The sequence below is a fragment of the Haemaphysalis longicornis genome, unplaced genomic scaffold (genome assembly GCF_048455015.1).
Source record: "Haemaphysalis longicornis isolate Haplotype H1 unplaced genomic scaffold, Haemaphysalis longicornis Haplotype H1 scaffold_4, whole genome shotgun sequence".
Taxonomy (NCBI): Eukaryota; Metazoa; Arthropoda; class Arachnida; order Ixodida; family Ixodidae; genus Haemaphysalis; species Haemaphysalis longicornis.
Window position 1 is genome coordinate 198825986 of NW_027526361.1, and position 72089 is coordinate 198898074.

Consider the following 72089-nt stretch of genomic DNA (forward strand, 5'->3'; position numbering starts at 1 on the left):
TCTGGGCCGTTAGCATACTTAAAGGGACAGAATATGAAGCAAATGGACGTTTCAAAAAACGCTTTTCAAGAAAAATCTATTGAACAGCATTGCCACTTTACTCAGTACGATTCTACGAAAAAAACAGCCCCGTCCTTGTCAAGCCTGTAGGGGATTAATTAGCATGCGGTCGTGTTGGACGCCACCAAAAACTGAAAAATGGCTAAGGCCGAGGGGGTAAGACCTTTCCTCGAAGCTGTAATATGAATCCCACAGCAATCCCGCCATAACGGGATAGAGCTGCTCTAACTATATACGGCTTTGTTGAGTCTCCCAAGGAGCCCAAAACGATGCCACGCCATTGGAACGCCGATATGTCTTCGCCGGTTGTCTTGTCGGAGTCCATCTGAGGGGAATTTTAATGTCGAAACACTAGCTACAGCTACTCGTAAATAAACCTCTTTCACTTCGGTGCGTCTTTCCCTACCTACTCCCAGTTTCCTTCAGCGGTAATAAAAGCGCCTGGATTGGAAACAAAGGCGGAGGCGGTACTGGTCTCGGCTGACACTGGTTTCTTATAACATTGTCTTCCAATTCAAATACCACACATGTTAGCCCACACTCTAGCTTGTTTCTCCAGACCTGCTTTGTTAAAACGTAGCGTAGCTGGTATTTTTTAATTTGTTCTTTAGCGCCTCCCATGGAGAATGCATGCTCCACCACTAAGCAGACTAGACTAAGAGTCTAGGCAACCTGATTCTACTCATTTGATCATGTATTAGCCTGCTGCCGTACTTACTGTGTTAATTGCTCCCTAGCTTGCCTGCCGTTTCCTTTGATGTTTGACCTTTTGGTAATGGGATCTCATAACCTGTTCAATTTTAAAATGTAATAAACTGGGATTCATGAACGAAGGACATTCATCTCTCTCGCCCGATTGACCACGATTTCAAGTGCACAACATCAGGTGGCAGTAGTACAATATATAGTAAAATGCGTAGTATGTATAACATGTCTTCCTTGTATGGCGTTCTAGCAGCCAGCCGTTGCTACCAGGACCGACATCGACTCGCCTGAAAAACAAGGTTTGCTTGGACCAGATTATGTTGATTCGCGACTACCAAATTGATCGCCCGTCCCCTCTCACCATCCCCGTCCCGCCGAGTTGCCGTCCCGTACATTTTGTGTGCTTTTTGCTTGTTTTTTCGTCATTTATCTTCTGCGGACGTCGCCTTACGGGGCCCCGACTTCTCTACAGGTTTCACCGTCTCACATAAAGTACACAGATTCAAACCGATTCCTTGGCGCAAAAGTTAATTTTAACATAGGTTCAACATAACACAGCAATTTCATCTTAACAAAAGAGGAAAACACAGAACATAGGCTCATGCATTTAAGCAAATGAAGTTCAATACTTCTACTCCTATATCTATGTGCATATGTGAAGCGTTTATGACGCCTGTCCAGCCGTGTAACATGATATAAGTCAAACGCAGTCAGATAAAGATACATCCCACAACAGCACACAGCGAACACAGTGTAAATAAGGAAGAGGCGTGAGTTTTAAATAAGTACAGCAAAATCTCGATAATCGGAAATAGCTTAAACGGAATTGCTGCTTAAATGTAGCAGTAGCCTGTAAGCTGGTTGGTTTTGTATTCAGGCAACGAAAAAAAAAAAACTCTCGGTGATCGGAACTAAAATTTTCCCGTCACCGTTTAAACGAAACCAGAAATGGAACTTCTTCTGAAACCCATTGGCATGAGAATCAGCTGTTTACTGTTACTGTTGTCTCGTTTTTGTTTTATTTTTCTTCCTGCATGTTTTTTAAGCATTGTTGGCTTCGTAAGCCTCGTTTTGTTAGGGGTCAGCCGTGATAGCGCAACGAATGCAACATCGCAGTTCTTGTCTCAGGTTACAGCGCTCAGCTCCTGCCACCTCGTTTGTGCCATTGTGGTGCTATTAACACTTCATTTCTGCGTTGCCGTCTTCTAAATTCGATGGCTCGTAAGCACTCGTGAAGTTGAGGCCTCTATCTTCCGTGATGATGCAGTTGCAAGGACACAAACAAAAATATTTGACGCGTTTTGTAGTGCACTGCGACTCATTGGTACCAAATTACTTTGTGAATGCTGTGCCTAAACTTTCTTCAGCTACTTTCACCCTCTATTCACCCTCCTACATCCATAACAGCTACATTCACCCTCTAGTGCTTAGAGTTCGAAAAAATGGTATTAAGAGTGTGTACGCACACAAATTTGCACTTTCACACATCTATCTAAGTAAACGGAACACCTTTTAAACGGAACAAGTTTTTTCGGTCTATGGAAGTTCCATTTATCGAGAGTCTACTGTAAAATGTACTCAATGCATCTGGTTACACTGTAACAAATACAGCATAAATGCAAGTTGCGTGTTGGAGCAAATCTAGCAATGGTATTGAGGTTCAAGTGAACAGAAACAATGCTTCACAGTGTCCCAACTGTTATACTAGTACCAAGAAAACAATGCATTCGCTATTGAATGAACCAACCGGTTTGTTGAAATTTTTGGTTATGTGACTCCTGTTACATATTTTGGTAGCTTGAGAAGGGATGGTTTATTTACCATGTATAATTGGAATTGTGAACACTGTGGGGAACGTGTATACCGCGTGCGGGCGTCGGCAGTAAATGGGGCTTCCTCACCACTTTGACTTCCACACTTTAAGGCGCCAATATGTAATCACAAACTAAATGGTACACGGGATATTTATTGCATTAGGCACTCCACAATGCTCGTTTGCAACGACACTAATAAAAGACACTTGATATTATTGGGTGCAAAGTATAACAGGCGTGGGAAAATCTTGTGCTTGAATTAGCTAAATAATACAGCTCAATTTCTTTACGGTGACACTATTGCACCTAATTGTGCCGAAATAGTTTGGTGTGCAGAGAGGTAAGACACTCTACTGGCATCTAAGTAAGTTTGGACTAGACGAGAAGCACCCGGGTTACAATTCAAATCCATTAAGTCAGTCAAAGGCACAACTACGAAATAGACCATCGGATGATTTAGAGGTATGTCTATCTGCATGGTCCATGAGGTCTTTCTATTTAATAAAAACTACTTTGTGATCCCACCCGTGCTGAAAAAGGGTTGAAATAGCTTTCACAATAAGAAGGTTAATACAACGATATACAGCGATATTATACACGCTTGGTCAGGACGGAAGAAATGTCGTAATTTAGTAAAAGAAACTTTTCTGTGCCTCATTGATGGTATCCGGTGCGAGGAAATACGCACTCTAGGAAAGACATCTTCACAAAAACGACGTCTCAAAGACTGAGCCATTCCTAGACTGCCGAAACTGTTTAGTTTTTAAAGAGCGGCTTCCTGTGCTTCACAGATGGTGACCGTCAAAACCAAAACGCAGTGAGGGAAATCAACCTTCAGTGACGAATATGATGATTATGGATGAAGTGAAAAAGAGTTGAAACGCAAAGCTTTGTCTGATCGAAAGCCAATATCTTAAAATTCCAAAGTCAAAATCCCAAATCCATACCGCTTCGCCCCATGTGCACTGCCGCAACACCAACTTACACGATAGGTTTCAACAACGGCCCATCAAGCGGAGTGCACATTCAACACTTTGTCCCTGGCCAATCCCCCAGATTGGGTACGTGTCACACACTTCAAGATCATCATGATCATCTTAGTTATGTTCTTCATTCGAGCACGTGGGCAAGGGGGTGTTGGTTAAAAGAGTTTCCGCGTCAGACGGAAATGCACATAGTCATGGGATCGCGACCACCAGTCACTGCATCGCTGGTTGCTGTCGTGGGCAGACGACAACGAACCAATCCTTCTGGAGACGGGGCTTGGCTTGCGTCAAAAAAGCTTCGCGTTTGAACCATCTTCTTCGTTAAACGAAGTGACTCTCGTGGTTGTGATGGTGTACACAGAAAATACCAGGGAAATGCCGAGCGCACGCACCCACGTGGAGGAATGGCCAGGAATCGGGCGTAAGGAGGACTAATGTACCGGCTTATAAAACTGAAAATTCGAAATTTAAGCTCATGCAGTGAAGAAGCGCATGCAATCACAACCCATGCTTGCGCGTGGGCTTGGACTACGTGAGGGTTGGCAAAAAACATACCCACATGGCACACTGCCCAGGAATCGGCTGTGAGGAGGACTAATGCGCCCACTACGCAGAACTGTAGATTAGAGGATTGGAATATAAAAAAATAAAAGCTAACAGGGCACGCACCTAGTCTCAGATACGTATCCACAGTTGCACGTGGGCTTGCACCACGTGGGGAGATCGCTAAAACAAAAGAAAAATTTCCCCGCATTTCCCCGAGGGGAAGAATGTGAAAGTGCGAATGCACGAGTTGAATTTGCGCGGTTCGGTAATGTTCGCGAAAGAGAGATCACACACACACACACACACACAACTACAAAGAAAGAAAGATGCATTTATTCACAGACACCTATTTGTGTTGGTTGTCGTTGTACTTGATTGCTAGAGCGGATCTCAGCTTTGAAATTTCGTGTCAGTACTCCTTTAAGCGGGTGCATTAGCCCTTCTCACGCCCGATTCCTGGCCAATCCCCCACGTGGGTATGTGCCATGTCAGCGGCCAGGCAGCACGCGCCCATCTTTGAAATTTCGTGTCAGTACTCCTTTAAGCGGGTGCAGTAGCCCTTCTCACGCCCGATTCCTGGCCAATCCCCCACATGGGTATGTGCCATGTCAGCGGCCAGGCAGCGCGCGCCCATCTCCCCCCGTTGCTAAGGAAGACGAGGAGCGCGCGCACCCGCAGCTGTTGCTATGCGGACTACGGCGGCGGACGATTCAGGCTCGCTTAAGAAGTGCATTCGCACTTAAAAAATACTGAGCCTAGGAGCCAGTCAGCGTTAGAGCGAACAACGTCGCCGACGAAACGACTGTCGTCTGCTCCTAAAGTCACTCGCGGGGCGTTGCTAGGGCAAACCACGTGTGATCATAAAACTCTGGAACGCAGCAGTGGCGGCGAAGGTACTCTCTTAGAGACTGTGCCACGCACATGGTAGATGGGGTGGCCAAAGAAGATCCGGACGCCCAAAGAAGAGGCGAGTGATGCGGTACACGCGCTGCCAGGTGAGAATGCAATCTACCAGGAGAACGTGAAGAAACAAAAGAATTAAAAGGCATAGGTTTGGGCGAGTTGGTATATCGTACTTGAACGTTCAATGCGTAAACTAAACTAAATCGAACAAAGAAGGCGAGACAATGCGGAAACTTGCAACTAACTTTATTAGGAAGAAACGCGTTTTTACATACACAAAATAATGGCGTCACCTTACATTATCTTCCACAGAACCGTATTGGGGAACGTGTTTAGACAATCTAATCATTACAAAGAATCACTTTCTATCAAAAAGTACATTTCTTTCTCGGTGAGCGTGAGGGAGGGCAAACTCGCACAATTATCATCAGCGCGTGTGATCCCATGTGCCTCAATGATCTCGCGAGTCTATTGACTCCAGTGTTTGGTGGTAACCTGCTCTTATGAAGCAAAGGCGTACAGCCATGGTCACGACAGTGGCCGGCCAATTGTACAGTTGTGCCTATAAGCACGTTGTTAGCGTGCTCACGCAATCGTTCGTAGAGGCAACGCCCAGTCTGCCCAACATACTTCTTGCGGCAATCTAATGGAATGACATAGACTTCGCTGTCCCAGCGATCGACGAACTTGGCCTTCTGTTTAATATCCCATTCACGTTTCACAGTGGTGCGATAACTCTTTTTTCAGAAAGTGACAAGTTTATTTGGCGCTGAAAAGATAACGGTGACGTCTGCATTTTCATCAATCTTTTTTAACACGGTGGGAAACACCGCGCTTGTATGGAATGACTACATATTTCTTTTTGCTCTTTTCGTAAAGCTAAACGATTTTTTCGTGCAGCTAAATACGCGGCAACCGCCAGCGCATGGGGTGGGTCTAAAGAAGCCAAAACTTTTTAATATAATGTCATTCGAACCACAAAAAGAACCTTTTTTTATACAGATCTTCCGAACATTTTAGTTTATAACCCTAGGATGTTTTGGGAGGTGATTACCCCAAGAAAACGGTAATATTTTCAATAATCCTTCAGGCGGGGAAGATAGTGATTCTGAATTGCAGAATTATTGAATGCAGCATTTGCTTCCGTGTTTCCACATGAAACTAACAGTTCCCTTCCGATTTTTCCGTCTAGCATCGTCTTAGTAATCCCCAGTATTGATTTCATCACTGCCGGAATAATACCATTATTTGACAAACTAAAACTCTCTTATTCAGCTGGATCAGAGAATATTAACTCTAAATTTCTGAACAATACCAAACACATATTTTCTACATATTTGTCAGTATGGTTCTGTCAGTCATTATCCACAGGTAACCTACCAATCCATTGTAAAATAGGAAAGGTGATTCCAGTATTCAAATCAGGTGTTAGGTCATGTCCACTCAATTATCGCCCCCTTTTCTTACCAAGCGTGCCATGCAAGCTCATGGAACACGTAATTTACACCGAAACTGTGCATTGCATGGACTATAATAACTTTTCATTGCATGGACTCTAATAAGCTTTCTAAACTAAACTTAGATGATAATATACTTGAGTGGTTGCGCTCCTTTTTGACTAACCGATATCAGTTCGTAAGTGTGAACAATACAGACTCGTATCCTTCTCCGGTTCATTTAGGTGTACCCCAAGGATCTGTCTTAGGGCCTCTTTTATTTTTAATTTATATAAATGACCTTCCAATTAACATAAGCTCATCTGTCAGTCTTTTTGCAGATGATTGTGTTATTTACAGGCAAATAACTAACCACAATGACGTCCAAATTCTGCAATCAGATATTGACAGTATTTCAGATTGGTGTGAATTATGGAAAATGAAACTTAATATTAAAAAGTGTAAAATCATGCGCATTTCCCGAGTTAACACTACACCTCCCGAATACTCACTAAACAATGTTTGTCTTGAAATCGTGCCGTCGTACAAATATTTAGGTGTTATAGTGTCTTCTAACTTATCATGGAAACCTCACATAGATTATGTTCTAAGTAATGGCAACCGTATGTTAGGATATATTCGTAGGAACTTTAATTCTTCACCTAGCTCTTTGAAACTAATTCTTTATAAAACTTTGGTTCGTTCAAAATTGGAATATGCGGCTGCTGTTTGGCATCCTGGTATTGCATCGCTCACCGACGAATTGGAGGCGGTTCAAAATCGTTCATGTCGCTTCATACTTTCAAATTATCATCGCACGTCCAGCGTCACCACAATGAAAACGACTTTATCTCTACTGCTACTCGAGCATCGCAGGCAAATATCGCGTTTGTGCCTATTCCACAAAATATATCATGGCAATTCCATTCTCAAGGACAGACTACTAACGAATCCATCGTACATGTCAGTGCGCGTTGATCATCGATACAAAGTAGGCATTCCATATTCTCATACAAAGTGTTTTCACGATTCATTTGTACCGAACACATCTGTTAAATGGAATCAACTGCCACACGCAGTTGCCGAAATTTTGGACGTCGTGGCTTTTAGGCGTGAAGTTTCCAGACTGTTTGAGTGAAAATGTGTATGCTGTTATGTTTTTTGTGTTTTTTTACGTTCCCTGACTTAGGCAGTGTTTATTTGTGTATTTAGCCTTCTAAGGTGAAGGTCCGTTGTATTTGTATTGCCACCAGCCAAATTTGTGCAGTGTCGACTCTGTTAGAGTAAAGCTGGTTATGAGTGTTTACGCCAACTTGTGCAACGCATGCTTCTTTTAGTAAGGAGCTGTTGATATAGCTATCGCAGTGTCTGTACTGTTTGTGTAAAGATCTGTTGTTATCATCTTATTACTTGCTGTATATTCTTCCAATTATTTTGTTATCCCCCACTCCCCTCTGTAATGCCCTTGGGCCCTGAGGGTATGTGAATAAATAAATAAATAAATAAATAAATAAATAAATAAATAAATCCCGCCCAGCACGGATTTAGAGAAAACAATTTCGCGTGAAACCCAACTTGCTTTCTTCGTTCATGACCTGCACACTGCAGACAATGATATACAGACTGACGGTATCTTTCTTGACTTTTCAAAAGCATTCGAAAAAGTACCCCACAAGCGCCTGAAGATGGAACTTTCTAAATAAAATTTATACCCTAAAATTTTAACTTGGATTCGAAAATTATTGACTAATTGTTCCAAATTTGTTACTGTTAATAGACATAACTCTTACCCTCTGGCAGTAACACCAGGCGTCCCGCAAGGATCTGTCCTCGGCGCCGCATTATTCCTAATATATATCAACGATCTACCTTTCGCTGTATCCTGCAATATTCGTATGTTTGCAGACGCTTGTGTAATACCCGTACCGTTGCAAACACGTCAGCTCAAGTTGCATTTCAAGACGATACTGACCATATGCTTAACTGGTGCAATCGTTGGCTCATAACACTAAACCCTAATAAATGCAAGTCCCTCTCTTTTCACCGTTGCCGCAGCCCCCTCACCTATTCTTATCAAATCGGTAACGTTGCATTGAAAATGTCATCACTTATAAGTACTTGAGAGTCGCTTTGAGTAACGATTTTTCATGGTGCGCACGTATTACCAACATCATATCATCAGCTAACAGATTGCTTGCTTTTTGAAATGACTCCTACGTCATGCACCCCTTCATGTAAAACTGCTAGTATACAAATCTTTATTTCGCACCCAACTTGAATACGGGTAGCCTATCTGGACCCCTCGTGAAGCATACTTAACCGACATACTAGACGCTGTCCAGTATCGAGCAGCTAGATTCATTCATTCCTCATATTCGTACAACGTGAGTGTTTCATCTCTTAAAAAAGAATCTGATCTTTTAAACCTTAACATTCGTCCGCGATTGCCGGCATCGTTTTATTTCAGAAGTTCTATCACAGTCCACTCGGTCACCCCCCCTATATCTTGCCTCTTGTCCGCATACGTATCTCTCCACACCACTCATTCTTTTCATGTCGCCCGGCCACGTGCCCGTACCCCGACATTTGACGCCTCCTTTTTTCGCGCAGCCTCCGACTGGAATGGCCTTTCCGCTGTTCTCGCCGCCATAATGTGCCACTGAACATTAGCACAAAATGTAACTCGGTTGTTTTCAATTTGAATACTCAAAAGTGTTCTTTTTGTACCCCTTCTCGCTTTATCTATTTTTTCTGTTTTTCGTACTGAAAGGTGTTACGCCTGTTAACATTTATACCGATCCTGCACATGTATTATTTTCTTTTCTGTAGTGTTTACCCCTGTTCGTACTTATACCCATCCTGCATATGTATTGCATTTGTTGTATCTGTTTCTCACCCCTTATGTAATACCCCTCTACGGGTCTTTAAGGCAATAAAGTGATGTGATGTGATAGTTAGTTATTTTTGGCTGTAAGACATGTACCTTCGTTTGTTTATTTCAGTTTTAGTTTTGAATGACAAGTTTTCATTGGCACGTGATTATGACCACGTCATCAGGGCGGTCGAGCCCAGGTTTATTTGTGTTGAGGCGGCTGTGGCATGGCGAGGACGACCACCGCACAAGAGGGTACCACTCCAAGGCAGGTGCCAAGCGTGATCTGAGTGGGAGTCATTTGGCTGTGATGATTGCGACGCTGATGAAGACATTAATGAAAGCGTCGCTAGAGAGCTCCACCTTAGCGAGGAGCGCGTAAAAAAATTATGCGCCCTTCCGTCACACGACGGCAATGGTGGAACACGATGCTTTCTCGTGCCCGATTCTTTGGTTGTCGTCCAACCTTTTCAAACCGCTCTGACCATGTCAACATAGAGCAATCAGAAAGACGCCAGAGTTTGGCCTCAGTCGTCGTAGGGTGCGGACGTGATTTTCGTTCGCTCCTGCACGGCCGGGGCGGTATCGCTATTATGCCAGCCACGCGTCGCGAGCCATGAGTGATTTTTCCGGGCGGCGCGCGCTCTGCTGCGCGGGGCTGTTGAGCGCCTGCTCCCGCTCGCCAGTAACCGCTCGTCTGCCTGGATCTTCACCCAGCAAGCTTCCCTCACTTCGGACGGCCGTGCACGACTCACCGCAGCACCGCCCTCGCCTCTACGCTTCACCGCTCCCGTCGAGAACTTCTCCCGGACGCAGCATGACGCCAGGACCTGTGTTTGTGATGTGTTCGGTGCTCGGTGGTCTCCAGTGACTGTGGCAACGCTTCTTTTCTTCGCGGCGCCTTAATTTTTTCTATCTTTACCTGTCTCCTTTTCTCTACCCTCTCCTATTCACCCCCTTCTATATTCCCTACCCTCCGGACTGGGTTTTATCCCGGTGAGCCCCTAGATGGGCTAAAAATTATCCCCAGTCCATTTCTTTTCCTCTGCAAACCGAACAACTCAAGTCAAAAAAGCACAGAGCGAGGGACCCAGGCTCGATTACGCCTACCGAAGGCGTTTTTCTCTTTCACTTCACCCGTTTTCGCGTTACACACGCAATAAGTGTGAACACTGAATCTTCGCTTTAAAATGAACCGACTCGTTGTTGATACAGAGCGGCAATTAAAGCGACAGCTTGGTAGGGTATTGAGAAGCGGACAAGAAAGTAGATAGTGGCAAGTGGATGCGGTGAGGGGGGTGCTGAAAGGATACACTTGTAGATATATACAGGTATACACTGTGTTTGTCTGTAGTCCCAAATATTCTTTCGAGAAGTCGGAAGTCGAATGACTGTGGTTGGCTAAATGGTACGACTGTACACGACGGCGGCGAGGTAGCATCCGCGAGGTCGGTACTCTCGGGGGGTCGGACCTGGGAGTGCGCGGCAGATGCGGGGGTGGTAATGGCCGACTGAACCTACGGTCGGTGGTTTGAGCAGCGGGCACAAGTGCAATAAAAAATACAGAAGGAGCACCTGTGCAGTCTCACGTGACTTGAAGCACCCGCATCAGTGGGCTTGAGTGGATACTTCTTCATCGACCGCCAGAGTAATTATAAGCGGCATTTATGTTTTTCAGATATATTAGCGGCTCACAAATTTTTTGACTAGGTATAGCAGAGCACAAGAAAAGGTTTTTCAACTGCACCCGCACTGAACAGTGTTTTTGGCGAGAAATGAACTTTTCCTTCGTTTTGGAAGGAATATGGGCCTTGTTTGTGCCCTGCAAACGTGGTATGCAGAATAAAAAAATGCGTTGGTATGAACTTAGGCTAAATGATAATAGCGTGAGGCATGTGCTCTTGTTACTCTTTCTTAAAAGGCTACAACAAAAACTGTTAGAAAGGGACAGAAAGGCCTGAAAATACCCCGATTTTCTGCAAAGGTTTCACAGCGGCCCTTAGACGAGATGGGTCGTGAAAGAGGCGGTACTTTTAACAGAAGCTACAAGCCAGCAACGCAATATCGTAAGAGCCCGTCCACCGGAGCTTGAAGTCTCGCTTTACCCTTGCACGATGTTAAAGCGAATGCAAACACACAAAAGGCTAACCACGTCGTGGTACGCTGTTTGGCGTAGAGGGCTCACAACTTTATATTTGATGAAAAACAGGGTGCATTAAAGTGTTGCTCTGGGCACGGAACGTTCCGAGCATCTGTTGCTACCAAAGCTACGCACAGGAGAGTACCTCTGAAAAAACTAGGGTATTTTTTCTCTGCACTAGCGAGGCACAGTTCACAAGGGAAATCAATGAAAGGTCGCAGTATACGTCGCCGAAGTGGGACTGTTTCTGCTTGTTCATTTTTAGACTAAAGCGCAAGTCTTTATTCTACGTGTCTTCATGTATACCTATTGAAGAAAGGTGTAAGAGGAAAAGCTGCATGGCCCCGTGTTCGCTTAAAGACCAGCTGAGCCGAGCGACCTGAAGGAAGCGGCGCCCCGGATAATTCATTTGGTTATTTTTGCCTTTGATACGTGCTTCATGCAGTACTAAACAACAGGAAGCTAAATCATAGACGTGTGGTGTAAGAAACGGGCAGCCAATGTTGCTGAATACATAAATTGGCTGTTTCCCCACAAATCCTGAAAGAACATTTCACGCGGATCAGCTAACAACATGCAAACGCGCCGTGTGCAGAGTTTGCTAGCCAGATTATAACAGCAAATTCTGCGTGATATTAAAGTCAAATTGAAGGGGCTCTTTCTGAGCATCTACAATCAAACTACACCACGTAAAATTGTGCCAACATTTGTATTACCACTCGTTTTAGTTTTGTAACGCGTAACACATTACACACATTACACTTTTATACACACTGGGATTGTTTTTGCATTTATTTTTTTGCTGTAGCAATAAGAAGTGTTTATTACTGCAGCAGATGTTTTTCTTTTTTTTCCAATATACGCGCACCTACATCGTTTGAGTAATGCTTCATCCGCACAGACCCGCTGATTTCTTCTTGTGGTGCGAAGTAGTCTCCCCGGGGGTACTTTTTTCTGCAATATATGTTCAGCATTGACTGTTCAGCATAGATATGTTCAGCGTATATTCAGCATGAACATCTACCCCGAACTTTTACGTAATGGTCTGGCAAAACTTTTCAAACATAATCATTCTTGTCTTCTAGGCGACTCCTAGTTTGAAAGGAAAGCATTTATAAGTAAATAGCCATACTAATGTTCGCAGTATAAGTTGCGGTACATCAGACCCCGCTTCTTGATAGGGGACTCGCTGGTGCTTCATTCGGATATATCAGGAATGTAAAATGCAGCATGGGAAGGGGGCTGTGGAAACATACATTATTCAGTGCTAAAAGTGAGTCAGCGACTGACTGGGCGAATGAGTTAGCGAGTGACTGACTGCGCGAGTGACGGATTGAGCGAGTGAGGGAAACGGAACAAGTGAAGTATCTTCTAAGCCAACAATAACCACGCAAAAAGTTAAAGACGACTTTGAAAACCAAATGTTAACTTGTCAATCACGTCCTTCTGAAAGAAAATATTATGTCTCGTATCATACAATACGAATGGAATAGCAGTCTGAAAGAGCAACGTTTCGATGAGAGATACACAAGTTCGGCAAACTTTTAGGCAGCTCATACAATATACATGCTTGCATCACCTTAAGGTTATATCCCAATCTACCACGTTTGTCTTCACAAAGGTATTACGAAGGGTAGAGTTTACTTGCGTTAGCACGGTGATCATGGCGCCTAAGAATATTCAGGCGGCTTCTGTGCTAATAAATATGATATAGGAAACTGGGCCTTTGTACAGCCTTTGGTAAGGATTGTCAATTTCTCCGAGTCGAATCGCAATATACCGAATAACTCGTCTAAGCGTTTACGCTGGCCCGGAAAAATTCCTGGCAAAGCTTTTGTACCATGAAAAGGCATAAAATACAGTGTTTCTTCAGAAATTTTCAATTGACGACCACTTCATTGGCCACCGGGATAAGGCGCGCACGGGGCAGAAATTAACTTTTCCAGCTGAAAACGTGGCACGGCCGAACACCATATGCGCTGTAGTCGTTGCTGATTTTCCAAGCTGTACGGCCCAGGTTGGACACTGCGAAAGCATGGTTTATTCTACGACTGCCACCCAGGTAGCACAAGAACAGTCTCACCGAGTTCACACCTATGTACAGAATTCACTGTCATTTCATCTTTGTTGGTAATCCACATTCACAGACTTGAATGGCTCATGATTTATTCTCCGATAATGTTTCAAATTAAGACGCACTGACGAAGTTGATTTGGCTGAAATTGTGTTTTTAGTGTAATAAGTATAGTCAGCGAAGCCCGTCTATATACCTAACCCTGCGTGGTCTTACAATCGGCCCGGTGCCGTCACATTTAAAACGGACGCTACAAGAAGGCCCTTTGCGACATAGTTTTAGGGCTAAAAATAGACGGACACGAGAAAAAAACATGACAGGAGGTAACTAACTGGTTTTTTGCCGTGACGTGCAACGATATATATAGGAAAAGAAAGAAGGAAGACGCGCAGATGATCTGTGCGTACTACTTCATTACCCTATTTAGGAGGCTACCGGAGGGCGATGTCAAACCAACTAATTTCGCAGGAATACAGAGATATGAACGTATGGCTAACGCAATCGCCTCCTTTTTTCTTCATGTTATAGGCCTCCAAGCGTTCACGGGCTCTTTGGTATCGGCATCTGCTTAGAATTTTGGTCTGGCCAACCATCGGCTCACACGCTGCTCATTTTTCGTCAGTGAACGATAGATGGGCCCCACCACTGCAAAAAATTCGTATCACGCGAAGAGCTCCTTTCACATTGATAGTCTGCTGCTCCCCGCACGGGGCACCTTGAGCAATCTTGGTGACGGTACTGGCGATACCGCGGACCCCGAGCCCCCAAACATAAGCTGGATCCAACCGTGGCGATGTGTTTATAGGTGGAGGGTTAGAAACCACGAACGGTGGCCGTCGGAGCCCAGGTCAAGCTCCGGCGGATGGGCTCCCTGTCTGTTTACCAGGCAGGGAGCTCCGGGACCTCTCAGGCTATCAGGGTAAGGTTTGAGAAGAAAGAACCCCCGTCCCCTGCTTCTATACTATGATGTATGGCATTCTCTAAACCCCCCCCCAAACGTGATCGGTCCCTGAAAAGGGGCCGCACCGAAGTATCTTTTCCTTCTTTGCCTTCTATCTCGCTCCCAAAGCAAGATAACTACCCTCGTTTTTTGATCATGGAATCTGTGGACAAATCGAAGCCGGTTTCTTCTCAATCGGTATTTCTTGTTTCTAAATACCTTGAAGGTATCATCGGCAAAACATATGACGCCAAAAAACTCAGAACTGGTGAAGTGCTAGTTGAGGTTAAAACCAATCAGCAATCCACAATCCTCCTGAAACAAACCCGCATGGCAGATCTGGAGATCAGGGTCACACCCCACCGCAGCCTCAACAGTTGTCAAGGTGTGATCTCTGAGGCAGATCTCCTAACCGAGACAGAGACTGATCTGCTCGAAGGCCTAAAAGAACAAGACGTGACAGCAGTAAGGCGCATCGTCATCAGGAGAGAGAACAAAGAAATACCCACCAAACATCTGATTCTGACTTTCGACCGCTGCACACTGCCCGAGCATATCAACGCAGGTTTCATCCGTTGTTCTGTCCGGCCATACATCCCGAACCCGCGGCGCTGTTTCAAGTGCCAGAGGTTCGGGCATGGTACCAACTCCTGTCGTGGCAGAACAACATGTGCCAAATGTGGCCAGCATGATCATCTATCTGACAACTGCACTGCAACCAACCTTACCTGCCCGAATTGCCAGGGTCCACATGCAGCATACTCTCGCGCCTGTGAAAAGTTTCAACAAGAGAAAAAAATCATTAACATAAAGGTAACAGAAAACATCACTTTCCCCGAGGCGCGAAAGAGGTTCGCCTCTTTTCCCCTGGGGAGGTACGCCGACGCAGCTCGCCGGGGGGCGGAGCGGCGTCTGGTTTCGGCGGGGACCCAGTACCGCGAGTCGGACTTGGTCCCGCCCCCGCCCCCCCCTGGGTTGCCTCTGGCGGCCCAAACCGCCACCGCACCGCCTGCTAAGTCAGCAGCGGCTGTGGTGGCATCCACGTCCGTTGGGGATGCCGTTGCACCCTCTGTTTCCTCCTCTCCACCGGCCCAAAGCACACGCAAGGGCACGGAGATGGAGACGGAGGCAGTCGCAGCGACCCCCTCCCCCGCCTCACTGCCTGTGCCACCTGTGGTGCTCCCCACGCCTTCGGCACTGGCAGCGCAGGCAAAGAACACCCGAAAGGGTACCACGTCAAGGGGGCCCAGTCCGCTGGCCACCCCCTTGCCATCAGATGACGACATGGACGTCGAGCCCTTCCGGCTTTCATCGCAGCGGAAGGAACGGGCTGCGACGTCCAGGTCAGTAGAGAAGGTCAGAAAACCCCTTCCAAGAGTGCAAGCCCCGAAAGACCCTACATAAATAATCACACTCCAGTAGCTCTAACACATCATAATGGGAAGAGAAAACATTGTTCAATGGAACTGCAGAGGCCTTCTGAATAATCTTGACGACGTGCATGAGATTCTGCATGCCAATCAGCCAAGTTTAATGTGTGTCCAGGAAACACATCTTAATTCAAAACACACAAATTTCTTGAATAGTTACCTGGTATACAGGAAAGACAGGGATGGCTGCACACACTCTTCTGGCGGTGTGGCCATTATCGCCTTGAAATCCTTAGCATGCCACCCTGTCACCTTGAACACTGTCCTTGAGGCTGTGGCAATTCGAACAATAATATTTAATAGGTTGATAACGGTATGCTCCATATACATTCCTCCTGATGTCTCACTCTCGAGCTCTGACTTCGAGGCGCTGGTTGACCAACTGCCCGAACCATACATCCTTACAGGCGACCTTAATGCTCACAACTCTCTTTGGGGCTCTTCCAGAACGGATGCCCGAGGTCGCCTGATAGAGAAATTCCTTACATCTTCTGGAGCATGCCTTTTCAACAATAAACAGCCTACATACCATAACATAGGACATAACATAACACTTGACTTGGCTATTGGTTCTGCAATTCTCTTTCCATGTCTTGAATGGGGCGTGGGCACAGACCCATATGGTAGTGACCATTTCCCCACTTCATTAACGCATATAGGTACAGGCCCGAGCAGTCCATCTTCCCATAAAAGGTTTAATGAAGCAAGAGCTAACTGGAATACATTTACAGAGACATTCAAACTACACCAAACATCCATAGGACACCTACACGTTGAAGAAGCTACCCAACTGCTCACGGCGCACATCCTCGACGCTGCCGAAAGGTCCATTCCCCACACCTCTGGTGCCCCGCGCAACCAGCGGAGGCCGTGGTGGAATGAGAACTGTAGGCGGGCGCGAGAGGCCCAGAACAAGGCGTGGGGTATCCTTCGTCGGTACCCCACGTCGAGTAACCTCCTCTTGTTCAAGCGGGCCAAGGCGTTTGGAAAACGTGTGCGCCGTGAGGCAAAACGCGATAGTTGGCGTACATTCATAACATCAATTAACTCCTACACAGACACACGGAAAGTATGGACGAGAATACGTAAACTCAAAGGACAACAAACACACAGCCTGCCTCTGGTCAGCACAAAAGGGGACACACTCGTACACCAGGCTGACACACTCGCACAACACTTCCAACACGTGTCCAGTTCAGCACACTACACAAACACTTTCATGAAACACAAACAAACGGCCGAAAAGAAGCCTATACTAGATAACAATAGGTCAACATCTTCTTATAACTCAGAGTTTTCACTGTATGAGCTGAGGGCTGCTCTGAGCACGTGTAAACCCTCAGCTCCAGGACCAGACAACATCACATATACAATGATACAATACCTGCACGCAGACACTCTTCTAACACTCTTACACCTATATAACAAGATATGGCTTTCGGGGCACATTCCAAAGTCTTGGAGGGATGCCATAGTTGTAGCATTCTTGAAAGAAGGGAAGGACCCTTCTTCTCCCGCCAGCTATCGACCCATTGCCCTGACAAGCTGCCTGTGTAAGCTTCTTGAGAAGATGATAAACCGGAGGCTCGTGTACTTTTTGGAGTATAACGGCCTTCTCGAGAGCTGCCAGGCAGGCTTCAGGGCGGGGCGATCCACGAATGATCAACTTGTGGCACTAGAGTCATATATTAAGGATGCCTTCATTCATAAACAGTTCTGTTTAACTGTGTTTTTCGACCTAGAAAAGGCCTATGACACCGCTTGGCGTTATGGGATCCTTACTGACCTGAAGTCATTCGGTGTTTCTGGTAATATGTTTAACACCCTTGCTAGCTATTTGTCTGAGAGAACCTTTCGCGTCAGAGTTGGCTCTGCACTGTCAAAGGTACACGTGCAAGAAAATGGCGTGCCGCAAGGCGGAGTTCTAAGCTGCACTCTCTTCATAGTAAAAATGAACTCTCTTGGTAAGGCACTGCCACCCACAATCTCTTATTCCATGTATGTAGATGACGTCCAGATATCCTATAAATCATGTAATATGTCAATCTGCGAACGTCAAGTCCAGCTTGGTGTAAAGAAACTTGCAGGCTGGGCAGACAAGAATGGTTTTAAATTGAATCCTGCAAAAAGCTCCTGCGTTGTGTACTCCAGGAAGCGCGGGGTCCATCCGGACCCAGACATTACTCTTAATGGCGTGTCGCTTCCTGTGAATAAGGAGCACAAGTTCTTAGGTGTGGTGTTTGATCACAAACTCTCATTCATTCCCCACATCAAGGAACTTAAAAATAAATGTCTCAAAACAATGAATATACTTAAGGTTCTCTCCCACCAATCCTATGGTTCCGACAAAGAACTCTTGCTTCGCTTGTATACTGCTTTGGTTGGGTCTCGTTTAGACTATGGCAGTGTGGTGTATGGGTCGGCGACTAAGACAGCCTTGCGAATTCTTGACCCAGTGCTACACTTGGGCCTTCGTCTTTCGGCGGGTGCTTTCCGCACTAGCCCTGCTGAGAGTCTGTATGCCGAGTGTAATAAGTGGAGCCTTGAGAACCAACGGACGTACATGGACTTACTTTATGCTTTTAAAATTTCATCGCTGAATAATCATCATTTTTATCCTGTCTTTAACGATACATCCAAATCTCTGCTCTTTGTAAATCGCCCATCCGTTCCTCTGCCCTTTTCACTTCGAGTGAAAGAGCGAGCCTCGGATCTGAGCGCTTCGTTTTTAGACGTGTACAGGTCGTCCTCTTTAAACATTTTACCGCCTTGGCAAGTTCGCCCTGTGTCCTGTGACCTTTCTTTTATGAAACTTGACAAAAATCGGGTACCGCGAGCTGCAATACTTCAGCACTTTCTTTCTTTGCAGTTCAAATACCCACGTGCTGAATTCTACAGTGACGCTTCTAAAACCTCCACTATGGTGTCGTGCGCTGCTCATGGTCCGTATTTCAGTGCATCCAGAACCATGAGCGTGCACACAACAATTTTTTCAGCAGAAGCGTACGGAATTTTACTGATTGTACGACATATCCTTGAAAATCAAATTCCCAATTCTATCATCTACACAGATTCCTTGAGTGTTGTTCGCGCACTGTCATCGCATACACCCCCCAAAAACCACATAGTTAATCTTGTATTTCAATCTATCATGTCTGTGTATGCGCAGAAGCATCAGCTGCTCCTCTGCTGGGTCCCAGGACACGCTGGGATCGCTGGAAACGAGTTGGCAGACGAGAGGGCAGCCGCTGCTGCACTCAGGAACACTGTAGACATAACAACCGTACCATATACAGACCTCAAGCCACACATAAGACAACACTTGCGTAGAACATGGCAAACACACTGGGACGAACAGACAGACAACAAACTACATGTAATAAAGCCACACTTGGGACGGTACACATCTGACTCACACAACAGACACACGGAAGTCGCCTTGGGTAGGCTGCGGAAAGGGCACACCCATGCGACGCACTCGTATCTGCTGACGGGATCTTCTAGACCCCACTGCAGCAGGTGCGGAGAGGCCCTATCCGTAGTGCACATACTAATCACATGCAAGGCACTTCACACAACACGACACAAACACTTCAGAGAACTCTACAGACAACATATTCCCCTACATCCATCGTTTTTCCTAGGTGACGAAGCCATTGTTTCCGTGAAACGTGTGTTTGAATATTTGTCCGACGTCAAGTTTTTAAACCTCATTTCCTATCACGCATCATGAAATCTGGCCCTATACACCAGCCATGCTCATTGTCGTGCTGTGATTTTACTTTTGTTTTTGCTGACTTTACTTAGTGTTTCAGGTTTCACCCCTATCATCGACTATTGTTTTGGCGCTCTTTGCCCCAGTTGGCCTTGCGCCATAAACATCCAACGATCATCATCATAGTCTGCTGCTATTGTTTCTTGCGATCACTAGTTATCTCCGAGGAATTTAGCCTTACACAGGTAATGAAAAGCACTAGAGATTAGCTTCTATCACGCATGTATATGCATAGAAAACAATACCAGCCCCACAAACTCAGCGCTAATTGGTTCCACTCCGCCGGTCTCCCATTCTACATCAAAGGTTCAACAGAAATATCCGCTCATAATGAACACGCAGTGCTCCTTATACGTGATTTGTGCGGCCTCCCTCGGTACGCCTGTCAAGCTGTGTTCCATTTGAAATTTCTTCCCTCTGCCGGTGCTCTATTAGTGAGACGAAAGAGCAGAGCCGCTGCCCAGCGGTCATCATTTTCACCAACCATAGTTTTCGTTTCTTTTCTTCGTTCGCGCGTCAAATTTCCCCACGTGCGCTGTCCTGAGTCGTCCTTTCCAAATGAAGCCTATTTTCGCGCTGCGTGATTGATCAGCGACTGGAATGAGAGCTCAGTAGATTACTGAGACTTTTCTGTGCAAGTCCCCGCTCCGCCTCCTCCGGTCATGGCCAGTTCGTTAGAGCCGTTAGCAGGAGGCATGTTGAACTTTTCAGTTGGTTTGGTTTTTACTTATTTTGATCACCTATATAGATTCGGAGGTATTGTTTTGCTTTACCTGTGCGAACACAAAGAATATGCAAAGCGCCCACTTCTGGGATCTATACTTTTTGGGGTAGCACTTTTTCAGAAATGACTTTTCATTGTAGTTATTCTACAGTGATTGAATTGGGCGATTTACGATCGCTTCCAAAGGGACCGCACGGCTGAGTGCAAGTACCTAATGTGTTTATTTTGCATGTATGTATATATGTGCGTATGCGCGCACGATTGATTGATTTACTCATTGATTGATTGATTGATTGATTGATTGATTGATTGATTGATTGATTGATTGATTGATTGATTGATTGATTGATTGATTGATTGATTGATTGATTGATTGATTGATTGATTGATTGATTGATTTCGGGGATTAGCGCACCAAATCTACACATGGGCTACGGGACGGCCGTAGTAGAAGGCTCGGACTATTTTTGACAACCGGGATCTTAACATGCGCGCAAAACCCGACCGGCGGATATTTTCGCTTTTCGCTGCATCACAAAAGCATCTACTGAGGAGGATATGTATGTATGTACTGCTGTGTGTATACAGCCTAGCAGTCGTCCCAAAAATTAATTTGTTTTCCGCATTAACGTCGGAAAAGCGCAAATGTATTTCTGGATATGCTTAGTAGACACATCCAGCCACCATGCCAAAGCAATTTAAGGTGCTGTTGCCGTACATATTCTCCTCGCAATGCGAAACCATGCTGCGTGTAGCCGGATACCCCTACAAGTTGCGGAGTATTGCGTTCGCTCCGAATTTAATCCTGGGAAGACACGTGCGCGGCTACTCTCCTCCCGGGCGTGAGCAGGAAGAGGATATCCGCGTTATCAGGAGGCTTAGACCGACCGGGAAGAAGAGGAATGCGAAGGTATTGGTGGCTAGTCCTCGAGATTTACGTTCCAGAAATGAGACAGGCATTTAAGGCGGGCGTATAAGACGCAGACGAATACTTATCGAGGCTGAAATTATAGTTACAAATTGAATGCGAAAGTATAGTCAATTCTAAACACGCACGTTTCCGCGACGGCAGAACTAGCAAAAATTCACAGTTTAGACTAGAAAACACACCCGTTAGAGTTTAAGTGGGTCATGCAGTCTCCCGCACTCGATTAAGCCTATGCTGGTACATTCCCGCCTGTCCGCGACCTCTTTATGTTGAACACAAGGTACAGAACCATGTGCAGTCGAAGTCGGTGATTTAATGCGCGGTGGACTAATATCTTGTAATCACCGCTGGCACTGAAGCCTGTCTGGGTCTCCGGGCATCCTGACGGCGGCCTTGGTAGTGCAAGGCTACCGCATCATTCCTCACAGCTTTCCGAACCGTGGCTCCTTCGATACACCTCTGCTTTGTCGCCCAGTCACGATCCGACTTATAACTCCCCCTTCACTGATATGTCTTTCGCTATTCGAGGGTCCCCTTCCGACAGCATCTGCTTAATCAACTTCCTGGTCATCGACGTTTGGTCGGGCGCACACCCCATTGCTCCCCTCTATATCAGTTCAAGGATACACCGGAAACAGGATGCGTGGGAACCCTGAAGAATTTCCACGTTTCGCCCTTGATCTTTCAAATGTGCTTCGTGAGAGTGGCTTCGGATTGAAGTTGACGGTAGCGCTTCCAAAAAACAGGAGCTGCAGTTTTTGGATCTGCGTTTAAGATTTAAAGAAGGCCATGTGTGCTGGTTATGCTTGCGTCCCTCTGTGTTATCCCCCTCAGTTGCAGTTCAGGGTATTCGAAGTTGGTAAAGAATGGAGTGTGTTTCTCTGTGTTGCGCGCAGCCTTAATCCAGGCATGCTACCATGCTGTTGATTACAGCTTCTGAAGTCAGTTAAAGAGGCTAGAGGCGGAAGGTCACCCTAGAGCAGATTTGTGGACTTGTGGCAATCAGTTGATTAGGTGCGTGAAGTCTCGGGTCCCCGATTTAGAAAGAAAAAAAAACCAGAAGGATACGCTGGCCGTTTTTACCTATGTGCACTATACAGCGCATGGTTTCAAGAAATTCGCTAGTCGGTAATGCATCACAATCGTATTTTGCGCCCGGCGTAAACTGGACGGAATGTGCGCACCCTTACGCCGAAATCCCAGGTCGACAGAAAGGGAAGCCAAATCGGGATGTGGCTCGAAGTATGAGAACAGATATGTAGACTGCGTAACCGGCGTTGTGTGCAAAGTTTCCTATCCTGCGGTGCATCACAGATAGGGCAGACTGGCAGTTGTGCCAAACTTAGATTGCGAGAGCATGCGCTCTCCATGGACAAATGTCCGCGACTCCATGCCCTAATTAAAAATAATGCCTAGTTTAAATAGGCCACTTCGCATTGCTACGTTAAACGTAAGAGGGCTTGCGGTAAGAGCGCTCTTGCGGCATGGCGACAAGGCAAGCATGCCAGCGAGGAGAAGGCAACATATCGCAGTGGGACTCACACCCTAGCTCCTGAGATCTCGATTGCGCCTGTCCGTGTCCTTTCCGCGGCCGCTGCCTCGTGACGGCCCCAGTATCTTCGGCCCCGCGTTCCGCGGTTCGTATTTCAGTTGTCTATGACTGTACATACCGCACTCGCGACCCAATAGTCCCTTTTCTTTTGTCGGCACTAAGTTCAGCTCCAAGTTAGGCGAAGTTAGGTGCACCCACCCTTCACGTAAGAGGTGTAGCCAACATGTCCCGACAATACCAAGTACGGCCCCTTTTGCTCGAAAGAGATTCTTATTTGGTGGCCCTTCAGGGAACAATGCTTGATTGTGAACGAGAGACAGACAGCATGGTACACATTTTTCGCTATAGCTATGAAGTAGGCGAGTCACGCGGTGGGGCACTCCGCAGGTTGTTTATTGCTGCGCAAGTTTCTTGTTCCGGTAGTTCAATCTGCTGGGTCTTGCGCAGTTGAGCGTTTCGCTGCTCGAAATTTTTTTGGGAAGGACCGAGAGTTTATATTCATTTGTGTGTTCAGCCACAGAATGTCTCAATATAATTGCGGAAGTTTCGACCAGCGGGTGGGTGAGCGCCTTATCACTGTAGAAATTGGCGAAGCTTGCGAGAATATGTCGCACAGTTCGCATGCGGAGAACGGTCCCGCCAGTGCAGCTGTCGTTTGCTGCTCCTGCGTGTGCGAAACCACACCCCTCCACTTGTGATCAGCCGCCTGTCTTCATTGCCGTGACTAAGGCGCACAAGAAATCTATGTTAACACCGGGCAATGAAGATAGGCGGTTGATTAACAGCGGGGAGGGTCGTGTCGTGATTGTGGGAACAGCCTAGAAAAAGACAGTTGCACGGGCGGGACCGTTCTGCGCACGCAAACTGTACGACCTATTATCCCTCGTTTCACGGCTTTCTACCATGATAAGGCGCGGACCCGCACGTCGGTTGATGCTCCAGCGATATTCTTTAAAAATCTCGTGGCTGTACGCCCCAGCAAAGCTTAGGTCCTGTAGGGATTTTGCTGAATTAACAAAGTTTTTTTGAGTGTGAAAGAAGCCTTATAGTGCTGGAAGCATCTAATTGTGTGTATCAGTCTTGTGACAGAGCCGACACAAATGCACCAGTAGAACCTAGTGCGCAGTTGTTAGAGGCTCGCACCGCTGAGCACAGCCTGCACGACGCAAACTGTTTTCTGAGTGGTCTAGGTACCCCCATTTTCACACGCTTTCAAGGGTGGGGCATGCGCGTCGGGATCGAACATATGTGTCGTCAGAGCTAGTTCCAGTGGGTCGTACTTATGACGTAGCATCAAAATCCTTAAATACTTCACCGATAATTGTCTTGCTGTGGTGTCGGTGGGTTAATAAAAAAGAAAAGTCAAACTCTAATGGGGGGCTGTTAAAACTGAATACCAAACTGCGGCAGAATGTTTTATCTGTGTAGCTGGAAAAGGAATGTTTAATGCGTGATAATGCAATATTCTCAGATTTCCTGAGGACCTTACCTTGCTAAGTAACTCGGGGGACGAATTGCAAAGCATGCTTTCCGCACTGTACGAACCGAGTAGAACCGTGGGCCTGGAAATGAATATGCAGAAAACTAAAGTAATGATCAATAACCTCGGGACAGCACAGCGGTTTTAGATAGGTGGCGAGGCAGTGGAAGTGGTAAGCGAATATATCTACTTAGGCCAAGTTGTGACCCCGGATCCCAACCATGAGGCAGAGATAATTAGAAGGATAAGAATGGGGTGGGGTGCATATGGCAGACATTCTCAGACAATGAATAGCAGCCTACCGTTGTCGCTGAAGAAGAAAGTGTATGACAACCGCATCTTACCGGTACTCACCTACGGGGAAGAAACCTGGAGGCTCACTAAGAGGATTCAACTTAAATTGAGTGGAGCGGAAAATGATAGGTGTAACATTAAGGAACAAGAAGACAGCGGAGTAGGTCAGGGAACAAACACGTACTAAGGATATATTAGTAGAGATTAAGAAAAAGAAATGGACGTGGGCAGGGCATGAAATGCGAAGGCAAGATAACCGCTGGTCATTAAGGGTAACAGAGTGGATCCCTAGAGAAGGCAAGCGTAGCAGGGGGTGGCAGAAAGATAGATGGGCAGATGAGTTCATGAAGTTTGCGGTGATAAATTGGTCACAGTTGGCACAGATCCGAGGTAATTGGAGAATAATGGGAGAGGCCTTTGCCCTGCAGTGGGCGTAGATAGGCTGATGATGATGATGATGATGAATGAAACACCCGGGGAATCGACTCTAAAAAGAATATGCATCAAAGTGACTTGTTACAGTTGACACTCGGCCACATTTGCCGCCTATACTCCGGCACAAAAAAAAGCCGCCCGCATCTTCCCACGGGGGGAACTCGAGTAAATGCGTCGCATCTACTCGAGTCAAGCAAAGCGTCACGTCAAGCGTAAGCCATGCAAAGACGCCCTTGACTGAATTCCGAACGCGCGCTCCGCCGCTTATATACGTTGAGGGGACTGCGTAAGCCGGTCCCAGTCGACGACGTTGGCGTACTTGTAAAGCGGCGTGGACTCTAGGTGTTTGAGCCATCCGCGGATGTTGCTTGGCCGGAGAACGGCACACCGGTTATATGCGCAGCGCGCCCGAAGGAGAGGAAACCGCGGAAGAGAGAGTACTGCACATGCGCCGGCCCAAGTGCGTCTGCCGCGGCTATGGCGCAACGTGCCGCGGCTATGACGCAAAACAATCCACTTTAATCCAATCCAATCCAATCCAATCCAATCCAAATCCAATCCAATCCAAGCCAAGCCAAGCCAATCCAATCCAAGCCAATCCAATCGAATCCAATCCAATGCCCCTCGCGAGAGAGTGTTCGAATCCAATCCAATGCCCCTCGCGAGAGATGTGTTCGCTTTCGCCTCGACTCGACGCGCATGCGCAGTGAGCGTGCGGACTACGGACGCCAACGCGGGTGACATCGTGAGTTACTGAAATGCTCTGCATTTAAAATATTTACAGACGGGTCGTGTACGCTTGATCGCAGTTCCTCCGGGATCTTTGTCTCGTCCACTATACAGATGTTCTCTTATCGTCTCGAGCGGACAACGTAATCTATGTCAGCCGAGCTCCACGCCATCAAGGAAGCCATCCGGTACATTCTCCACCACCCGGTAGGGCAATGGACCATCTTGACAGATTCCAAGGCAGCCCTTAAAGTCTACTGCGCCACGACTGCTTCAGCATTCACGAACACGCCTCTCGTGAAATAACTTACTTGCACCACCAGGCTAAAGACACTGGGCCCTAAGTGACATCTTAGTGGCTTCCCGGCCTCTGTGGGGTTCCAGGTAATAAAAAGGCAGATGAAGCAGCTCGCAGGGGCCTTTAAATGCATATTATGACGAAGGTCTTCTTCACCAAGCATGATGCCTCAGCTATGACGAAGGCACTTGTTTTAATGGAGCGGAACCATTTCTGTTATCTTCGTGGGCACTATTATCCGTTTTTGCACTATATAGACCCCGAGCTGAGGATTAACCGGCCAAAGCGGCTTCCGCGCCGACTAGAAACTTTGTACCACTGATTACTCCTCAATGCAGCGCTTACAAACATACCTGTTTCGACTTGACGCAACCTCGAATCCTTGCTGCGGATCGCCGGAAACCATGGAACACCTACTGTTAGAGTGCCCCTCGCAAGGGGCCGTTTGGAGCAGAAGATCGAACACCTACTTCCCGGACCAATCAACCTAAAAGTGCTCCTTGGCCCCTGGCACACCCCTTCAGCGGAACGCAAAGCACTAATGGCGTTATTTGAATACCTGGACGAGATCGGCGTCAGTGCACTGATTTAAACTACTGAGAACATGACGTCCGTTGAACTGTTCACATAAAATTCCTAATGCCTGCTGTTTTTACTTATTCTCTTCTCTTTCTTACGTTTACGTTTACGTTTTGTCGTATACGGATGATGTGGCCGTATTTTGTGCTGATCAAGCGACTGCGAGTAATGTACTAACGGTAAAAACAGAATATTGCGAAACCTAAAGCAGTACTGTAAATTTTATTAATTCCATACCGACGTGGCACGGCAGAAGGCGCGATACGAACGCCGTCGACGACGAGGTCGAGTGGACAACCACGCTCACAAAGTATATATGAGACTACCGCTTGAAAGGTATCGTGAGAACACTATTTTGGGCAAGAGAGAGCAGAAGAAATGCAAGCGCAAATGGAAGTGTGAGCCGGTCAGCATGCATCTCTCGTCGTCCGAGCGACGATTTGTAATACGTTTTGGATAGCCAAGCTATGGCATATCATGCAAGCGCATTATTGTAGGCGTCCTAACCTCCAAAAGTTTGATAGGTTGCTTGGGTGTCCGTGTGGCAATCTTGCTTTCAGCGAACGAAGCGCAGTAACTTGTTTCGCACGTTAAAAGGGGCTGGGCTAGAGTTATCGAACCTATTTGTTGCAAGCCTGTTTTCGAGATTTTTGTATCTGTGCGACCAGATAGATCAATTTCTTCGGTCGTACATACAGATTTGGTTGAGCTCTGCTATATCAAATTTCATTGTAACTAAGAGCTATATGAAGAGATATGCAGTGAGTGGGCTCTTAGGCGCAGAAGTTATGTCTAACCGGTTTTCAAGCGAGCGAGCTTCTACGAAGTGCTTGTCGAACGCGACGCGTAGGTTGTTGTCCTGTCATGTAGTAGAACATTTGTGCCCCGAAGCAGTGTATAGAATGAAATACCTCGAACTGCATAAACATGACGTGCTGAAGCGCGTTGAGATAATGATTATACCTGCAGAATTTAAAACATACTTTTTTTTTAAATTCCACAATCAGAGCTTACTACTTGAAATGAGTCTTGATGAGAGGCGTTGTTTTTGCTATGGGGTAAGGATTGTAGAACATGTAATGAGCCTGAAGGTGTAGAGCCTGGCTTCGCCGATTGTTTCGATGCCCATCTTTCTCGAATGTCCTACAGCGGACTCTCAACAAAGACCTGCCTCTGACACCTAAAAGCATACGTTTTTTTGAAATTGAGCGTGATGACGTTGCTCATGCTGTCTTTCTCCTTGGTCTCCGTTCTATAAAGCGTAGCAAAATGGCTGTCACAAAGCGACGCGAATGCTAGGCCAGTGGCTTCCTGCTTTGTAGAAAATGTCAGAAAACCGAAGGAAGGTACGCCAAAAAAAATTACGGTGATGACATTGTGCCACTTGGAAGTTTATGAGGCGTCATGAAAGCCCACAAATCCCTGCCAATCAAACGTTAGGCAGCGTTGTTATTACGCCAACCTGACTGATTGGCTTTTGTGTTTTATGATGCCAAGATAGACAAAAAAGAAAAGGACAAATTAAATTTCGTGTACGACCGTTCACTACAAGGAGTATTGAACAAATGGAAAGGCCAATTTTAAGTGACGGATGGCCGCCTGATGTTTTCTTTTTATATGTACCACTTTTATTCAGTGCTACCTATTATCGCCGCTTCGTTGACTTATTTTACGTCGAGGAGCATGAATAAAAAAATTGTAAATCGGTAGAGCGCTATGCTTTCAACATAACGGTTCTGGGTTCGAGACCTTGTTCAGGCGATCACATCTTTTTTTCTTTGCGCCTTTCTTTTAGTTCGTAACGTTCGAGAGACATCTATGGTACGTGTCTAATGCGTGCTCCCTGTACTTCAATCTTCCGTCGATGGACACATTATGTATCGCGCGATGGTCCTTTGTATTGCGCAGTAGTGCAACCTGAGGATACGGAAGGACAATTTTGTGGAATTTTAATGGCCCCTGAAAGCTCAGCTGGTATAGGGATAGGCTTTTAACATAGCGGTCTCGGGTTCAAGTCTTTGCTAGGGCGAGCCCATCTTTTTTTCTCCGCGCGTTTGTTTTCAGTTTATAAGGTTCGGGAGACATCTCTGGCACTGATGTCTAGAGCTTGCTCTCTGTACCTCATTCTGCCGTCGATAGACTGATTAGAAATGGAACGATGGCCCTCTCTATTGCGTAGTAGTCCATCCTCGGGATACGGAAGGACATTGTTTGGGCTCTTGAACGGGCCCGGATAGCTCAGTCGGTAGAGCGTTAGGCTTTTAACCTAACGGTCCAGGGTTCAAGTCCCTGTTCGGGCGAGCACATGTTCTTTTCTCGGAGCGTTTGTTTTTGGTTAATAAGGTTCGATAGGCATCTTTCGTACTCATGTCTAGAACGTGCTCCCTGTACCTCATTCTGCCGTCGTTAGACTGATTAGAAATGGAACGATGGTCCTCTCTATTGCGTAGTAGTCCAACCTCAGGATGCGTAAGGACATTGTATGGGCTCTTGAACGGGCCCGGATAGCTCAGTCGGTAGAGCGTTAGGCTTTTAACCTAACGGTCCAGGGTTGAAGTCCCTATACAGGAAAGCACATTTTTTTTTTCTCGGCGGGCTTGTTTTTGGTTTATAAGGTTCTAGAGGCATCTTTGGTACTCATGTCTAGAACGTGCTCCCTGTACCTCATTCTGCCGTCGTTAGACTGTTTATAAATGGAACGATAGTCCTCTCTATTGCGTAGTAGTCCAACCTCAGGATGCGGAAGGACATTGTACGATCTTTAATGGGACCGGATAGCTCAGCCGGTAGAGCATTAGGCTTTTAACCTCACGGTCCAGGGTTCGAATCCCTGTTCGGGCGAGCACATCTTCTTTTGTCGGCGCGTTTTTTTTTTTTGGTTTATAAGGTTCGAGAGGCATCTCTGGTACTCATGTCTAGAACATGCATCCTTTACCTAATTGCGATGTCGGTAGACTGATTAGAAATGAAACTATGGTAATCTCTATTGCGTAGTAGTCCAACCTCAGGATACGGAATGACGTTGTACGGGCTCCTGAATGTGGCTTTACCTAATGCATTCAACAGTTTTTTTATTGCGTAATCTGGCATTGGTAATGTCCCAGCAGTTTCAAGTTTCGAAAAATATTTTGCTGCAGTCGATTCCCCTCATTCCCTGTTTTTAGCCCCCACTACTCATGTATAAGTAGTTTCCTGTAAGAATAGTTTAAAGAACACGCACTCAATTGACACTCATGTATTTGAGATCAGACCTATAAAGCATATTTTTTATTTATTTTGCCCAGATAATACGCACATATATGATTTGATATTACTGACGGTCGAGTTCCCTAAGGCGATGCAAGCAGCACGGGTTGCACCAGTGTTCAAGAATGGAGAAAGAAACGTTGTTAATATTATCACCCTATTTCAATATTGCTAATCTTGTCAAAAGGTATAGGGAAAATATTACATATTAGGGTTACGTCTTATTTTAGTAAGCATGAGTTCTTCTGTGATTTTGATCATGGATTCAGAAAGCACCGTTCCACTGAAACTGCACTTTTAAAGCAAAAAGAAATTATTATTGATGCTTTCAATCTTAAACAATTAGCAATAGGCATTTATATAGACTTTTCAACCGCATTCGACCTCATAAATCACTCAATTCTTCCGTCCAAATTATATATGTATGGGATGAGGGGAATAGCCTACAATTTGTTTAATACCTATCTTGCGCAGAGAGCACAATATGTAGATGTCAACGGGTTTAAATCTTCTATACAAGCTATTAAAGCTGGTGTACTTCAAGGGAGTATTTTAGGGCCACTTTTGTTCTCTATTTATATTAATGATATTGTCAATTGTACTAATGATGCAACTTTTGTGTCTTATGCCGATGATACTACAGTTTTTGCTACAGGCACATCGGAAAAAGAATTAAAGGTGAAAAGCAATAAAACACTGCTTGATTTTGAGATTTGGGCAGGCGCGAACCAACTCAACATAAATACGAAAAAACTAAGATTGTTGTGTATTCCCCTTGTTGTGCCAGAGCGCCTGGCCCAAAGGCGTTGCACGAGGCGACGCGCCGACAGCGAGGCTGAGTCACGCCTCTCCCTTTCGTGGCTGCGGCGCGGCCGAATCCCGAATCTCAGAACGCTGCGGCGCGGCCGAATCCTGCATCTCGGAACGCTGCGGCGCGGCCGAATCCCGCATCTGAGAGCGACCAAACAAGGGCATGTCGCTACGCGTGGAGGCGAGGTCACGGAGACGGCAGGAGCATCGCCCTCCCTTTCCCATTGGCGGCGTAGTTGACTCACCGCTTCGCTACCATTCGTCGGAATTCAAACTTCAGGCAGCGAGAGCTCTGATTGGAGCTTTTCGAACTTCTTGGGGCCACAACGAACTTCCCGGGCTATAAAAGAAGCCCGGAGGCTCTCATCGTCGGCTTTCCTCGGCGGCTTCTCTCGGCACCAGTTTCTTCGGAAGCACCGAGTGAAAAGGGTGCTGTCGCCTTTGTGCGAGTCATTTAACGTTTGCTTACCCGGTACATACTGTATATAAATGTTACTTTAACTCTTCGTCGGCTCGAGGACTTCATCGCTCTGCTCTGCGCCGCGTCGATAGCGGACGGAGCAGGGCAGCGTCGCTTCACCTGGTGACTGCGCTCGGATGGCCAGTCGAAACAGTGGAGGCTGCGGTGAGAGGGCCCAGTCCCAACAGCGGTGACAGCAAGCGGGATGGCTGATCCCCAACATCGGTGACGAGCTGGATGCGAGTCACAACCTGGGAGGAGCGCTGGGAAAGTCATTCCCAACCTTAGAGGCAACGGTGGGATAGTCATTCCCAACACCTTAAAGGAAAACAAGTAGCTCCAATAAGTGTTAACGTAGGCAGTACGATGATAGAGATTGTCTACTCTGTAAAAATCCTCGGAGTGATTTTTTTCAAAACATTTAACGGGGAACGAGCACATTCAGTATGTGCAATAAAAAGCGTCATCTTCTGTTGGCATTACTGCTCGAATGAGGCATATTTCTCCTGTGAAAGTGAAGATGCTATTGTACAACTCCATAGTATTCTCCTTGTTTTCTTAATGCAGCCTTGTGTGGTGCAAGACGGGAGTATCTAATTTGACAAAAGATACCTCTATTACAAAAAATAGCTGTTCGCTGCATAGCTCGCGTTCACTTCCTTCATCCCTCTAAAAACCTTTTCTTGAAATATGACATTCTTTTAGTGTACTCTTTGTATAATTGTAGGATGTTGGTAACCTACAAACGATCTGTATGGTGTAACAAAAACGTCCTAACCTTGCTAGCTAAACCGCGGCGGGTGAACAAGTAACTGGCTGCGGCATAGAGCTATGTTCAAGGCTTTAAACCACCCCATTCGGCGGTTGCACCCCGCCCTATACTGTGCGTGTGTAAAAGCCTCCATCACAGTCTCGCTTTTCTGTAGCCTCCGCGGTGATGACCCTGAGGAGTGGTTGGACAGTAAGACGCTCTAAAATGCTTTCAGGAGGCTAGAATACAACTTCAAGCGTCCTAATATCGCATTCTCCCGCTTCGGTGTATGTGGCTGGTTGTGATGGAACCAAAACTACACTATCCCCTCCTACGTTTACTGCTCCATTCAACTGCTCCACATATTTCGCTCCTCTAGAACTCCTTTTTTTGAAGAGAACAAACCCGATGTGTTCTTCCAAGCATTTGCACGAAACAGACACTTCGTTCCTTGAAGTCATTCTTGTCCAAATCCGCCGTTTTCTGGGTGTTGGATTAAGTGCTTCAGGACCAATAATAAGCTTGATGTACAAGAAATCTTAAAGGTTACTTATCCCCCCTAGCTCTAGTAATTCTTTGTATACTGCTACATTGTTACATGTGTAGAACATTCTACCTGACAAGCAAAGCAACTACCCTCCGCTGCAGCAGAATTTTTCCCTCTGCATATCCTTACGCAGCGTTGACAGAACACTCCTTAAGGAGGACGGCAACCTACTTTCCACTACAGGGATTGCAAAATTGTTGCAGGTTCAGAACATTGCCAGAAAAATAGCATCGGGCAACCATCTACACACATGTATGGTTTAGGAAGTGCTTCTGCAAGGTTTTTCCAACATTTTTTGTATACCTTCTTATACCTTCTTTCAGAATTTCCACTGAGATATTATTCTTTTGTTAGCCATGTTTCAATAAATGAACGGTTTAGAACCAACCACTTGTTGCCACTCTAATTTTTCTGCAAACCCGTATTCCATCCCTCCTTTGGGATTCACAAGTGCTGAGGGCGCACGTCTCAAAACACGCCGAAACTCATAAACGTTACCTTTGCCGCCGAACAATCTCTTTTTTCACCCGCTGACGCACTGAAGCTTATCGGCAAATACGCAAAGGTTCTTGTAATTCTGCCTATCAGGAGTCTATTTTCTGCGTGGCAATGTAATTCCTATTTGTGGGCAGGTGCAAAACATTGAACAAGTAATTTCATCATCCAAACCTACCTTTAAAGGCGGCGGCACACCAATCAGTTTAACGCTGAGAAAAAATGCAACAAAATAAATTTACGAGTGAGCAAAAGGAAGAGAGTGTATGCTTAAAATTTTATTGCTACTTTATAATATCCATTTATGTATTTTTAAAACTTTGTGGTGTTTCGGGCCAACTTGTGCTCAGTGTTTCAGGAAGGCAAGCTCTGATTAACGTCCTAACGTTCCTGCATTCTTACTACTAGCGCTTGCTTGGCAGAAGAGTGACATCGGCGCCTTGAATCTACCAGGAGCACTGCTTTGTAAGCGGCCATAAAATCCGGACTCGCAGCGAGCGCGGGAACTCCCAGCTGGAATTTCAGGTGCGAACCTTTGTCTCCTCACCAAGTCAGACTTATATACAACTTGCGAGATATAAAAAGTGAAAGAAAATCTCGACAATCAGATTGTTTCTCAAGAGGAAAAAAAAGCGGCAAAAAAACCGTTACTGTTCTTCCGGATTGGCTCTTCGCATTCCGAAATCGGAAGTGATTGCACCTGGAGTAACTCCTTCGGTGCACGACGGCTTTCCGCTTTGGAACGACGGAGAAAAATTGGGAGGCCGTTCGGATGCCCACTGACCAGGAAGACACAGACAAAGGGCCCGTCACACTATAGCAGATAGAAAGAGACACAGAACGGAAGGTGAACGTTTTCTGCGGGAGAAATGTTCGTTGGTCCTTTTATCTTTCTTGCGGTAATTTTTATTCTCTTCTTCGCGCGATGCACTGAACAACTTACAGTACGGTTTTCTTTGATTTTTTTCTGGTATAGGGAAGAAAATGAACAAGGTGAATTCAGAAAACGATATTTTTTTTTCTCCTCTGTGCGTTAGTTTGCATCGGACAGGGGAATGATGACTACTACGTCCGAACTGACTGGATGTAATTCCAACGTCCCCTTTATACACATGACTTTGCACTCACAGTAACTAAAATTCTGAAATGTGATTTAGCTTATTCTAAAGAGAACTCAAAGATGAGACTGAGGAAAACTGCACACAAAAATTCACAACCGCCGCACAAAAACTGACAAATTGACAACCGCAAGAACGCTGGCGCGTTTCACGCTTAAAAATGAAGTTTAGCTTCGCCCAATATTTTTGTTTTATGAAGTTTTCGCGCGCTTTTTGAACGCAGTCTTTTCCATCCAGACGCCCTGATTGTGTTCTTGTTTTTTCAACAAAGAATACAATGTTCATTTCTAAACAAAGGACAGCATTAGCTCTACTCCTTTACTCGTGTTTAGCATAACAACATATGAGCCATCTCACTCAATGAAGGAACCGCGGCGGTGGTTGAGTGGCTATGGTGTTGTGCTTCTGAGACAAGGACGCGGCTTCGATTATGAGCCGGGGTGGCCGCTTTCCTGATGGAGTCGAAAAGCAAAAACTCCCGTGCGTTCGCCCTTTCGGCGCACGTATACATCCCCCGGTGGTGAAAATTAATCAGGAGCCCTCCACTATTGCGCACCTCATCGCCCGTGAAGCATCGGTGCATTAAACTTCATAATCAATAAATCACTCACTCAATGAAAGTGTATTGCCGTGCAAATCCTTTTCCCGCGCGACACAGAGGTGACACAAAATTTAGTTATGCGTCTGGCGTGGTTGATTGCGGTCAAAGCAAGTTTGTCGAGCGATATTGCCATTTTTACGCCGTGAACGTGTGCGTATGCACACACAATTACCAGAAGGCAACACACAGACGCTGCTAGGCACAGCCACCGGGCAGAAACGCGCAGTGAGAATGGATGCGTTCAGCGCCACCCTGCATCATTTTCTGTTGGCACGAGCCCTTTCTTGTTTCCCACTATCTCTCCGCGCAGCTATTTTTGGAACGAAGGAGCCATTGGAAGCTTTCACAGCGCAACAGCATAGGCCGCTGGCATGATTTCGGCGGATTTTGAAAGACGGATCGGCTCTTGGAGGAACGTGCGGTTATCTGACATTGATATGGAGTAATAATGTCGCTTCAATACTTTACACTGCTTGAACGCGGTTGAAAACAATTTTGTCAAGCGATAGCCCGGTCGTCGAGCCTATTGCGCCCAGTTAACGCGCACACACTGGCACCGCGAGAAAGAACCACATTTATTTTAGGTCCAGAAACAAGATGCAGCGTGAGATATGGGAAACATACAGCATGGTTTCTGGTAAAGAAGGGGATTACGTCAGCGCACCATCTATAACATTATCAAAAAGAGAAATAGACTTCTTGTCGCGCTAAGAACTGAGCACGCGCTCCTTGTACACAGTGTGCAGTTGTAATCACACACGTTCAAACTTTTTTGTATCTTTTTGTTTTTTGTGTCTCCTTTTACACAAGCACGTGTGTATATATATGTTCATCCACGTAAATAAATCAGTTGTTAGTTTGCGCTTCGTCCTGTGTTGTAGTTTTTCTCGTCCTTGTTTACCAGTCTAAGTTTAAGCGCTTTCCATTCAAGCTATTCAAGTTATTTTATTCGATTACAGCCAAACCTCGTTACGACTAACCCCACATTAACGAATTTCTGAAATTTACGAATAATTTTTGGATCCCCGCAAAATTGCATATATCGTCAATGCAAAAACGTTTCAAAACAGCGATTTTCAATACAGCGTGTAATAAAGAAACGGAACGTGATTTATTTTCCCAATTACAATCGAGGAGCACCAGTATAACGAATTCGGCTAAAACTAACACCGCCGTAACTGTCGCGTGAAACAGAAACCACCATTTCTCTGTGTATTTTCACAGTGCAGTCGCTATCATCATCACCATGTCGAGCGCGAACAGTTTCCGCCACCTGTGGTTTAATGTGCAGTAGCCTAGCAGGCCTAGCCGGGTTTGCCTCTTTTCTCTCGCGTTGGTTTGGGTTTCAGTAGTCGCTCGGTCGTTCTTGACGCTAATCCCGTGTGCGGGCAGGTATTTCTTTATTGTGAGTGATTTTCCTACGAAGTTCGTGCGAGATCCAAATATGAATGCAGCTAGCGACAAACAAACAAGTAGCGAGAATCATCTTTAGTGACGAGGACGACGCGAAGGCAGACGGCAGAGGTTGAGCGAACGCAGAAGAAGATTAGATCGTGTCGAACATGGATGTTTTTAGTGCACATTAACAAAGTGCCCACTTTCATTGTTCGGGGCAATAACGTACACCATGAGGTATTCAGCAAGGTGGAATATGTAGAGGCATGCTCCTAATCGGTCATGCGTGATGCGCGCACGAGAACGAACTAACTTATTTCTTCAAATACAGCAGCCTTGTAATCAGCGCAACATTTTTATTTGAGAGTCTGCCTGCCTCCACACGCGTGTACTGCCATGGTACGTCACTTTCATTCCTAGTTGGAGCACTGTCTTATAACCGCGAGTTTTTCGTTACGACGATATTTCAAAAACAATGAAATAATTTCTGTTGTCCCGGGTGATCGGGTGATTCGTTATATCGAGTATTGACTGTATTAGGCGTGGGTTAAGTGTGCAGAGTAAAGAAGTTTCCATATATATATATATATATATATATATATATATATATATATATATAAGGTTAGTAGAGACAGAGACAAACGAGAAAGACTTAGAAAATAAAAATAAGTTTACTGACGTTTCAGGGAGAGGACTCCCTTTCTTCAGAGTATATATATATATATATACATATACATATATATATATATATATATATATATATATATATATATATATATATATATATATATATATATATATATATATATATATATATATATATATATATATATATATATATATATATATATATATATATATATATATATATATATATATATATATATATATATATATATATATATATATATATATATATTTATATATACTGTAGAACGATAAGACGAACGGGTAACTACAACAACTCCACTTTCTGCATCGCCTAAGCGCGATCAACTACGCCCTTACGCCAGTACGCCAACAACACCGCAGGGTAACATGGCATGCACTTCCCGCGGAAGACTGAACCGCGTAACTTAGAACTGATGAGACGTGATTACGTGTGCTTTGACCTTTTGTTTCCTTTGTACCGAAAGCATTCGCTTCACAAAATGTAAATAAAATGGGACAAAAAGTGACAAAAGGAAGTGCAGAGCAATCGCGAAAGAACACACTGTTTGGTAGAATATTTAAAAAAATACAACTCTAGGATTTTCACAGCCAACCCCTTCGTCAGATCAACTGATATGAGCCAAACGTCCTGCATTTAATCGGTCCCTCTCGGGTATTGGGACAAAATAATTTGGTCCAATGACACAAGCGTGAAACGTAACCCAAAGTCCGGTCATACCCGTTGGCAACGGGATAGGTAACCTTGTAAATAAGGCACTCACGCAGTTAGTGACATTGTTCGCATGCCCAGAATTGATAGGACTGACCGAATTGATACGACGTTGGTTTGTGTATTTTTGTGTGCAAGGGGCGGGGGTGGGAGCCATGTTACCAAAGAAGTAATTCATCCATACACACGAGAATTCGGCAAAAAATAAAATCGTCAAGGTCGAAGGAGATTGTAGCCTTAATTGCAAGCGATTTTTTTTTTGTTGTAAGGGGAGTGCTCTTTGTCTTGCGTGGCGCTCACCCCCGTCGTCGGAATGTAATTATTCCAGCGGCACGTTTTCGCGCCCAGCACGCTGAAGGGCTTAGGAAGGCTTTACGGGAGCTGTGGCTTTTCGTCAACTGTGGCCACGCCAGCTTAAGCCTTTAAGCCCCTGCTTTCAGAGCCTGCAGCACCAAGTTCTGCTTCAAGTAGTGCGTACTGTCAAGAGAAAAACAATGCCCTGATGTTGGAGGTCTTTGTGTTTTAACCCTTCATTAACATGCGCGAAGAAACATAAAAACGCGCTCGCGGTCTGAGTAACACGTAATACTGTGGACAAAATCTGCGCCCTTGGAATGGCATTGCCATGGCTTCTTTCTGAAAACATACAAAGCAGTAGCGTTAAGGCAGTGTTCTTTAGTGTATTATCTCGAATATTTTTTGTCAGTTTCTCCCATCTTGAGTTCTCCACTAATGGTTATTTTTGATGCCAGTGAGAATTCGATATCACTGCCACACATTTGTGAGGTGTAACTGCCATTCATTTGAAGTGCGATGGTACCTACCTGTCCAGTCGAAGACAATCTTGTACCCTCTAAAGTATTCGAAACCATTCCTATAAATAATGGGGTCCAAATAAAAAAAACGGTTGCACCGCACAAATGACGCTTACAGTCTGGGCTTCTGTGATCACACTTTATCTTTATCCTGTGGGGTGAAGAAAACGTGCTGAGCGAAAGCAGTTTGCTTGTCTGCAGTATCACACCCTTAAGAGTATGGTGGTTCTACGCCTACTGAACCTTTTCGTCGTTTTGTCAAGTGAAAATGGTTCATTGGGAGAGAGGCCTAAGAATGTGTCAAATAGGGAGTATTAACTCAGTCTCATTTGTGTACACACTATACAATGTAAAAAGGAGCTGAAAGACGTCGTCATCAACAACAACAGCCTACTCAGGTCCACTTCAGGGCGAAGGCCTCTCCCATTAACCTTCAAACGCTCCTGTCCGGTGCTGCTCGGCTCCATTCCATTCCTTGCCCCGAATTTTCGTATTTCATCCTTCCATCTCGTTAGTGGCCTTCCCCTTCTTCTAGTCCAATCTCTTGGTATCCACTCTCTCACCCTAATTGTTCACCGATTGTCGGTTCGCCTCACTACACGGCCAGCCCAAGTCCATTTCTTTTTCTTCATTTGAACTATGATACCATCTACTTGAGTTTGTTTCCTGCGAGTGCATAAAAACTGAGCAGAAAACTATTCACTTGTCCTGCGGTGAAAGGTGATTAGTGATACTGCTTAGGAAGGTGGAAGTACATGTAATGGCAGGAATGTTGCCTGAAAGCCTATTCCAGGCAGCTACGGTGCGAGGAAAAAATGGTGTAGAATAAGTAACGGTGTGTGGACGTGGGCGTGTGACTTGAAGGGGGTGACCAGAGCGTTGAGAGATGTGCTCTGGGGGAACAAAATAAGGTGTCATGCACACAAAGGTGTGTACAAACTTGTGAAATAAAGAAATACTGGCGATATGGCGGCGAAAAGAAAGGACGGGGTAGTTCAATTTCTGCTTTCAGTGAAGACACGCTGACGTCATGGGAGTGCGAACTATGGATAAACCTAGCGGCACGGTTTTTAAGAGACTCAAGGACTTCTTGCATATAGGCTTATTATGGGCTCCAGATTGGAGAAGCATATTCCAGTTTAGTTCCAGTTAGACAATTAGACAAGACTTACAGTAAAGCATCACGTTGTATAACAAAATTATGGTGGGCAACATATTTGATATATCAAAACAAAATACTGAGCGCCAACGATAAGAAGAAAACAAATAAGAAGAACACATCCACGCAACACCTTCGGGGCATCTAAAAACAATGGGGCCTCAAACGTGCACTTTTTTAATTACAAACGTCCCTTACACAGAACCATCTTTACTAAAAGAAAAAAGAAAAAAACCCTCGCTAATACATACAGCCATCATTTTTAGTAGCCCTACAGGTGTTTACTCACCACCTTCATAACATAATAACCGACTCTGTACCGAAACAATTTTGTGTGAGGCACGTCCAGGATTTTGTTCGAGATGAAAAAAATCAACCACCCACATTTTTGCACCTTGAAGAACAGGCTTTGTGACAGCTAAGTGGGACATCAAACGTTAACGATTGCCTTACTACAAAAGTTAGGAAAGCGGAAGCACACAAAAATGATGTGTGAATTCAAAACAAGATCCTTAAAGTACGTTGCACTAGGCTCAAGGTAGCGGCGTTCATGGAGCTGGGAGCCAGGCGCGCGGAATATTTTGTTAAAAATATCATACGTCAATACCTTTTTCCTTGGGATACGCCAGCTCGCAAAAACAATACCGGGCCCTTCGCGACAGCTTATTTACAATTTGGCATATGATACGCAGTTTTGGTGCTTTCGCGGCTGTCGTTTTCTTTCCACACCAATTTTTAGTTATTTACATAAAGTAAGCGTTGAGATTTTATTGCGGTGGGGTGCAGAATGAATTATGTTGGCGGATAATGTACCACCTACCTGAAATGCAAAGCTTTAAATACAGCATAAAATTTGTAGCAATGAAAATATTTGGTTCTCTACAAGAAGTCGTTTTTAAAATGTGGCAGCGGCTTGTGATTGCGCATTCATTCAAATGCAGCGATATTCAATACGCCATAGCAGGTATGTGCTCTCTCTGTGTGTGCGTACACTTCGCTTCCTTCATAGTACGGGAACGGTTCTTTGAAGTGCACATCTCTAGCTCTCTCGCTCGACCCAAGTTTATAGAGCACCAAGGCGGCGTCCCGGGGTAACGCTGTTGTTCGCGGTATACCCCGGAGGCTTCGAAAGCCAAGCGGTTTATATAGCCATAAGCGTTCGAAACTCGTGAAACTTGGGCGCTTGTCATACATCTCCCCGTTATTTGGCGGAAAGAAAACTATAGTTGTGTGTGAAGAACAATATACGTAATTATCCAGAAGCGGCCGCGTACCTTTAGTTAAGCACGCCCGTTGGGTGGGTTTTTAATATAGTAAACGCAAAATGTGGAACTGCAACGCCGGCACGTAAGGGGAGAAAAGCGCAAAGAGAACAGAACTCCCGCTGGCGCAGTTTCAGGCAGGGGGCGCGCACGGGGTGCGCGCCCTCTGTCTGAAACTGAATTGCACGGGGTGGTAGCAGTTCGCGGATAACGGCGGTACAGCCCATTATGGAGAATCACTGCTCTGAACTTCCGACAGCTTTCACATTGATCCAAACGCCTTTATTTTCGTTATGGTTGACACTACTAATCCGTGCGCTGTGATAATATAAATAATTGATATCTTGGTTGCTAAGTCCACGCCCCAGCATAGCCTGTATCAACGCGTGCTGCAGCAAAATACAGTGCTGTCATAACACTTTGGCCAAAACTCAGCTGTGGGTGCCTGTAGATCTCTGGGTGTCTGTCCCGTTGCTATTGTAACCGAAGCACCTTTCGGCTGTGCACTGAAGCGTGAGTCTAACGTTCCAATTCGCTATTTCGGAAGCCAAATTTTACCGCATTTAAATATACAATTTAGTCGAAAGAGCAGTTTTCCTGTGGGCACTGTGTGACGAGTTTAAATCTCAAAGCTTTACGGTAGGCAACAAGTCCTACAATAAGGGGGAGGTATGTTTCCCTCTCATGCGGGTTTTTGGGGCGCTGCGGCTACAGCAACCTGGCCGGAGGGGCCAGGGCGTTAAGTTAAATAATAACGAGAAATTTACAGATCCACTTTGTGAAGAAAAGGACGAGTGTTTGAATTCCGGCAGAGTCCGCCGCTTTGTTGATGGATGTGAAAAGTGCAAACGCCCGTGTGTTGGAGATTTCGGTGCACAAAAAAAAACCCCAGGGGCTCAAAACGAATGCGGAGCCCTCCACCACGGTACGCCTTATAGTCTGTGTAGCGTCAGCGCGTTAAGCCTCATAATCAATCAATGAATCACTCTGTGAAGATGGTAGTGCGCGAAGCTGTAGCTATGGTGGTTTTTCGATTGCCTGGTGCATCTCCTCGTACTTCTTGAAACAGAACGCAGAATCTCCTTCGATTCCCACTCTCCTTCTTTCGCGCGATCGACACGCTTAGTGTTGTGCTCATCTCGCTTAGCGTTCTGCTCCTTTAGCGGCAAAAGATGGCCTTCTTCGGCCGCCCAATCTACGTGATCACCTCTTTTTCACCCACTCACTCCTCTCACTCTCCTCTCCTGCCACCTCGCTTCTCCATAAATAAACGCGGGTTGCCAAGGAAATTCAATTTCCGCCACTCCCCTGCTCCTGCGCCATCTCTTGTACCGATCCGTTACAATTGGAATTAAAACCCGCCACAAGGTCTATCCTAGGGCGCAAGTAATTTTTGTATTTTCGACTTAAACGTGTTTCAACTTTTTCTTTTATGCGATCACGAAAACAAGCACAAAATATTCCAATTATTATACCACCGCTAATACCACTTAATAATTGGAGTCATGCCTCAAATGCGCATCGTTTTTTTTTCTCCACAATGCTGACAAGTACGGATTCTTGGGCAAGTTGGTGTGGTGATTTTGACAAATTCATAGCGCAAAAAAACGAGCACATGAAAGAGGACAAAATTGGCAAGTTGTCTAACCCATTTCCGTAAAGCACCGGTTGGGTGTATCAAAGGACATGGGACGCCATGTGTAGCATGCGGAGTCGGTGTGGTGTACGATGTTCCCCTATCTTGCGGGAAGCAATTTATAGGCCAAACCGGCCGATGTCTTAACGACCAGTTAGGTGAGCAGAGACGGATTGTCAGCAACTACAGAGACGGACATTTGTCTGCTCACTGCCACGACTGCGGCTGCGTGCCACGGTTTGAGCAATTTGTGGTACGTTCGAAACATAAGGAACAAAATGTAAGAGAAATACCAGAGGCAGATTTGATTCGTAAAGCGGGGTTGTCCTGTGTGAGCGTGCCTTCACTATGTTTGTCAGATAAGGAGGCAACGTTTCTGCACATGGCTGCAACACGTCAGCATTGGCGGTGAGACTGGGAGGTGAGTGCGGGTAGGCTGTGGATTCTTATATGTGCGTGTATGTGGAAAAAAAAACTATTTGGAAGTTAGCGCTGTGTTGTGCGTCCTCTTTCTTGTCCTCGTTCTTGGCGCTATGAATTCGTCAAAATGTTGACATATGTGAGGGTTTAGATACCTACAAATTTTTTGCCTATATAAACTTCTATGGTCTGCTGGATCCCAGACACATATAGTTTCGCTGTAAACACAAGTACACGATGGCGCTACAGAACAGCACCGGGGTCTGCATTGTTCCACGTGAAGGTAAACATTGCAGCTGCACCGTCTGCAGCTGCACCATGAGTGCCGGTGTCTGATTGCAGCGACATTCCCTGTGTAGCACGAAGGCCCCTGACGACTCAGCGGTGCAACGTACACCATCGCTCATAGCAAAAGTACGCCATGGGCGCTCAGCGGAGTTCAATTAGGACAATAAAGATTGTGGATTCGGTACACGTAAAAAAGGCTTGGGCGTCTGTGCAGCTTTCCTTCATTTACGTGTCTGGGTAACTTGCTTCCCTTAAGGTCATGTTTTCTTGAGCTAAAATAAACACACAAGAAACGAGTGACCGCAATATATTTGGCCTCGTGTTGAGACTGGAATGTTTTCCCTGTGTACTTTCTTTTTCTGTTAGAGTCAAGGGTAACACGTCCATCACATTGAAATGTCGTTCTACAGGAGGAACATTTCAACCTGCATGAATTTTGAGCCCCCTGCTTTCCCCGTCCGAGTCCAGGCGCAAGGTCTCTAAATGATGTTCGGACCATACGTTGACATTTAAGGCAAAGCAGTGGCGTGAAGTGAAAGTGGTCACAAGAGTCGGGAACCTAAAGAAACAGAGCTGTTCTCAAGACGGAAGACCCACGTGTGAGCGTAATGTACCATGATTAACTTCATTCTCGTCACTTACTCTGGTTCATTGTTGCTTTATTTTCGCGAAACAGCCTCCAAAGTAGACACAAAATTTAGAATCATCGCTAATGCAATGTGACGGCCTTGGCGGTGGCAGTTCCCGTGCTTCATTCTTCAGACGGGGTGCCTAATGTTACGAGAAGCAAGTTAACTTAGCTTTAACTCAGTAATTTATCTCTGGAAGGCTGCAGCCAATATAAAAACAAAGTGGGACTCGCTATGTTAGCACTACTTATTTGCAGAGGTGGAGCTCAGAGCGCTTTCGAGCTCTAACGTCAGCGCTGCTTTTTTGTCATGGCTAGTCCCATGACGCAAATGAAGCGAGTAAAAGCTTCATGGCGGGTACAGACAGGAAAGATTTCCACCCAAACTGTTGTTTTGCTTATCTTTTATCAAGACACGCGTAGGCGTAGTTGTCCCAATTTTTATTGAGGAAGGTCATTTATAGTTTGCGTAAGTGTAATCTTACCTTTACTCAAATTAAAGTGGTGTTTGCAACTTAGTCAGTAGCTTCGTTTTTGAAGTTGACAGGATTAGGTGCGGCAAGTACTCTAATGTTTTATGCCCCAGTTGCTTCGACTTTATATCCTTCTTCATTTAGTACCTAATGGCCAGTGGCATATTCCGTATCATTAGAGCGAAAGAACATTAGGGCGTTTCAATGACGTACCTCTAAAAGCGGGGATTACTGCCGAAGTAGTTTCTTTTGCCCACATTCAAAAAAGATGTGCTAGGGATACGATGACACTCACGTATTTGCCTTAGTGTGCGAAAGCGAACTCTGAATGCACTGAAAGAATGAGTGAAACAAATAAAAATAGCAAAGCTCCCATCCTTTCAGATCTTCTAAACACTAGGCTCAGGCTTCATGCAAAAAATAACTGTAACGTTTTGTTTGCAAATTAGCAAGCAACCAAATTGGGGCAGCTTAGCACAGTGGCGCAAAGACTGGGCAAACATAGAAGCTGGCAACCCCATCTGCCATATTCTTTCTTCGCCTAAGTTTATACGCAGTATGCTCGCAGACACAGCCACGTTTTCAGCGTGGTTGGGTTCGACACCGGGTCAAGTTTTTTGCGTGGTTTTGTCGTTAACCCACCAAAGAGGAATGAACACTCGGTCATTAAAGTACGTACAATGTACGCGAGCTTGTAACTCCGCATCTTCTGCACCTCGCTGACGTTTCGTTCACGTTTCGCCAGCCTGATATTCGGGATTGGACCGAAATCGTCGCATCCATTCCTGAGACGCGCGCGGTGGCTTTTGCGGCGCGCTTCCTCTCCGGGAGTGACGCTGTTCCTCTGTTGCGCTGTTTTCTCGGTGCAGACCCGCCAGTTGCACCTCACATAGATAGATTTACAAACTTTCTGCTGAAAGTTCTTTATGACTTGCAGACAGGGATCGTTTTGTCCGTAGCCTTTCACATCTCCAGAGTCGACTCTGAAAGCACGCGCTAGAACCAGCGAGCGGCGACCAGCTTCGCGAACTCGACGTCTGCAGCTGGAGCTTGTCTGTGCTTGCCACTTGAGGCGCGAACGCACGGGAACTGGCAACGATAAGAGCGCGCGAGAGACCACGGCTTAAACGCTGTTCAGCGTGTTCTCGAAGTCGAGCGGCGCCGGCGCCTACGGTGACGTCAGCGCTCGGCGAAGATTTCCGGCGCACGTTCGCCGGCCTAAGACCAGCCTAAGCAGCAACGCTGGTAAATAATTTTACCTATTAAACGATGTTTTTATGGGAATTACTAGGCATGCCTCAACCTAATTGAAACTTTTAAGATTTTAAGAACATTGGATATCGCTATGGCTGTATTCATAATTCCAGCGAAGATATTCAAGTTGAGGTTCACGAATTGTAAGAACAAATAATTAAAGTCGCAGCTCCGCACATTAAAACAGCAAAACTTAACTACTGCAACGCGACTGCACTTGTGACACCACAGTGGGCTCGGGTGAAGCAGTTGACACTTTTCTCCATCCGTTCCAGCCCTAGAGGCTACCCCTTCCCCTGTCCTCGCCGATGCGTTCGGCGCCAGCAAAGGAACGAGCAGGCACTTCTGTGCCGCCCCCGCGCTAGGGCAGTTGGCCTGATGTCGGCTGCCCGCGCCAACGAGTTGCCTTCGCTGTAGACGTCACTGGTTCCCCTTTGGGGAAACGATCTGGCGTGCGGCGGCATAGCAAGGCGAACCGCGTTGCAAAATATTCCGGTGATTCACGGGCACGTTTTTCCAAGACTTGAGGACGACGGCTCGGGTTTGCTTGCTTGGTGCACATTGCTACTGCAGCATCTGTAGTGTGCAGGCATTGGGGACGTCCAAGGCTACATACGATGCCCACGCGAGCAGGTAACATGACTAATGACCACTCCGCAAAAAGAGGTACAAGAACAATAAGGGGCACAGTATGCCTCTATTTTCTGCGCTGCCGTCGTGATAGTCGTAAACAACGTAGCCGAAACTTCAACCTTACCGAGGGGAAATGTGCCTCTGCAGTGTGTCCCGTTTATTACTTGTTTAATCTATGTATGTGGGAGAGGGATTGCACTTTAGCACTGTCGCTACACTCCGCTTGACGACACAGTTCATTCATCGTACGGGGCGCTGCTTACAAAACACGTCTGACTAGCCGCGAGCATTGTTGGACACGCGTACATAGTCGCATGCGAAACGAGTGAACGGCACCGTTGGATGCAGCATTCGAAGTTGAATAGCGAGGCTCTGTGCCACGCCCGTCCAGGCATAAAGGCACAACCGCAACTATGAGCAGTCGAGGATATTATTGTCACAAATCCAAAGGTGACGCAGTTGTCATCAAGAAAAACAAGTTTATTGTAGCGAACTTGTGCTCTGCTGATGACTCAAAGATCACACAGCCGACGAAGCATCAGTCAACAAAGTAACGTGCGCAGGCGAGTGGGGATTAATCAAATACCCTGGCGTCTGCACTGCGGGCATTTATTTGTCAACGGGAGTGTTTCTCGAACCGTCGAATGGCCTCCAAAATATTGTAGATTAAAAAAGATTATTCTAGGCCGGTGACGATAGTTGGATACACTCTCCTTATCAAAATGTAATGTTTCGAGAGGTAAACGTCCGCTGGTTGTTGCCAGTGATGGAGCATTGGTGATGACGATGCCAATAAATATGCCGACGCGTACGAACGAACGTGTGTGAAAATGGGAGGCTTTCACCATATCTATACTAGGAATTGTCAACTGCTACATAGATTTCTTAAGCAGGACACATAAGTCGACCTGAAATCTGCCCCACTCATGGAAACAATGAAGTTTTATCTGATCTGATGGCTCAAACATCGTTCGTGAGAAGGTGTGCACAAAAATGCAGTATTTACCTGATACTCCCAACCAATGTTAATAATTGTGACGGAAAACGATCGCACAATTTCTCGGATCCAAAGTTTTCAGTGGAATATGTCTTCCTGCGACCACTGTGCACTGCCTCGCACATTGTGAAGCCTCACTCTACCATTACGCACGGCCCTGGCACACGCTAGTACTATGTTCCGAGGAGTTTTTAAAGCCATTTTTGGGGAACCTCTTCAATTTCCATTTAAAGCAAAGAAGGTTTTTAGAGTATTTATATTGCATGGTCCTTAAAACATATCAACATTTCTCACGCATTCCCGTTTCCTCTACAGTGAAACGTGGATGTAACGAACCTATATGTAACGAAATCCTGGATTTGACGAAGTTTTTCAATTCCCCATTGCCACCCCCATTGAGGCCCATGTGTTTGCGACCTGTAAGTAACGAAGGGGTGGCGACGGTTAACCTTGATGTAACGAACTCGCTACATTGGTGAGTAATTGTTTTTTGCCCTTTTTCAAAACAATAAGCTAGGGAAAGGAAGTAATTTGGCGAATTTCGCCCGTGGCGCAATGTACTGTGTGTTTCCATGTGTTAGTGCGGTGTCCGTTAGGAGGTAGGTCTGCTTGTCGGCGTGCAGTTTCACGTCGTCGCTGCTATCTGTAGTGTCGGTTCTGCTGCCAAAAAACGAAAGTTCTTAAAGTTCTGCTGCCACAAAACGAGAAGTTTTTTCTTGTCAAGACAAACTAGAAATTTTCATTGCCGTCTCCGTCAACAAGAAAAAAAGAACGTCGCCGCCTGGTAGAGTATTCCAGCTAGCAACCTCTCAACTGTTTTGAGTGCTGAAAAGAGCATCAGGTTTGCAAAAGGTCTTTGACACGTGTTAACGCACCGAAAAGTGTCAAAAGACAACAGGGCTACTTCAGTTACATTCGCGCATACGGTGGTAAGTGACCTTGCTCTTTTGTAGTGCCGTGCAGTGACTAACGGAGCACTGACACGAAAATTTTATGTTACACTTTTATTGCTTTTATCGATGCCTAATGGTCTGGCCTACCTGAAGCAGCACTTCAAATAATTCAGCGCACGAACGTTAATTGCATTGAACGGCCTGAAAATCGTTTGTTTCAAATTCCCGCGCTTTCATCCCGAACGGCGTATATGACAGACTCCCTGCCTGACCTCACCGCTTTGTGCGGACGTCACCGGCGCCCGCTTGAGAGGGTGTTGCTCCCGCTCGCCGCTCGTGGGGCCGCGCGCGTGAAGAGACGTCATGAGTTTTTGACGAGCTCTGTGGCGTCACTTCTTTTTCCTCTCCTGGAGTGATGTCACGCTGAAGTCCATTTACTGAGGGCCGCTCCGCGCGCTGCTGCGTCGGATCGATAAATGAGATCCAATTGAACTATGTTTTTCGCGTCGCAGGCCGCTCATATTTCAGCCAGGGTATTCTGTTGAGTGAAGGAAGCGAACTGTGCAATAATATTAACGCCGAAAATTGGTGTCAGTGCTCCTTTAAGGTTGTGGGAAAGCAGCAGGCGCAAATCACGCAATGTTTTACTGGGAAATATGTCCGTGAATGGTGAGTTCACCGTCACTGATGTCTCGTAGTCTGGTCTCGTTTCTGCTTCATTCATGCAACCCTTAAATCGAAACCTGCACGTAACAAAAAAATGATAACTTTTTTCAACTTCGCTATATCCAAGTTCAACTGTATTACGCAATATTGCAGTGTGTAGCCGTTGTTTATTGCTGTACTTTCTGTACCCGTTTGAAATTTTTTTTTTCATCTGAACACTCCTTTCGTGCAATTAAAAAGGGTAGTTTATCTTCATAAACAAGGAGACTGCATAAGACTTTGCTTAGCTGGTGTTATAGGTGATTTTATTACTTGCTCGCATTGATGTGAACATAGCAGCAAAGAATGGAGGACGGCGATGCTGGGCGTGTATTTTGACTTTTGGTTCTTCCACTTGGAGCCCCACCTCACATGAAGCACCTGCTGGACATTATGCTGATTTTCATCAGAGATTCCGGCATTGAGGGCTGCTTCTAGATGCCTTTCTTTCCTTGTTCTTCCTACTCCTTTCTTCCTATCTCTTTTCCGACTCTTGACCTAGGCCTCCGGTCATGTAAAAGGGACATCTCTGCCTCTCGTTTTTTTTTATTTCAATAAACATGTGTTCATTTATTTAATTATTGCCTTGTAATGTAAACCTGGTTATTTGGAATCTGAGGCTGCGATGACCTTGAACTATTTCCCCCTGCATGTGTGGGACAAACTATTATGCCGAAGGCTTCTATCACTCATTTAGAAACAATTATGCGTGATCCTGGCATCTAGACGAATTGTAGAAAAACGCAACGAGGGCGCCAAGGGACCCAAACTGTGGAAGCCCGTGCAAAGAGGAGATTATATTTCCCAAGGCCAATGATTAACAATTGAGTAACAGTAATATTAATTAATGTCAGTTTAGGGAAGGAAAGCTGGGTTAGGATAAATTAAGGTGGATCAAGATAAATACAGATGAACTAGTAATGAATACGACTGATATTCATGAATTAAGACAGGCATTGATTTGTCAGTGATTTATAGTAGTCACAAGTTAGGTAGGAGTAGAGTAGGTTGGGATGGATTAGATGGGAAATGTTGTTTTCATATAAAAAAGAACGGTAAAATTGGTTGGCTGCGGTGTAAACAGGTGGGCGTTTATATCAAAAGTTCCCATAATGACAGCAAACCATGCTTTTACCTTCAAAGCAAGGTATCAATCAGACTTAACTACCCCGAGAAGTTTTAGTTTATATTTTGTTTCGACGACGTAGGCTGGGGACACAAACCACCAGCAAAAAAACTCTCCTGTTTAAAAATTATTTTCATTACAAAGCTGTAAATAGGCTTTGCCACCTTGAGTTTTTTATGTTCTTACATGAAAAAAATGAGACACAAGAGTTTCTCGCGATGCATCAGATCTCCTAGTGGTAACAACAAACTATGCATCACTTGAATGTGTGGAAGGAATTGCGAAGTACTGAATTGCGACATGAAATGCTGGAGAGCATGACAGACTGCTTCTGCTTATTTTGATGTGCGTGGTGGTTGAAGGAGATCACTCAATTACCTTTGCGTTAAATTAACATGAAGACTATCAAATTGAAATCAACTAAATAAGTATATTTTCTTTATGTGGACGGTTAATGATTGAGAAGGTTAAGATTGCCGGGAAATATCATTCTCGCACCTGCATACCACCAGTGTATCTACACTAATAAAGCGCTGGCTGTCCCACATCTCTTCTAGCACGCGTTGCGAAGGGACTGCTCGCAGAGAAATCGCCGAAGCGCCACTATGCCCATCTGCGATTTGACATTTTCTCAGAAAGTCCCAAAGGAACGCCTGAAGGCCCTGTTATGTCACCCTTGCCATGAGGGACTTCCCACCATTGTTCAAGGGCTCCAAGATCTCCGACATGCTTTCTACGAGGACGGACTCACGCTATGAATACCCACTATCTCAACTGGAGACCATGAAGACGCACTAAACATGACAATCGAAACCGCCCGAAGATATCTCCAATGCAGAGTACTTGAGCGCACCCCCTAATAGTCCGGTTTAGTTACGCTCACCGAGAGAACTACCGCAAGATCACTCACGGAATACCACAAACAAAAATATACATATTGTACCCCACTTTGGGATATTGGGCATCAAAATACCTGAAGATGGATCTGGCTAACAAGCCCTCCCCCACTTGCAACGCACACTGAACGTACTCGTGAACACTATCCTCCGCGTCTCCAATCGCCACTTCGCACTTCACGAACACGACATTCTCCGCATCGTCCAAACACTTCTCGTAAGCAGGAAGGTGTATCGCACGCCTTATCTTGCCCTCGGACCACAAGAAACACGGAAACGACGTCAATATACACCAGGCCTACTAGACCGCTATGGGGCTCCCAATCAGCACGGTAACCAGCAACCTCTTCTAACTAGGGGTCTACAATCATCATTATCAGCGCATCTACGCCCACAGCAACGCAAAGACAGCTACCATATATCTCCTATTATCCCGGTCCTGTGCTGACTGTGAACACCTTTTTCCCGCACATTTCTTGATTTTATCTGCCTATCTAACCTTCTGCCGCCCCCTGCTATGCTTGCCTAATACTAGAGGATATCTACAACGGGTCCACAGCTACCATCACCCTCCATAAGGAGAGCAGTAAAATACCTACAAGGAAGGGCGTCTGACAAGGAGACATAATCTCTCCGATGTTATTCACAAATTGTTTACAACAGGTATTCAGAAGATTGGTTTGGGAACAGTTGGGCGTAAAGGTTATTGAAGTAACCTCAGTAACCTCAGATTTGCTGATGACGTTGCCTTGCTAAGTAACTTGGGGACGAATTGAAAAGCATGCTTACCACACTGGACAAGCAGATTATAATGGTGGGTCTGAAAATTCATATGCAGAAAACTAAAGTAATGTTCAATAACCTCGCGATAGCACAGCAGTTTGAGATAGGTGGCGAGGCAGTGGAACTGGTAAGCGAATATATCTACTCAGGCCATGTAGTGACCCGGATCCCAATTTATTTATTTATGTATTTATTCGCATACCTACTTCGCCCGTTGGGCATTATAGTAGGGGGACAAATATTCGATATAAAATACAATATTGCACACTCTTTGAAAGGTTGAATAAAAAAAACAATTGTAAGAAAACATACAAGGTTTGCGTTAGTAAGCCACACACTGCAGACCGTGAGTACAATACCAATCACACATGTGGTACATTCTGAAGGAGCACATGAGACAGCACTAAAAAGAAGTATCGGCCAGGTAACAAGATACATTCATTTACACAGCACGCTGGCTAACATTGCAAAGCATAATTATCAAAGAAAGTTTGAAATGGCGAGTACATTTTCATCTATAAATATATTCTTGAAAGGCAGTGGGGAACGTCACATCAGAAGCAACTTCGATTAGTTCAGGAGGCAGCAGGTTTCATTCGCGTATTGTACGGGGAAAAAAGGAGTTTTGGTATGTGGTTGTGCGCGCGCACATTTCTTTTATCTTAAGTAAGTGGTCGCGACACCCGGATATGTATGTTGGTGGTTGTAGATAAGTCTTTTTGTTTAGTGGTGTGCGATTGAAGACGGCATCTCGAAGGAAAGAGAGGCGGGAAACAACACGGCGCAGCGAAAGATCTTCCAAACATATGTGCCGTTTTATTTCTGTGACACTGCTTAGGAATGAGTAAATGCCGGCTGGAATACGCGTCCCACTCAACGGACGCGTATTCCAGAATCGGGCGAACGTTGCTTAGGTAAAGTGTTCTCTTGACATCTATTGGCGCGTGCTTAAAGTTCCGTTTAATGAAGTTTAGTACTCGTCCTGCTTTTAAAGTGATGCTTTGAACGTGACGATTCCATGTCAGATCCGCGGAAAACGTGACACTTAGGTATTTTGCTTCGCTTGTTTCTGATAATGGGGAGCCGTTCAAGCAGTACTGAGTACCGATTGGTTGACGCTTGCGCGTGAAGCAAATATGCTTGCATTTTGAGATGTTCAGGGACATAAGCCACCTGTCACACCATGAAGAAATTTTATTTAAGTCTGTCTGTAATGCTACTCGGTCAGAATCGTTATTAATTTCTCTGTAAAGGACGCAATCGTCTGCGTACAGCCGGATTTCCGAACTGATTCCTGTGCCAATGTCATTTATATATATAAGAAATAAAAGAGGACCTAAGAAGGAACCCTGCGGAACGCCAGAAGATACGCATGCATATTCTGATTCTGCGCCATTAATTACCACTCTTTGTAAACGACCTGTCAAATAGTTTTTGAGCCAAAAAAGGATGTTATCTGGTAAACCAAGAAGTGAAAGCTGATAAAGTAAGAGAACATGGGACACTTTGTCAAACGCTTTCTGGAAATCTAATAGTATGCAGTCTGTTCTTAAACCTTTATCAAATTATGTAAAAATGTCATGGGTAAATTCCACTAACTGAGTTACGCATGAATGACCAGCTCTAAACCCGTGTTGGTAAGGAACAAAGAAACTGCTGTTTTGAAGGTGGGTAAAGATGTTAGTGTAAATTATGTGCTCCAGGGTTTTGCAGCACACAGATGTTAAAGATATGGGTCTATAGTTCATGACACTGTCACGGGGCCCACTTTTATGAATCGGAACAATGTCGCCCATCTTCCAGTCTTCAGGTAATTCTGAGGTTTCAAGAGATTTGTGATACAGTACTTCTAAATACTTTGAGATGACATGTGCGCAGGATTTCAAAACAAGATTGGGTATCCTATCTGGACCTGGTGCCGAGTGTGGTTTTAATTTTTGGAGAAGGTTGACTATTCCAGAGTAGTGAATAGCAATATCCGGCATATCATCAAGTGCGTTGCTCGAGAAGAGTGGGAAATGTTGAGGTAGTAGCGTGGAATACTCTGAGACAAAGTAATCATTAAAACAGCTTTATTTATCTCTATCACTGGTAACAGCTGCACTATTGTGGAATAACGGAGGGCTACCAACATCGTCTTTGCTGTTAGATTTCACCAATTTCCAGAGTTTTTTTGGATTTTCTTTAATTATAGAACCAAGAGAGTCAAAATACCGCTTTGTTCCTTCTGTGATTTTGACCTTGATTTCGGAACCAAGCTGTCGAAGCTTAGAAAATTGCAGTGGATCGGTATTTTTTCTATACCGTTTGAATATACGATTCCTCTTACTAAGTAGAACCTTTATGGGTTTATCAAACCAAGGTTTATTTTTTCGGTGTTTCGCAGAAAGAAGCTTAGAGTCAATGTGCAAGTCAATGAGCTTTTAAACTTGCTCTGTAATCTTGAAGCAGAGATAATTAAAAGGATAAAAATGGAGTGGAGTGCATTCGGCAGGCATTCTCAGATAATGAATGACAGCCTACCATTGTCCCTGAAGAAGAAAAGTATGACAGCTGCATATTACCAGTACTCACCTACGGGACAGAAACTTGGAGACTCACTAAAAGGGTTCATCTTAAATTGAGGACTACTCAGCGAGCAGTTAAATGGAATACGATAGGTGTAACGTTAAGGGACACGAAGAGAGCGGAGTGGGTAAGGAAACAAGCGCGTCCTAATGACATATTAGTAGAAATTAGGAAGAAGATAAGGGCGTGGGCAGGGCAGGTAATGCGAAGGCAAGACAACTGTTTGTCATTAAGGGTAACGGAGTGGATCCCTGGAGGGTCCACAATACCTGTGAAGAAATGAAACCGGTCAACTACACATCTCCTACACAATTACCCGAAATCACACCGACGGGAAGAGCAACACTTCTCCATGAGCACTACAACGTTCCACCACGACGAGATGAGAAGATTAGAATACAAGCAGACACTCGACAACATATCCACGTAGCACGCCTACTCCAAGATAAGCGCTCGGTTTTCAACAAAGAACGGCGCACGACACGAGCTTGTTTATTTCACAAGAACCATCACCACTTACCATGTACTCGAGACACACATGCATCGCTCTACCTCCATCAGAAACCGCATGCAGTCTGTGTCGTTAACCCAAAAAGTACAGAACTTGACGCAGCAGCCCTTCTCACAACTTCTATTGACACTGTCGAAGAAGCTGCCATCACTCTCACTGCCACAATGGTTGATAAATTCCTCACTACCACTTTCAATTCTCAAAACGCCTGCAGTTACTTTCCAATTGGCCGCATCACTCAGCCAGCAATTAACCTCCTTTGACGAGCACGAACATTACCCAAACTTCATGTCATCGGGTCACCATGCCACCAATCCCTCGAAGGGAACGAGGCGGCACAAGGCGCTGTGCGTGCTCATATATATCGGGCCATTAACCCTGAAGGCAAAAACAGCAACTGATTTACCTCAAATCTAGCACCACTCTACACATACAGGGAAACCTTGGCCCACTAAAAAAAAAACACCACGTCGCTTCTCACAGCCCCATTCGCTGATTGATTGATTCTAGGGTTTAACGCGCCGACTCAACGCAGGCAATGAGGCGCGCCGTAGTGGAGGGCTCCGGATTAATTTTGACCACCTGGGTATGTTTAACGTGCGCCGAAATGTCGTACACGCGGGTGTTTTTGCTTTTCGAGTCCTATTCGCACCTAACACGCGACGAAGGAACCACTTTCTTGCGCCTACAAACCAATTTATATCACCATAACACCCTACTAACCGCGATGTACCCATTCAATATTCCGCCAACTGTAACTTCCACCCCGTTGGCACTCCAACGACGTTTGGGAGTGCCGACGGACACCTTCTATTACCCGAAACACCAATCCTACCTATGAACAATGGGTGGAGCAGCTGACTGGTTCCGAGCTCTATTAACCTGTGCCGAAAGGTGGAACATGACTGGACAGCCAACCAGCCTCAAGCTAGCTAGGAATAGGGAGGCCTCTGTCTGGGTGGAGGCCCTTGCAACATGCTTCTGCTCACCATTATATTAAATGGTTCTTTAGTTCCTGCTGTTCTAACACGTTATTCTAACAGCTTTACAATCCCGCATTTGCGTAAGCGTAATTTGTTCGCATTTGGTGTCGGCTTTTGTATTATCTACATACTTCACATGAATGCGGTTTTTATAAAGTTGTAGATATCATCTGTTTACTCTTGATATGCTGCTTATCAATTCAATTTGCTTTCACTGTGTGAACTTAACATGATGGTTGATTCATGATAGTTGAGCAATTGAGAACGCACTTTCCGGGACTAAGCTAACTCTATTTACTCTACTAAACTTTTGTTAGTCCTCGGTCACACTGTGATCATTGTATCATAACAGTCATTTCTTGACGGTTCAAAATAAACCTCCCACCTTGTTTTATCACTAACGCATGTACAGACGCCTGGAGACGGGTTCAACGGGTTCAAACAATTTGTAAAACTGGCAGTATTTGGAGAAACATCATAAATTTCAAGCGCCACTTGGCATTCTATTTTGGAACAAGCACCTTACGCGCTCTGATGACCGGTCGCATTTCACAGGATGAAGAAAATATATAGCTATGGCAAGAAACGTGTTGTTTGACCAAATACTCCAAAAAGTATGTGGCCGCTAGCGAACTGCATTTGATGTCACACGCTTCAAGCTGGGGTTTACTTTCAACAAGAATTTCAAATAGTCAGCATAATGGCGGAAACAACAGCAACGCAGCCGTGAAAAAAATACACGAAATGAAAGGCGATATACTGTTTCTGTGTGCTCTGAAGTGCCGTAAACACGCTTGTGTCTCATTGTGTGTATGTGCGGAACGACAAAACAAGAAACGAAATCCTGTTTTTCAAATTGAACTGGTTATATAACAAGCACGTGCAAAACGCCCGGCATATTCGCAACAGGAATTCCAACTCTGTGGCTTTGCGGAAGGCACGGGTCGATCGCATAGCTGAGTCGAACAAAACAACATATAGCCCCCCCCCCCCTTCCTCCTCCGGCTCCCCCTCCCTTCCAAGCCTACTAGTCCCCGAAGAGCTATTGAACCATCGGATATCCGGTTGCAGCTCATTGATCGTGCCCTTTTGTCAGTTTTTGCCCGTTTCACCCGTGTTTATTGGTACTTATACAAGACAGCCAGTCATACATAAGAACCACTCACCCTGGTGATTGGGCGGGGCAAGTTGAAGTATTGAGACAACTTTTCTGTCTTTTTTAAGCAATGCTCTGGGAGGCATAAGCTTGTTTTTAGTGGTGTGATTTTACCAGCACGAAAGGGCCAAGTCAAAGCTCTCTTATTTACCGCCATTGCTGCTTTGAGGAGGTGTTAATTTTCCATAGTAAGTGTTGTAAGTCGGCTAAATTAGTTATTAATAAACAGACATAGTGCCTTTACAATCAACAAACGTATAAAATGAAGGAAAAAGGCAATAGGCTCAAGAAGAGTACAGGAAAAGGGGAATTGCATAGTTTCGTCATGATGATTATTTTGGTAGCTAAATTCCTCAGGGGGAATATGATTTTTTATGTTGTAGGGATCGGACAGATTGCTTCTTAGAATGTGAGCACACGGTCAGGCATGTGCAGCCCGCTTTGTTCTGTCAGGGCGTTACATACCAGATGGGGTTCTGGGTGTCCATATGTGAAAAACGATATCGACGCAGCCGAAATATAATTTAGCCAACTTAGGTTTCCTCAGCGGTTTGTTTTGTTTTCTTTCTTCGTAACCCTTCCTGTGTTGCTCCTAAATAACCCGTCGTAGTGCAACCAGGCCGCTCCTCGGGACACGAGTTGGGGAGACCGCGATTACAAAAAATGCGGTTTGAGATGATTAGAGTAGTTTTCATGTAAGTCGAAAGCGGACGAGTGCATATTTGCATTGATTGATTGATTGATTGATTGATTGATTGATTGATTGATTGATTGATTGATTGATTGATTGATTGATTGATTGATTGATTGATAATCGATCGAACAGCTTCTATCTGTCCAGAAGCATCGCTCAGCCGTCCGTCAGCAGCCCCAGGTTCATGGAGGAGGTCGTGGACATCCGGACGAGCTGGGTCTGAATACTTGGCTGGAAGCCGAGTAGTTGATTTATATTACTAAAGACGTGGGTAACATCGGCTGTAAGCCAGTGGATTGGGGAAACAATCCTCCTGCAGCCCTCGCCATGCCACCGACTACCATTCACTGATTGTCCAGTCTGGGGCTGGGTATCTAGCCCTGTCTAGCCTATAGTGGGCTATTATACCCTTGTTGTACACGGGCCCGCGAGTGTAGCTGTTGATCCACCCGAAAGTTCCTGAAATACTCCTACGTCATCTGGCCTAATCCGAACTTTTCAATGTTTTCTAGGATCGCCGTGTGTTTTACGTGGCCGCGTGCTTTGGTTAGGTAGAGCCACAGAATTGCCCTAGTGTCTAATGCGAACAGCTCCTTCCGCCCAAGATACTCCGCCCAAATCTCGTCATGACGTCTTGCATCAAGAGTTCTGGGCAAAGAACACTCATTATTTGCGGAAAGGGTACTTCCTCGTCTATGTATTTAGAAATCTTTACAGTATCACGTGCTTCATTATTATACCATGTATGATGGCAGGAAAATGGGCTTTATGTTCTTCATTCCCAACTTTTTAGCGGATATAGAGATCATCACCACCTTGGCTGTTTTCACAGCACCCGTTCATATACCGAGTCAGGGCCTCGACAGAGGTGTCGTCCAGGTTGCGCAGCATCTTGTTTGTTAGTCTGGCATTACCCGCAGAAGTTCAGCTAATGATTTCAATCTTCTTTCCACTGTATGATTTAAGCTACGCTTATCATTGATCGCTTCTATCATCCTTAGTCCCTTCGATTCTGTGGAGTAAGGAGCCGAGGTTCTGCTTTTGAGTGGTTTTGCTATTTTCCTGGTCATTAGGGCAGCGAAGAATGCTCCAAGCTTTCGCGAGGCTAATCTGTGTTCGCCGCCGTCGCATGTATTGTCCCAGTGTTTGCCCGTTAGTCTGTTTGCATACACTTCAATTTCCCGGTTCAGGGCTGCCATACGTCTGCGTAAATTACGGTTTAACCTCTGTCTTTTGAGTCGCCATTGTGAGCTTTGCTTGGGCTCCCACATGAGTAGTAGCCCAGCATGGCCTGATTAAGGTTTGCCTCTTCGGTACGTCTTTGATTGGTGGCTCTCTGCTACCGCCTGTCTGATCTGCCTATTGCTAGATATCTTGAATATCCTTCTCTTGTGTGCTGCCCTTGTCGCCTTATTCTAGTTCAACTGTTCTGATCTAACGGAAGGTATCTCAGTCTATAATTTTGAGTGGCTTCCCCCCTTTGTGTTTCGCGACCCCATCGTCGAAAGTGGTGGCTTAATATGTTATTTGTGTATGTATCAACGTAGCTTCCTTTCGACTACTTCTCATGAATCTCACTTCTGGTGTGTCTGTACTTAAAATATTTCCTTTCCGCGTAGTGTCAGCCCAGCCGTCGGCCTACAGCTCACGGTAGGACTTATAGCGTCATAATTGTGCGGGGAGACCAGCCTCTTGCGGAGAGACGACGTCCGCTGTATCATCTTGGTTTTTGCTTTTAACGAATTGCTCTAGGTTACACTTTTTACGCTCAAAGCCCCGACAGTTCCACTGACAAACAACAAACTTGTTGGTCTTATTTCGCGCCATAGTTTTTTATCTGAGCGTTTTCGGAGCTCGCCCTAGCCCCGTGCACCGAAGTGGGTATGGAGAATGGGTTCATAGTTTTTATCGGGCCCCGCCTTCTGCTCCCACACTGAGACGCGGAGTGCCTGCTTCTCGTACCGTCACTCGTGCGCTGAGCGCTGCAATTTTACCGCCACTGCTTTCGGGAAATTTTTCCAGCATGACTTCAAAGTTTTCTCTCCGTGGGCCACTCGTCTCCCGGAACTGTTTAATTTTCTCCTAATTTAGGCATTCCCTTGCCCCTGATAACACGGTGTTTTGCGATTCAACGTTGTTCTTCGTGCGGCGCACTCCGTTTCGCAGGGGTTACTCGGCCGTCAAAGCTTCCAACTCATCACTAGTCGAAGCTTCTAATAAAGGTATTTGCGATGGTCCTCTTTTTGTTAACGGTATAGGACCTTGTTACGGTTTGTTGGCTGCTGAAGCGGGGTTGCGATTGGGTCCGTCTAACTTTTGTGACGCTGCCGCTTGATACGCCCCCATGAATATACGCCGACATACTCGCCCGCTACCGGCGCGGGCACCGACAATACCGATCACCCCACCTCCACTTATCCATGACGGAAGCTACGATACTCCGAGGACTGCAAACTAACTCTTAACTACCACAATACCAAACTCCATACAACGTACTCTGTTTGCCTCTTGCAAATACTGCCCCCACCCTGGCACCCTACACAATCGGGCATGGGGGTGTCATAAAACCCCGCCCCTTACTCCTAATCCCGAACATACATACGAGCAGTGGGCGACACGGCGGCTTCGGCCTCTACTGTAGTGTTCCCTGGTGGAAGGGTCCCAGGTGGCTAGCGCAGATTAGGGTTCCCGGGACTAGAGGACACCCCTCAACCAGGCGGATGTCCAAACATCCCCACCTAAGTCTCGCTTGAGCCCCTTCTCCTCTGCTTTAAGAGCAATATTTTCACTGAGCACTATAAGGAACATCTTCTGATTTTAGTGATTTTCGATTTTTCTATTTGCCCTGAGATAGCCTTGCTACCATCTTGCACGTTGTTTTCGGAGCTGTGCTGGGGGAGACGTGCTAGCCCAGCTCACGTTGCTATGTTGGTTTTCTGCTGGCGCATGTGCTCCGCTGGGAGGCATTGACCGTGATTGTTGTTTCGAGTCCTGGTGGTCCTTGGCGCTGGGGCTTCGGTGTCGAGACAGATCTCAACCGGTGTTGTATCCCGGTTACCCCGTGTGGGGCATTAGCTGCTCGGCCCGCGTCTTTTTTCCTATTTCGTTCGTGAAGAGGGAGACGCGGGACGGAATGCGACGATCACGCTTCTCGCCTTCGTCGTCACACTTGTCTCCGTGCTTGAGTATGAACGATCCACGTGTCGGCAGCCATGTTGTCGTTTGTTGCTTTCCTTTCGCTTTTGTTGCTTTCCCACTGTAATTTGTATTTAGGATAGGAGGTGCGGAATTGTTGCCGACATTTTTAATCGTCTGTTGGGTGATTTCGTCACACAGAGCGCATTTTGGCTCGGACTTGTGCTTTTCTTGCAGGTTCTTACTGGCAGTTTTAGCATATCTGGTCGCATATCTAGTGCGGCCTCTTATGCGGCAAGCATGCATATTCGACGTCATGGTGATGGTGATAGAATACTCGATGAAAAAGGCTAGCGAGCGACCAGACGTTCCAACAATAGAAGATTCGAGCATGTACGTGCCACCGCAGTACTTGGGCGGGAACCGTAAAAAAAAGCTTCATTTGTGTAGCTCGAATGTCCCGTCAACCACGTGGACCAACTGCTGCAACTGGACACTTATACAGTCTCACAACAACCGACAAAGTTATACCTCAGATATACCCATTATCAGCACGTACATCATTCACGTGAGCGAGAAGCAAAGAAAAACCGAGAAATCCAAAGCTTGCTACACAAGGCTTACGCGACATGCCAACAAAAAGAGGGAAGGGGCAAGCGCGGACGAATTGATTGTTAAAGGCATTTTCGGTAATTTATACAATTGGAGTGCTAAGCTAGCGTCCGCTTGAGGACTCTCGATGGTTCTTTTTGAGGTGGCATAAATTTATCACCAGAGAAAGGGAGAAAATGAAGAGCCCATGCATACTGCACCTGTACACTTCGGCTCCGTGGGAGAATGCGCTATCTGTAAAGGCGTCAGTATTTCCCAACTGCTTTCGTCCTACGTCTTGATCTCGCTTTTGTTTTCTTTGCGAGTAGCGATCATCAGCGAACTCTACATGACTTCTTCGGCTCCTTTAGTGCCTTTTTCGGGTTCCATTACGAGAGCGGACTCAATGAGCTATAGAGGATTGCGCTGCGATAGTGTCAGCACTCATAGCGCAAAAATGCAGCTAGTTCCTGTAAAAACACCACCTTGACTGGCAGGCGGCCGCTATTTCTCGTTTTCATGCGTGATTCATTCGTATGCGCTATTTCTATTTCGGGGCGCTCGCGTAGACAAGCGCAGCGAAGAGGTAGTAAAATAAAAAAATATTTGGGAGAAATCGGCCTGCGTTATACGTCAATGCTCGCTGAGCACCCCGGAATAAATACAGGTCAAGTGGGCGTGGCGCTGGTTGGGAAATCAGCCATGCAATTGGTGCTGCATCCAAACGGCCTCGGTGGAACGGTAGGGTAGTTGTCGCCGGCACAATACAGAGCCTGAAATTTGCGCTTCCATAAACATACTTGTTAGAAGGCTTCGCATACGAGCTGAAGGATTTTGCCTACGAGCTGAATACAAAAACTGCGCATGCCCGCAAAACTGCATATATTTGTTCGTGATGCGCGTTCGTTTGCGGCCAGTGCAGTATCGCTTCGTTTGTCTAATGCATGTCGTAAACTTCAAATGCATTATTCATGTTTCTCAATCCTGTGCGAATATTTTTTCGCGAAGTCGTAGTAGATGGCTATTAATTGCGATAGTTTCCGTTGCTTTGAAGATTTTCTAGCCATGCTTTTCGTTTTCCAGCATGTTGCCCAACGCTTTCACTCTTTTTTCTGTCTTCCTGCTCTTGTGAGTCGTTGAGAATATCTTACATTTTAAATAAAGCTTTTTTTGCTCTTACTAATGGCGGTATTGTAACCAAAGTGCACAACAGGAAATCCAACTTTACACAAAGGGAGGGCACGCGATGATGATCCCAGTAAAACAACAAAGCAACGGCTCCCTAGGCCGGAGTCGAACCTGCGTTCGTAGCGTAATGAAGCCGACGTCTATCATTTGTGTTTTTTTTTGCGCGAGCGTTGGCTTGAAACACAGGCTGAGTTAAAGTGAACTTCGGCTTTGGATTTCGACAGTTTGAATTCTGTACTTTGACTTTCAGGTACTTTGCACTTTAATCGTTGGCGCTTGGGTTCCGACTGTCAGGTTGATATCACTTTGATAATTGACGATTTGACTTTGATTGCAGCTGCTTTGACTTTGGCACTTCGCCATTTGATTTTGCAACGCAAGAAAGCTTCGCGTTTCTACCCCCGTTGTCGTTAGACGGAGGCAATTTGGTTTGTTCTGCAGTATTAGCTTTGAATAGTTCATGGATTTATGGTAACTATTAATAATTACGCCAACTGAAAGCCTCCCTAGAACTAAATTCCATCGGTTGAAAGGTCATGGTGCGCGTGCAGAATTTCTTACATTGCCGCAGTGAAGGACTAAGAGGGAAGGAGTTTTTAACCGCAAACCTAGCCTTGCAGGGAGTACCGAATATCAGCTGGCATCAGCAGTTCAGAACTGTCTGTTGCCAATCACCACAAGTCGCACAGGTTTGCGTCCTTCAAAACCTAGAAGACCATGCTCAGCATGTCTCCCCTAATCGTTTAGTGAACGTTTGGGACATGAACATCCTTCTAAGAGGCATGCTAGGCCACTTTTTTCTATAAATTGTGTGAACGAGGCTGACCGCTTCACCGCATATTCCAGAGAGTCTATAAAAATTGCTCATGTCACTCGGTACCCCACCAGTTCAACACAGGAGCCTTTTGCGGTTATACGCCTCGAGCTTCGCGATCGCTGCGCCGCCTGCCGCCGCTTCTCCGCTGCGCTTGCGGAATGTCCGCTGTGCAGCTGATAGCGGATCGTCCAATGTTTCGGTTCTCTTTCGCTTCTTTTTGCCTTGCCAAGCCTTAAATATCTTGTTATGGTGATTTCTGTAAGCAAATAGTACGTTTGGGGCACTTCCAAGAATAGCTACGTCGTGATTAAAGTGCTCCAACGCCAACAAGAGATAACCGGGAAGGCGGTACTGCGCACTTCTTCGCCGCTCTTACGGGCATCGGCGACGGCAGCGGCATATCATCACTGTCTCCTCCGAATATCTCAGGCGCAAAGGCATTCTATTGACGCCGCGTTTAGACCTAATATTGGCACAGTGGGAGGATGTTTTCGTTTTGCAGCGCGGACAACGAATTTGACCTTGTTTCGAATGTATACGTCGTAGAAAAATATAATTCGAGTAGGTTATTACCTAACTGACAATAACTTGTGCCTTTTATAGAAATAGAGGCCACGCGAACATGTTAAGTATATTGCTAGTCTGTGGAACGTAAAATAGGTGCCCAGTCCCACCTGATAGCATGGACCAAGGAACGTTAATGAAACCACGGAAAAATAAATGGTCTCACAAGTCCGGAAGCAATGTAATAGCTCGTGCGGGAATGAAAAAACCCAGTGCAGATTCGGAAATCCTAGAGACGTTCGTCTTACGTTAAGGGAGGTTTAACTCACTAGACCAACTAGATGCGAAATGCACTGATATTTTCACGACAAAGAGGAGGAGGAGAGGGGCCCTTAATGGTCGTTATGTTAAAATGCGGAGCGAAATCAAGGATTGACCGTTTTAGTAATCACACACAAGCTGCGCGCTCCCCTATATTTTGTTTTTCGACTTTTACAAACAGCTGATCCCTCGGCGGACACATTTTTTGAAGTATACAGTAAGGAAGTTCACAAGCGATTAAATGTGTCCTTGGAAGAGTGTGGTATCTGATAAGGCCTTCTGATGTCACTTTCGTGCTCAATTCTGCAGGCTCCCTGTGTCATATGATGATGACTCGAAGAAGCGTTTAGTCACGGCTGCGGATATAAGCGGAGGCTATATGTAACCGATGACTGGTTGGCAAAGCTCGCCTCGCAACAAGACGACCCAGCCGTAAATTTTTTGTGCTGACTCCCGCACGTAATTTTGTATTACCCATCTTACTTATTTCGTAGAATATTCGTGAAATTTATGCCACATTGGCTTGTTCAGGGTAGCTATCAATATCTGAGATATGAAGTGCAACTGGAGTGATGTCAGGTATGAGTGATGCATTAGACTATGAAAGCACACGAAACCGATTGACATCGCACTGTATAGCCGTAGCATGAGCATCTCAACGAACGCTGCTGACGGAGGTACTGTTAGTAAGTTTCAGGCAGTGAAATTACAATCAGGTCAGTGCATATATGCGGGTTTCGTGACGCCGGTTGTGACAAACACCTGGCCCTTATGCGGACCGATTGTACCACAGTAAGATCGCCTAAGATGCATTTACACTCTCGTATATACACCACTTTTGAGAACAGATCGACTGCTCCACATAAATATGTATTTCCAACGCATGCAAACGGAACAGTCGCGAACATGCCTCAAAAAGAACGGCGACAGTGGTGAGCGGGCCGGCAACTCCCGCGACTGCTTTCGAAACGGGCCGCTAGGGGGATTTCAGTGGTGCCCCTACAGGCAGCGCTCGGAGCGTATACCCGCCGCGGTGGCTCAGTGGTGTTACGAATCATCGCGCCGCTGTGCTTCAAGCTTCATGCAGCACTTTGCTGCTTTGTGGTGGAGCTTCCACTACGTGCGCCTTTTTAGTTGGCTTCTCTGTGTCGGCGACTCACGCTTGCCGCGACAGCCAACGGAACCCAACACGTCGCAGCCCGACTGCGAAGAGCCGGATCGCTGTCGCCCCGCTACCTGCGTGATTCAAACTTCGGCGGCAGCAACGCGGGTGTAGAGACGCGTCAGAAGGACACGGACACCGTTGAGGAGGCCTTCTCTCTCTCCCCTCTCTGGGACTCATATGGAAGGCGAATCATATTCAGGGCATATGGAACGCGATTCGAGTGCACATCCAAATGCGCCACAGATCGCTGGCTGAAACTAGTAAAACCTGAACGTAGTGCGCACGTTGCACCGTTAGTCTTGGAGAAGTTAGATACCCGCACTGAGGTTTACGAGAGTAGTTTGAGCATGCTTATTCCAGAAAGAGGAAGCACGTTTGCGTTAACACTTTAAGTGCAGGGTATAAATGACTACTTGTCAAGTTTTCCAGTCCCACAAACAAAGATGAGGAAATCACGTACTGACAGGAGGAGGATGGCGGTGCAATAGAAGAGAGGATTTGAGTGTGCCTATTGCGAATGTAACAAGGCAAGCTTACACTAACCGCGTATACACGCAGCTTGTGATGGCGATTGGCCAAGCCTGTCTGCCATAGTAACAGATGAGAAAAACGACCCAATGGGCGAAGGATGACTGATGAAGGTAAAGGGCCGACACAATCTCGCCACTGCCCACTTTTTTTGCTGTCGGTGCTGTCTTCCATAAGCTTTGTACTGAAGGGTGTACCTAAAATTATGGTCGCCAAGGACGTACGACTGAGAACAAAATTGCAACAAAACACAACAATGCCACACGGCGAGCACAAATCTAGACTCTTGCTAGTAAAACCACCCCCGACCGACACAATAATAATCTTTACGAGCGAAGATAACACGCCCGACATACTTCATTCGTATTACGCAGACATTGTCGCTGCAGAAGATGACATTGAAACTATAGCATTCAACTTACAGGATCGCATAGGTTCGAGTAAAATGCGAACTTTTTTCGCAACCAACCATCAGCAGTCTTAGGTGCCTCTGAATGCTTCTCTAAGGCTCTTTTTGTACTAAAAAAGGTGGCCGTCTCTTCAAAGAAGTGAAATGTGTAGGTACGATTCGTCTTAGTAGATTACTGCACGTGTATTTACTGAAGTCAGTATGTCAGTCCTAGCTTCCGGCCTGTCAGTTGATGGAATGATTGTAGGGTTTAGCGCAGCGATGCGACACAGGCGATGAGGCGCGCCATAGTGGAGGGCTCCGGATTATTCTTTAACGTGCGCCGAAATCTCGTACACTTGGGCGTTTTTGCTTTTCGCATCCATCAGAAAAGCGGCCGCCACGGCCGGGAGTCGAACCCACTACCTCGTGCTCAGCAGTTCCTGCCTGTCATTATTCATAAATTCAGGGTGCATTTGGAGTGAACCAGTATGTCGGAAGTACAGTTTTATTAGAAGAATAAGGGATCTATGCTTCGTAAAAACCTAATGTTGAAGGACTTGCCTTGGCACTCTACATTTGTAGACTTCAGTTGCTTAAATACTGGTTATTTTGTCAGCGGCGGTGATAGCTTAACTAGGAGGACGAGGTAGAGAAAATATGGGTACGATCGTCATAGGCGACCGTTAAGCGCAGTAAACCCAGAACAAGGATGGGACATAAAACGTGCAAGGAACAGCCCGTGCTTGATTGTCAGGTCCTTCGTCTGTTTTGTGTTGCGCCTGCAAAGGCCTGCATGCAAAGGACACATGGCGTTGCTTATTTGGCGCATTTGCATTTACCATTTGCCAGCAGTTCTACGCCACGAACAAAGTAGCATCAAGAAGGCTAGGCATGTCTGCGTCCTGCAACAAGACGACGAAGTCACTACAGTCAATTCCAGTTAGGGTAAACTTGTTTTCGAGTGTAATCTTCTACCTAGAATGATGCATTCCCTCGACATATTCTACCAGTGCTTCCAACTGTGACGCAGGGGCCTTAGGCGGTCTGTAAAAAGCGCCGAACGTTGATTCGAAAAAGACCCTACTGGCCGAGCTCGACACAATCAAGTGCGCTTTTTTTGAATTTTATCCACCGTGCCTCGTATCTTGCAATGTTTTATTGTTATAGCAATACGCACACAATGAATTACTTCAGAATCAAAAATATTACACGTGTTAACCTCTGTTTCATAAGGTCTAGAATGCGCGGGTCATACAAAAACAGTGAGTTCTTTCATTCACGTGCTTTTTTTCTGTTATTTCTGTGTGTCTAGGATGACAATACGGGAGGATTTCAAGTGAGCGTGCCCTGTTGTCATTTGGTTTTTTACCCCCTCGTGATTTATGTTCCTCCCTCATTTGTCCGGCATCACTCAGACGCGGTGGCTGGTTAAAATATGCGACCTAATGATTCTGACATTTAGGCTGTTTTCTAGCCTAACGCAAGAGCGAGCAATTCGTAATACGACATTGTAGATGTCGCGGCCAATAGATGCCACCAATCGTTTCATATCTTTGCGAATGGGCGTCACAATCATGTTCTGTTATAGCCAAGAAATTTCATTAAGACTGGCCTTGCCCATCTATCCTTATGCTTACCTATTCACTGCGCTTCTTCCATTGCACAGTCTATGGGTAAACGCCCAGTTGAATACGGAGCATGCAATTCCTAATTCCCACGTTTTGATTAACAGTTTTGAGTTTGATCTTGCCATCATCGTGCGAAATACCAAACATATTTAAATGACTACACTGAATTCTACCTTCAAGGCCATTTAACTATTCTGCCTTGTCGTGAATACTTTCTCCACGGAAAGTACGTCTGTTTTTGTTGCATTAGTTCTTAAATATGCACTGCTACAGATTTGAGCATATGGTGAGTACTTGTTTGTTTAGTACAAATTGCGCGCATTAGTAATTTGTGCGGCGACAACACTTCGTCTGCAAAACACACGGAAACTCGCATTACGACAAAGTTGTGCGTCAGTCGAAAGAGGCGCCCAAATATACTCCTGAATAAGAAATATACTCCTAATACATACTCCTTAAATATATCTGAATAAGGGACAATATACTCCTGCGAAAGGAAAAAAGATATACTCTTAAGTCCTGGCATCGCTCAGAATAACTACTTGCTCTGGCTTTTCTAAATTGAATGACCAATCAAATTTTAGGCTACTTAAGACATACAAATTTATCGCACTGTTTCCTATAGCTAGCTTAAACGAGGCTAATTTTCTGCTCAATTCGTTGTTGGGAACGTTTATTAAAGGTAGCACAACCATACATAGTTACGTTTTTTTTTGACGTAATACACATGCTTCCATAATCGTGTCTACGACCAAAAGTCGAAAAAACCGTTAATAAGAACCCCAAAGTTTCGTGTTCAACCAGCTGGGGTCTTTAATGGCAGTTTTCAAGCGCGAAGTTTAGAAAATAATGCCAGCTCAGAAAAAATATGCACACACGCCGACCAACCCGAAGCCGTTCTCGAAAACCATAAATCCATTCGTCGTTCCCACGTTGGCCGTATCTGTCAGCTCTGGCGAAGAACTCAGCGATACTGAAATTGCCACTTTATTTACGACGCTTTCTGCGCAGTATTTACAAAAAAACGAAAGAGCTGTTTTGCAACTACTACTAACGAAGCTCAGGCTGAACTCATGCCACCCATAACAATAGCTGTGAGTAGAACAATATGCATTATCAATATTATGAGATTTTCGTCAGCTGCTGGTATAGACATCACCAATAACATATTCAAAAATACTAAACAACTAACAAGCGCTATTCTAGCTTTGCTGTTTACGCAATCCCTTTCAGCAGATCATGTCCCCATTGATTGGAAAATCAGAAAAATCAACTCTGTTTTCAAAAGCGGCAGTATACCATCCTCACGCAATTATCGACCCATATCATCAACGAGCGTTTCATTGAACCTAATGAAACATATTATATTCACGAACATCATCAAACCCCTTGAACGGAACCTTTACTTACACGATACGCAACCTGGATTTAGAAAAGGTCTATCGTGTGGAACTCAGCTAATCACACTCGTACACGATCTTCACGTCAACCTCGCAAACAGGTGCCAGATTTTGAAAAAAGTGTTTGATAAGGTTTCACATCACGACCTAATGGCCAAACTTGTACTGCTTTATCTGGACCTTGATGTGTTAGCATAGATTAGCGACTTTCTTACCAACAGAAAACAGTTCGTATTGGTTAACAACGCATCCTCAGACGCACACACCGTTGTTTCAGGTGCACCAGAAAACACAGTGCTGGGCCCTCGTTTTTTTATACATATCAATGACCTACCATGCAATATTGTTGGCAATATCAGCCTATTCGGGGGTGATCATGTCTTGTACACCAACAAAATAGCACTGAAGATCAAACAAAATTACAAGCAGACCTTTTACTAATAGAAAATTGTTGCAAAAATTCGAAAATGTCCCTTAATGTCACTAAATGCAATGTAGTTTCTTTCCACAGGATAACCAACCACTCACATCTAAACACTTAATAACTCAATCCTACAAGCAGCTAACACATACAAGCATTTGGGCATTCACCTGACCAGTGACCTTTCATGGTCTATTCATGTTGATTCCATTTCATCGTTAGCTACAAACTCCCTTGGCTACCTCCAACGCACCCTAAAACGCGCACCTCTGCCACTAAAATTATAGGCGTATACCACACTCGCCCGCCCGACATAAGAGTACACATCAGCAATCTGGGGCCCTTACCATACTTACCTTATCGATAAATTGGAAGCCATTCAAAATCGCGCCGATAGGTTTACATATACTGATTTCTCTTCATTCACAAGTGTGACAGAATTAAAACAATGCGCCAACCCTCCTTTCCTCGGTCACGGCAGAAAATTTGCCAAAATGGCCCTATTCCGTAGATACCATCATTCGCCCTCACCCAGCAAATACATTACCCCCCCTCCTCCGCCACGATAAACGTCTAGCCGCAGTGATAATTCAATGCAGCTATCACATCCTTGCCCTAGAACCACCACATTTCCAAACTCATTTTTTATAACCAGTGCAAAACTTTGTAATCATCTGCCTGACTACGCTGTACAAATAGGCGACCCTGAACTTTTAAAATTAACACTGCGTGCAATGGCTTCATTTTGATTTATACGAAATTGTACAATATTTACCTTGGTTCTACATTATCAATAGATTCGAAAACTTGTATGATGCTTTGAATCTAATGCCTTGTATTTTTTATTTATTGTACAACTGTTTTTTATATGTGACTCCCCCCTCATCTAATGACCCTTTTCCATGAAGTCCATGAGGAAAAAAAATATAAACTAAAAAGCATGGATTTCTGTTGTACAATCATGGCTTCTTAATTACCCGAGATAGACTGGCGCCGATGATTTCATGGATTCGCGCCACTGTAATATACTGTAACACACATTGATTTACCCTTTAGTGGGACATCTCAAAATATTACCATTCAAGACGTAGCGGTACCCTATATTCCTTAATAATTACAACCCACGCCCGATAAAAAGAGCGGCGTACAAACGACTCGGAAAGTCGGCACTGAGGTACGAATTTACAATTTATTTCAAGGCCGTACACAAAACAAATACCTTAAGCCGCCCAGTAAAAACTGTGGAGGCGTGTTATGTCTAACTTACATTTACGGAGAGGATGATTTGTTATTTACCTGAGAATTCGACTAACCACTTGTCAACAGTTGCCTTTCGGTAGGCCTTTTCAAGCTTTGTTATTCTAAAATTTAAAATATAAGCATGAAAGCAAGGCATTCGTGTGGATTTGCAAGAATGCACTACTCTACCAGTTTACAGTATTTGATGATAGTAGCGCCACCCTTCATAGTTTTAAAGAAACAAACTTATATCTCCCCTTATGGCTAACCCAAACCCTTCACCATCATAGCAAGGCAGACACTCGCGCCTTCATTTTATGCCCATATTCTCATTATTTCGTTCCAAATTTTGAACTTTAAATTTTTCATAAATATGTGCTCCCTCTTTGTTTTCTGACCATAACGACCTTTCTTTTTTTTTCTGGCTCGCTGATAGCTCCCTATGCTTTATAATTATTAGTAGTGTCTGAGCCAGCAAAATATCTTTCATTTTATGTCTGCTTCATTAAAGACGTAAGGCTGAGTACTGTGCGTAATGTCCGGCTCCTCATCCAGGTTACTAGAATCATTGCTTACATAAGCTCGGATGTCATGCGTACTATCTTTTCAAATAAGTATAATATGAATGCGTCAGGATTCGGTTACTATATAGGTCCAACGTTTGCAACCTTCATTGGTAGCAAAAAATGGAAAAGAAAATAATCGACGAACAACACCCAAAAAATCTGACATTCTGACATTGCAAAGAACTTCAGAAAAATATTGCTGTTTGCAAAACGAGCTTTGCTGTAAGGCGACGGAGCGGTAGAGTGTCGGTCCTGACGGTCAATGCTTTCTGTGCATTGTGGCTGCAGATTTTATCACTTTTGTGAGGACACCACGGAAGCATTATAAAATGTGCTTCACATGCAAGGCCGGAGTAACCTGGTTTTTGAGCCGAATTATTCGGAACCACCACAACCACATAATAAATGGGCTCTTCACAGGACAAGGAATTAGAAACGGTAAAAAAATGCTTCGGAAATTAAGACACCCTCAATTATATAAAGCGTTTTATTACATAATACCAGATAATACAATGATACAATAATACATAATACAATGACCAGATCTATAGTCGTGTCAATGCCGTACCTATGGTGCACCTTAGGCATGCACAATTTTCAAGTAAGTAATTAAACTCCACTCCAACATTTTACTGGCAGGTTGGAGTAGCCTGTAATGAACGTTTCGCGCTGGCTCAACTCACTCCGCAAAATTTATATGTATCTGTTTACACTTTCTAGAGCTAATATGCATACGAAGGTGAAATGATCGAAACAGTGCCACATGAAATGTGTGAACTACCTGTGTTTTTCTTTGTAAACCTCACTGACT

At 45.3% G+C, this 72089-nt stretch overlaps 2 non-coding genes across 2 annotated transcripts; both read left to right on the forward strand.

Moving 5' to 3' along the window:
• The first annotated feature begins 28927 nt into the window (after positions 1–28927).
• Trnak-uuu (transfer RNA lysine (anticodon UUU)) lies at positions 28928–29000 on the forward strand. Its single transcript has one exon. It is a non-coding gene; the product is annotated as a tRNA-Lys (tRNA).
• Positions 29001–29468: 468 nt separating this feature from the next.
• On the forward strand, positions 29469–29541 carry Trnak-uuu (transfer RNA lysine (anticodon UUU)). Its single transcript has one exon. It is a non-coding gene; the product is annotated as a tRNA-Lys (tRNA).
• Positions 29542–72089: the final 42548 nt, after the last annotated feature.